This window comes from Tachysurus fulvidraco, chromosome 1 (assembly GCF_022655615.1).
Source record: "Tachysurus fulvidraco isolate hzauxx_2018 chromosome 1, HZAU_PFXX_2.0, whole genome shotgun sequence".
Classification (NCBI taxonomy): domain Eukaryota; kingdom Metazoa; phylum Chordata; class Actinopteri; order Siluriformes; family Bagridae; genus Tachysurus; species Tachysurus fulvidraco.
This window is the reverse complement of record NC_062518.1, coordinates 39,317,038-39,388,857: the sequence shown is the minus strand read 5'-3', so window position 1 is coordinate 39,388,857 and position 71,820 is coordinate 39,317,038. Positions and strand designations below refer to the sequence as shown.

Genomic DNA, 71,820 nt, shown 5'->3' with positions numbered 1-71,820 from the left:
GTGTCTGATAACATCTCTTGCATGCCGCTGGCTCACAACACTGCCTAGCCCTTATTCTCTGCCATCCCTGACATGATATAATAATTTGTTTAGCATTTTTTTAGCACTTTTATACTAAAGCACATTAAATGTTTCACAAATATGGAGTAAGTTGGATTGTACTCAATTTGTATGTTGCATATATTTCTATACAGTGACAGAATTCCCAGGGAATGAGACTTTATCCAGCAAGACTATAACCAAGGTAAAATGTGAATATTTTAGACAATATTCTTTGATATCTGTTATGTAAAAATGTATTTACCAGCATTTCAGAAGCTTTTAGTTGGTTCAGTAAGTTTTTCTTCCTGTATACCGTTTCAATAACAAGGTTACTATAGATAGATAAACAATAAAATAAGTTATGTAAAACAATATGGTAATTTGTTTTAAATGTTCTAAGACATTTTTTCAACAAGTTGGCAATTAGTGTCAGTTATTAAGGTATTGTATTTATATGTTCAACTACAAAATGCAGTGCTCATTTGTCCATTAGGACTATAGATTTTACCCCTGGCGCTTATTTGTTCATTTAAAAAAAAATACTATAAGCATTACCTTTTATGTTTTACTTTGGTGTAGATTGTGAGAATTGAGAACAAGACAATGTGGAAGCATTTCTATTTAGATATCAGTGGAGAGGTCAAGCTTTTGTTTCATGGTGTCAAGCATTTTACTTGTAGTCCTGACCAATGAATACTAGTTCTGAACCTGTACTGTGAATATTGTTATTTGAAAGTCACTTTGAATTATTTTCAATTTGAAAGTCTTTTTGTTTTTCTTATGGCTTTATAACCTTTTTCAGACAGATAGAACTCAATTACTTTCTTTCTCATTTGTTCCTGAATTACTTTTCATCTTGGCATGATGTGTAGCTGTTGAGGATCTTTTGGCCTACTTCACTTTGTCAGTCAGGTCTTATTTAGGTGAATTATTGATTTGCGAACAGGTGTGGCATTAATCATCCCTGGGTGTGGATCAGGTGTGAAAAACCACAGTTAAGTTAAGTTTTAATGGCATGTTGTGTTTACTTGTGTTAGCTTTCACTAATATTTAACTTTGATGATCTGAAACATCAAAGAGTGATAAACGTGCAAAAAATAAAAAATCAGGAGGGGCAAACACTTCCCTGAAAGTTACATGACCTACCAAAGGCTTGATTGATTTAACCCTTAAAACATATTCAGAGTAGTGAAATAGCTATATACATATATGTTACAATACAGAAAATTAAAGTTTAAGTGTCCAATTTAATTAGTTATAACCATTATGCTAATTAAACTTTATTTTAATAACAGCTTTTTTATTTAGAAAATACATTTGCTGTTTACAGGATTTACAAATTCATTGACAGGACCTAGTTGGTTGGCAAAATATGACAATAATAACATAATGTGTATTAATAACCTTCAAATTCCAACACACACACAAAAAATCATTTGCATATTGTGGTAAAAAGTCAAACCTGGCAACCCACCACACAACTGTTTTTTTAATACCCGTTTAACTACAGTAGGCTCCCAGCTGTAGTTTCACTTCAGACTATTATGATTGCATGAAATGTGCTAATAGTTTGGTGCACAGAGTGCCAAAGCAAACCCCTTATTTTGCTAGCATTCAGTTTGCATTTCACATGATATTCACCTGAAAACAATAATAAGGAAATAAATAGTAAAAAGAGAAAAATGCAGCAGGACTACACTTTTGACAAGGTTATCTTTTGGCTATGATTAAGGTAAGATGCAGAGTTCATATTTATGTTTATAATATAGGATTTAAACTTGTGTGTGTATAGAAACCTTTCAAGTTTATCAAGTTTTTGATAACGTTTGTCAAGTTTTTCAAGTTATATTGATAAAAAAGTACAGAGCTGAAGAAAATTACCAAAAACAGGAAGTAAATATGTGGTTAAGACAGGAAACTTAGTGACTTTTGCAAAGCACTGCTACTCAAGCGCCATAATTATATAAAGGTACAGAAAACTTGACCACACCAACGATTAAACATGTTTCTCTGTTAAATAATTTATTCCATTTATTATGTTTACTGTCTGCCATGCATGGTTCTCATGAATAAGAATGTATTGTTATTATTATTATTATTATTATTATTATTATTATTATTATTATTATTATTATTATTATTATTATTATTATCATGCAGTAGGAATGATAACCCACTGTAAATAATGTTAGAGCTGGTGTTGAGGAAAATGAATCAGTAAAACTATTTGCCGCTCATTTGCGCTACATGCATGATTCTTCTGTATGAAGTATAGCCTTTGAAGAGGATGTATTCTTGAGTATACATTTTCCTAGAATAGACGGTTCCTGATGATCACATCAGAACATACTAATAAATTTAACTCCACAGATTTTCCCCTGTTCATGTATTGATCATGGAAATTGGAATACTTAGTATTCTTCTTGCAGTTAACAAATACATAATAAAACTTAAGAATGCACAATAATAGTTAAGCCCAACATGTTTTATATAGCACTCAGCGAGTTGATGATTTTGGATTCCATTCACAATTGTCACATTCTTTTGTTCTCAAAAAATTACACAATGTACATAAGTAAAGATTATATAATCTAAGATCAAATGTTTGTTTTTCCTTTTCTTTTAAATGATAACATAATTTTTAGTTTGTGTATGTGTGTGTGTGTGTGTGTGTGTGTGTGTGTGTGTGTGTGTGTGTGTGTGTGTGTGTGTGTGTGTGTGTGTGTGAGAGAGAGAGAGAGAGAGAGAGAGAGAGAGAGAGATTTTAGAGAATATATACATTTCTAGAGAGTTTCATTATGTATTTACAATTCCTATGCCTAGATAAATACAACATTGGTGTGATAATACACGAAATAAGTATCACGTATGAAATCAGCAATTTTACTTGAAAGTTCTCAAGTAAGATAAATATTTATTGCACAGCTTGACCTGATGATCAACTACGAGGAGTGGAGACTGTTCTCTACTTCTGCTTTTCATCCAAAATTCAGTGAAATTGTGAGGTGACTTCTGGGGTTGGTGGATTTTATCCATTTAGTTGGTCAGTGAAAATATGGGAAGTCTAATATGTGAGTATATATTTTTTATTGCTCCATGAATGCTTCAATTATGTTTAAAGGAGTTTAAATGAAAGGAAAATATAATGCAATGTTTTTTTCTTTGTTAATCTATAGCCAAAGCAGCTGATCAGCAACCTTTGTTAAATGATAGAGATGAAGGTAAATAACAAAATTAATGAATTAGTGGCATCATTTTAACCATTTATAATTTATAATCATGTAAATTTGTAAATTTCAAAATGTAAATTTCTGTTTTCTTAATAAACAGTCACACTCTTGGACGAGATGTCTGTTGTGCTTATGGGTCATCATGGAGTTGGGAAGAATACAGTTGGGAATGCTATTCTTAAGAAGAATGCCTTTAGATCCAAAGATAGCTCTAAAGACTACTACTTGAAGCATGAAAACACAACATTTGGCAGACATGTTATAGTGACACGTGTCCCTGGCTGGCATGCCGATTTAAACTCTGAAAAGAACTTCCAACATTGGCAAGTGATTAAAGACAGCTTGTGGTCGGTTAAGGAAAAACCCCATGTTATTATCTTAGTTGTTGATATGAACACTAAACCTGCAGACACAACAAAAGAGAAATTAAAGCAACTTTTGGGTGAAAATGTTTTACATCATATTTTAATCGTTTCAGTGAATTCAAAAAACATTGTGGTTTATCACAGTAGGGAAAAAACAACCACCATCCACAGGTGTAAATATCACTTATTTTCAAGATGTGCATGTGAAAAACAAAATATAAAATTTATTGAAACAATTGAGTACTTTATTGCATATAAGAATGACCTTCGTTTCTACGACATGCAGAATAAGGCACCAAACCTTGAACTGCAATTGCAGGAACAGGCTAAGCTAGTAGATGGACTAAAACACAAAATATCAGTTCTCTCTTCCAGAAATAATTTAATGGGAAATGTAATAACTTCACAAAATGATGAAATAAATGAACTACAAGATCTGCTGGAAAAAAAGGAGAAGATGCTGAGAGCCAAGAAGGAGGAGATAGCAAGATTAAAATCAAATCAAAATCACACAGAGCTCTCTGCCTTGCATAAAAGGATTGAACAGCTTGAGAATGAAGCAAAGAGTGCAGAAAAGTGTCGAAAAAAGATGGAAGAAGTGTATCAGAAAAAGATAGGTGAAATGGAAAACAAACTTCAGGAAAAAGATGAAGAGATAGAAAAACTGAAAAAAGAGAAAAGGAAAACAAAGGCAAAGGCATCATTCATGAGTGGGCTGAAGAAGGATACTAATTCACTTGAATTAAAATTATTGATCCCAGCAGGTAGGATACACGAAAATGCTTATATTATTAGATATAACATGATAGACAATAATGTGTACTCTTTTTAACCTTTTAAATACTTTATTTACACACACAATGGATAAAGTTCTTTTCCTTCTAATTTTTTTAAAGAAACAATGGATGGTGAAGCACATCAAGAAAGTGAAGTCAAAAGAGGTACAGAACATTTTTCTTATGGTACAGTATGTGACACCTGACAAATGTACAGGTTCACAGTTAGACCAGTGAGCCCTCTCAGTCTTTGCTCAATATGGACAGCAAAAAATAAAAGGGGTGATGTAAAAGTTCAGATTTAAAAAGCAAAAGGTTTTAGAAAGACGTGCAAGAAAATTGATCAAGCTAACATATATGTTTGTGAAAGCAACTTGTCTGTGATATCGATGCAGCAGCTGAGACAGTAATGTCTTTCACAGAGTGTAGCACTGCATAATACATGGTACTGTTACAGTGACTGTTGTTCAATCATCCTTGTACAAATAATATAAATACAAATGACCTACAAATAAATCATCATAGTGGATAGTCTACTGCTTTAACTCATGAGAAGCTTATAGCTTGGCAAACTAAAATTTTTAGGCAGCCTGTATTTTCTTTATCTTCAAGCTGCATGCAGTTTAATGTTTAATCATTATAGACTCAAGGAATTCTAAAGCATTGCTGGCATATTTAGGAATGACTGACATGTTATTTTCAAAACTGATGTGTTAGCAGATTTGATTTATTCATAATTGCATTATTGGTGTCCTACTGTGTCCTAGTGGGCTTTAACTCTCTTCATTTGAATATAATGTCTTCTGGTAAAGTAGGTTCCTGAATTTTGTATACGATCTGCTTAACTCACTTTGTTCTAGAGTGATTTGGTTATATCCTATACCATTGTTGATCTTATAGTGTTGGTCTTTGCTTAGCTGTTCTCTCAGATGATTAATCAGGAGTAGTTTCAGTCTCCCTTAAGGTGTGAATTGTGGGCAGGGCTCACTCATTTAAATTGAAGGATCTCAAAGGTTCGAAGGTTTGTAAGTATCTCTCTAACATATTGTAACATAAGTGTTTAGTACTGTTTGATATATTCTACCATACCTTGAATCTCACTCTTGGTTGCAGATATGTGCCTCAAACCCATCTCTGTACTCAATTCCTACTGTCACAGATGATCTTGTCCACAGAGCAAAGGTCACAATCCCAGTAACCTCATCTAACCTCCTCTGTTGTGTAAGTCTCAAACAGTGGTGGTAGGTGGGCTCTGGAATTGCCAGTCTGCTTTATCTCTGCTTTAACTTCCCATTACTTCTTTGATTTTCTTGTGCTAGCAGAAACCTGGATATCCCCGCAGAACACAGTTCTCACACCATGAGAAACAGGCAGGGGTGGTGTTACAGGTTTATTGTTGTCAAGAGATGGTGCTTTACACCTCTCCTCTTGTCTCATTTAACCATCTCCTCTTTTGAATTCCATGCCATTTCAGTCACATCTCCAATCAACCTTGTTATTATTGTTGTTTACCGCCCTCCTGGTCCCCTAGGAGACTTCCTGGAAGAAATGGACACACTGCTTAGTGCTTTTCCTTCCGATAGCTCCCCTCTGACAGTGCTTGGTGATTTCAACCTCCCCTCTGACAAGCTTCAATCTTCTTCCCTCCTGACTCTTCTCGACACATTCGCCCTGACACTCAACAGCTACATCTCCACACACAAAGGAGGCAATGTCCTGGACCCCATCACTCTCCCCATCCTACCTAAAACTACCTCTCACCACCTCGCTCTTACCCGCCGCAACCTTCTCTCTCTCTCCCCACTTCTGGCACCCTTTCTTCTCTTCCGGATCTGGAGTCTTTTTCCTGACTACCCTTGGACTCAGTTACAGATACTTTTCTCTCATCTCTTTCCTCAACTATAGACTTTCTCTGCCCTTTCTCCACTAAACCCAAGAAAACTTCTTGTTCTGCTTCTTGGCTTTCAGATGTGCTGTGCAACAATCAAAGAGAGCTAAAATCATTATAGAGAAAGTGGGAGAAATCACAACTTGATGCAGATCTTGATTCTTACCGTACACTTCTGGCCAAGTTCTCCTCAGATGTGACTTCTGCCAAGATTTCCTTCTACAAGTAAAAGCTTGAAGCTTCGTCACAAGACCATTGGAAACTCCACAATATCATCTCTTCTCCACTCAACCCCCCGGCTCAACCTCCTGCATCCTCCCTGACTACAGAAGACTTTGTTCTTTCTACCGTGAGAAGATTGAGGAAATCTGCAGGACCTTCACTTCTGCCCCGACTGCACATACATCTCACAGTATGGATTCCCCCACTCCTTCGTTGTCGCATTTCTCAACTGTAGCAGCAGAAGAGATTTTACAACTCATCCAGTCTTGTAATCCTACCACCAGCCCATTGGATCCATTCCATTCCACTATGCTCCAGACCATCTCGCAAGACCTTCTGACCTTCATTACCACTATCATCAATAGATCCATAGCATCTGGTCTGGTCACTACTTTCAAGAGAGCAAGGGTTATTCCCAACCTTAAAGAAACCTGCTCTGGATCAATCAGATATCAGTAACTACAGACCGGCATCAGTTTTCTCCTTTTTTCAAAAATTCTTGAAATCATTGTCAATAATCAACTGTCTACCTATCTCTCACAGAACAACCTCCAACCAGATCCCAACCAGTCTTGATTTAAAGCAGCTCATTCCACAGAGACTTCACTTTTGGATGTCTCTGCGAAACTACTGTACATGCTGCTAGATCAGCCAAACTGTCATCTGTCCTAATTCTCCTTGACCTTTCAGCAGCATTTGATCCGGTCAACCACAAGACTCTCTTGTCCACCCTCAGGAGTCTTGGGATTTGCGGATCAGCTTGGGAATGGTTCACTTCCTACCTGGAAGGATGTTCATATCAGGTAACATGGAGGGGAGTGACATCTCTCCACTGGTGTCCCACGGGGCTAAGTACTTGGTCCTCTTTTCTTCCTGTATACTCTCTCTTGGTGAAGTTATTTCCTCACATGGGTTCTCTTTCCACTTCTATGCTGATGTTACACAACTTATCTTCTCTTTCCCACCCTCAGATACCACAGCTTCTGATCGGATCTCAGCATGTCTGGCAGAAATATCATCATGGATGACTGCTCGCCAGTTAAAGCTCAATCCTAGCAAAACTGAAAAGCTGTTCATGCCAGGTGATTCATCCCCAGGTCATGACCTTGCTATATCCCTGCAGAACAATCTGACATCCCCTTCAGCCACAGCTCGCGACCTTGGGGTAACCATGGACAATCAACTGTCCTTTTTCTCTCATGTTGCTAATGTGACTCGCTCATGTCGATTTCTTCCCTACAAAATTAGAAGGATTCTGCCATCTTTGTCCACATAGACTGCTCAGGTACTTGTTCAGTCTCTTGTCATTTCAAGACTGGACTACTGCAACGCACTGCTGGCAGGTCTACCTACTGTATGAATGCAATTTGTCCTCTGCAAATGATCCAAAATGCAGCTGCCCGGCTTGTTTTCAACCTGTCTAAGTTGTCACATACCACCACGCTGCTGTTTATCCCCCCACTGGCTTTCGGTAGCTGCACGCATCAGATTCAAAACACTGATGCTGGCCTACAAAGCCAAAAATAGACCAGCTGCCTCTTACCTCAAAGCCCTCATCACTCCTCGCACTGCACCCCACATCCTCCGATCTACAGTACCAGCACTGCTCGACTGGTTCCACCATCTCTCAGGGTAAGAGGGAAGTATACTACAAAACTCTTTTCTGTTCTGTCACTAAGGTTGTTGAATGAACTTCCCCTACGGATCCGGACAGCTGGCTATTTTCAAACTTCGGTTTAAGACCTACTTATTCAGGAAACACTTCAACTAGCAATTCTTGCCCTATCTTTTGCATTCCCAAAAAATTATTACAAATGTTTCATCAATGTTTAAAACTCATGGTACCTTAAGTATGTAACCTAGTGAATCAGCATTAATGTATTCAATGATCTGAAGATTTAAGCACTTATGTTCATCGCTCTGGATAAGGGCATCTGCCAAATGCTGTAAATGTAAATGTACTGTGCATATTTATCAATGAAGGGGAAAAAACAGAAAAAAAAAGATTGTAAATAAATTCAGTGTAAAGTGGAAAATAATCTCACCTCTTCAGCTTTTATATTTCAACTGTCTAACCTTTAATGCATTTAAATAGTATTCTTTATTCTTCATACAGTATTCTGTAAATAATATAGGTTTAATATCAAACAATTGTGTACAGGTAGAAATATAGTTACTCCTTCAATAATAAAAAACTTTTAGATTTTAACATTTCAGGTTTCATCACTCACATGACTGGCTTCTTTTTACTCAGGTGTGCAATTTGTGAAGAAAAACCGCAACGAGCTCATTGAAAGAATTGTGGCAGTGAAGCCCATTGCTGATGACTTGTTTCCGATTATTGGCTCCCATAAATATGAGAAGATTCTACAAGCTCCAACTGAGTACGATCAAAAGAGACTGCTTTACGTCATAACAGAAAAAGGTGGAACAAATTCAAAATATGCATTCTACAAATCCCTTTTAAAGCATGAGAAATGTCTAGTAGAGGACTTAGAAGAGAAGCTATCAAAATAAAAAACCTGCTAAGCCTCAAAAATGGAAAGTTTCATATTCTAAAATGTCCATTTATTTTCTGGGGAAACAAACATACCAGTGAGATCAACAACTACTTTATTTTGAGAAAATGGGAAAATTGTGGAAAGAAAAACAAACAAACTTTATCTAAGCAGATTGTCTAATTAGACAAACTAAAAGCCTTAAACTCTTGAAAAGCTGAGGAATGGCTTGCAAAACTGACTTTGTTCATTGAAAAAAAAAGTTTCTTTTTTTTTGGTGATTGTAGTTGTGGTGCTTGTCGCTATGTGGATCCATTGTTCTTATCTGTTGTGATGGCACTGTAGCCATGTATGCTATGTAAGCCATACCAGCAAAAGCCTCCATTGGACAGTTTCCGGTACCTAGGTGTTCACATCACACAGGACCTGTCTTTGTTCTGTCACATCAACACCCTGGTGAAGAAGGCCCGGCAGTGTCTGTACCATCTGGGATACTTAAAGGACTTCAAACTACCCTCTCGGGTGCTAAAGACTTTCTAGACCTGCACCATTGAGAGTGTCCTGATGGGTAGCATCACTTCCTGGTTTGGGAACATCACCATGCAAGACAGACGAGCCCTCCAGAGAGTGGTGCGGTCAGCTGAACGTACCATCCACACCGAGCTCTCTGACCTGCAGGACATCTACAACACGCGGTGCCGGACCAGGGCCAGGAAGATTGTAAAGGACCTCAGCATCCCAACAATGGACTCTTTTCTTTGTTGCATTCAGGGAAACGCTACCGCTCCTTGAAAGCAAACACAGAGAGCACGGGAAGAAGCTTCTTCCCACAGGCCATTCGGAGTTTAAACCAGGATCCAGGATCTAGTTCTGGACCTTTCCCTCTAATTTCACTTTTTTCTGCACAACCTTTTTTTTTTTTTTGCACTATGACACTTTTTGAACTCTGGACTGTCATTTTTTTTACACAATAATATAAATACTGTGTTATAATTAATAATTTAGTTAATAATTTAAAAGAACAAATGAAATAAAGTAAAAACATTTACTTATTATGCATGTGTGACATAACATAGCATGACATGTGTTGCAGCTACGCCTGTATAGGTATAATATCATTAAATTTTATTTTAAAAATGGAGCGGTTTCTTGTGCCAAAGAAGAGACCTTGGTATTCTAATTCAGATTTTGGTTCTAGTGAAAATAAGAATATAAACTTACCTCAGCCTGAGGTACAGAACGGTTCAGATAATGATTATTTGGATTGTTTTATATTGCTGAACGCATTTATAAATTTACCGTCAACCACAACAACTGCCGCATGGTCCTAATTTGAGATTTCAAAGAGTAAATCATGTTATTTGGTAACTACCTGGTGCTATAGGTGTTTATATGTATATATGGAAAATTTGTTGGAAGATTAATATTTTTAATGTTTAATATTGTTTTTTTGAGTGCCTCTTTAATTTCATAAAATGATGAGGAAAAATAAGTTGCACTGTCCTGGTGGTTTGAGTAAGTGGTAACTATTATTAAGTACATAGTGTCTGGTAAATATAACCCCATGTTTGTTGCATTGCCATTGACTGAAATTTTGCAAACTGGCGTGCCCTCAGCACCTGCATTCAAAATATTCTCCTGCCGCCAGATTTCAGTTAAAAAATATTAGTTACCCATTTCACACTAATAACAGCTGCCCCTATATGCTGTTGGGTATCAGAAGCGGAAAAGCAAAAGATTATAAAAACATTGAATTTTACAGCATACTCATACCTGTCCAAGCCAACAGAATATGGCTATGATTACTGGCAAATGTCACCTAACATCACTTTAAAAACAGTGATGTTGAGTTACTAATTAAGAATTTAAGAAGTTTATTTTATTAGTTAACATGTAGTTTTGATTGCCTTAATAATTCTTTATTTTAAAATCTTCATCAAGAAACAAGTTAGATCATGTTAGATAGCTACAGTAGTCCATGTTCTTACTGAAGAATTGCTTATAGTTAAATAACCCTGTTCAGCTAATTAATTAACTTTTCATGGCCATTACCACATCATCAACATTGTACTTGTAAATAAGCACTCCTTGACTGTGCCTTATACAACAAGGTCCTAAGCATCAAAAGACTTATATGTTTTCAATTTATGTATACATGCTGTCAATATCTTTATGTGTATGTCTGCCATTGCTGTCCTTTTAGTGCTTGTTGATGAATAGTATTTAAGATATTAAAATACTAAAAGATTTTATATAGTTTATATCACCATTTGCACTTTTGTATAAACATATCTTTTTACATATATTTTCATATAGTTTATACTTTTTATTTATCTACATCCTTTTGGTTTTATTTTTATACTTAATTCCATTCCTTTCTATGCTTGAATACCGGACAGATGTAAAAAGCATTTCACTGCATGTCGTACTCTGTATGTGACAAATAAAATTTGATTTGATTTGATTTGATTGAGATAATGTCTATGTTATGCTATTATCTATGTTTAGATATGTTTATTGGTGGGCATGGTGGCTTAATGGTTAGCACGTTAAAGACTTATCTATCCTCATGCACTTTTAGGTACTATTTATAAGTGCTCTGAAATGTGTTATTGAGCATCTGAGATTATAATGACACAACACGTATGACTGTTCGAACAAAAATATTAGTTTCTTTGTTTTTCACTATGAATTGTCATGTTTTCTTAAAATACTTTGTTATTGTTATTTTTAATCAATCAAGTATCACTGACAGCCACTACACAATACTGCTTTTAGTTTGTTTTTCAATTTTTATTTTTTTTTTAATTATTTTTTTTTTTATCGTTTTAGCTTCTTCCAGTTGCTTAGGCATTGTGACATACATATATATGAAGTAAATATTTTGGTCTGTCATGACAAATAGGACAGGTTTGGGCAGAAAGTTTTATCTTTATCCTTACAAGAAGTGAATGCCTAACAATGAGACCGAATAAAGAATTAGGTGGCTTTTGAATTCTGAATTCCCCTCTAGTACACATTCTACCTGGTCATCAAACTCACTAAGATCATATGTTGAAAAAAACATATATATATATTTGTTCACTTTATCTAGCCCCCATATAACTAAAAGTAAAAGTAACAATCTTAATAGTTACTTGAGTCAGAATAAACACACCTAGATATTTTTCTAACAGTGTCCAGCTGGGTGTTACGCTCTGTTGATGGCCATCTTTCTGGACCAGCCTGGTGTTCCTATCCATAATGAGCAATGAGATGATAAGAGGAAGAAACCTTGAGAGGAACCAGGCTCAGAAGGGAACCCATCCTCATTTGGTTGACACTCTACAGTAAATAGTGTAAATGTAAATAATGTTCTTACTATAACAGTTTAAATAGTGCAACCGAGAGCTCCTGAGGAACTAATGGGTCATTGTAAACTCTGAGTTCAGCACAGACCTGATTGCTGATAAAGACCAGACCATACAGCTGAGTGACACAACATTGTTCAAAAGAAGGCCTGACAGTCTCCGGGTGGCTTCATTCACAACAATCCCATGAGACACAGGCTGACCATGCAGATCAATCCCTGGCAAGGTGGTAACCTGGCGACGAGATTCTAGCCAGTGGTAGAACATCAGAATTGACAAATCCGCTCTGTATATATGCCTCCTCCGCTCTGAGTGGCATATATAGCTCGACAGAGAGAGAGAGAAAAATGGTTAGGTATGACTGTGTTCAGGTTTTGGACAATGTAAATTATGTGCAAAGTGCAGACAGGGACTCCGGCAAGACTAGCTATGACAGCATAACTAAAAGAAGGTGTGACAGACATGAGGGCTTTCTGGATGTCCCCTGTTCTGAAGGCTAGATCTCTAGTCTTCAGCAGTGTACGCACATTAGCAGTCATCCACGGATTGCAGCATGTGGTTATGGTCTTGGAGATGATCACGTCATCAATGCACTTGATGATGTAGCTGCTCACTGATGACATGTACTCCTCCAAGTTGACGAAGTCGCCATTGGTTGCTGCCTCCCTGAAGATGTTCCAGTCACTGCACTTAAAGCAGTCCTGAAGAGCAAAGGTGGCTCCTGATGGCCATGTTTTCACCTGCTTCAGAACCAGTTTAGAGTGGCTGACGAGTGGTCTGTATGCTGGAATTAGCGTAAGAGAGACGTGGTCTGAGTAGCTGAGTTGTGGGCAGGGCTCCGCACGATACGAGCTGGAAATGTTTGTGTAAACAAGATCCAGGATGTTTTCACCTCTCGTAGAGAAGTCCACATGCTGGTGGAATTTAGGGAGCACTGATTTGAGATTTGCATGGTTGAAATCTCCGGCGATGATGAACAGTCCGTTGGGGTGAACATTCTGCAGAGTTAGAGTGTCATCTGTTAGAGTGTGAATATAAATGAATATACAGTATCTATTTTTCTGTTAGTTTAAGTATGCATAATCCATAATACATAAAGTGCTATATATATCATAATACTGTAATAATACAATAATACCTTGTTGGTTGGTTGGTTAGTTGGTTGGTTGGTTGGTTGGTTGGATGATTTTCATGAACCTATCATTGTAATCCTCTTTTTTAAACTCATTTTGAATGTGGAACTTTGTCATTTCAAAAAATATGCATGATCAATAAAATGATTTAATTTCAGTTGCTGATGTCTGTGTAGATATAACTGAAAAACTGTATTTCTCCTCAAAAAGTCATAAAACACAATCGAATCCATATTTTATTTGAAATAAAAATGTCATTATTATAAAGAAAAGTGTAAATGTTTGCCACACTGTAAGCATATTTTTTAAACATAGGAGGTCAGAGGTAGCCTTATTAATATTCATAATGCAGCATTACCTGATTTGTTACTGACACGTTTCAGCTCTGATGCTTAATGCTGCTGCACACAACCATCTCATCTTATGACTGATGTAAAGATTACAGTGACCAGTGAAGATTACAGTGACCAGTGAAAGAAACAGGGTTAACCAACTGGAAATATGCATTTTATTTTATTTTTTTTCTGTTTGAAAAGCCAACTAGCTATGCAGTAAAGTGCTGTCATAAGTATTTTATTCTTCTGTATAGTACATATTGGGGCGGTTTTATGTACAAACAAAATGTCACTGACATAATTATTTTGCTTGAACCAAGGCTTTCATCTCACTCTTTTAGGGGAAGGCCTATCCCTCCTTCCCTACAAGTACTGATTACCTTGTGGTTTTTGGCATGTGGAACATTCCATCATGAAACAGGAGATTTGTGTGGTGTGAGTGAACCAATAGTGTGCAAAGTAGTCCATAAAGTCTGCAAAGTGGGCAAACCTAATAAATACACTCTTACCTGAAGCTGGACTGTCCTTCAGCTTACTTTTTCATTTGAGTTAAATTCAGTACAAATATATACCAGGCATTCTTTTTCTTGCTTTCTGTTGATGAATAATGCTGTTTCTTTACGATAATTGGGTAGTTTGACACAATTTGCTTCAAGAAACCCGATGCCGCTATTATTAGACCCGACCCATGTCCGAGGCACACGTGAAACTTTTAGACCCGAACCCGCTCGGGTCTCGGGTCAGACCTCGGGTTTTCGAATCTACTGTAAATGGACCCGTGAAGACCTCTAATATGAAGCCATTAAGAGAGTTACTTTCCTCTCATCTCTTTTCTCAACTATGGACTTCCTCTGCCCTATGTCCACTAAACACAAGAGAACTTGTTCTGCACCTTGGATTTCAGAAGTACTGTGCAAAAATCGAAGAGAGCTAAGATCATCTGAGAAAAAATGGAAGAAATCACAACTTGATACAGATCTTGATTCTTACCAAACACGCCAAGTTCTCCTCAGATGTGACTTCTGCCAAGACTTCCTTCTACAAGGGAAAGCTTGAAGCTTCCTCACATGACCCTTGGAAATTCCACAACATCATCTCTTTTCTGCTCAACCCCCCGGCTCCTCCTCCTTCATCCTCCCTGACTGTAGGAAACTTTGCTTCTTTCTACCAGGAGAAGATTGATTGAAGAAATATGCCGGACCTTCACTTCAGCCCTGACTGCACTTACATCTCAGAGTATGGATTCCCCTACACATTCGTTGTCACATTTCTCAACTGTAGCAGCAGAAGAGATTTTACAAGTTATACAGTCCTGCAATCCTACCACCTGTCCATTGGATCCACTATCATCAATAGATCCATAGCATCTCGTCAGGTACCAACTACTTTCAAGAGAGCAAGGGTTGTTCCCATACAACCTGCTCTGGATCCATCAGACATCAGTAACTACAGAACGATATCACTTCTCTCGTTTCTTTAAAAAAAATTTTGAACACATTGTCATCAACTGTCTGTTTATGTCTCACAGAACAACCTCTTAGATCCCAACCAGTCTGGCTTTAAAGCAGCTCACTCCACAGAGACATCCCTTTTGGATGTCTCTGAGCAACTACATGCTTTTAGATCAGCCAAACTGTCATCCGTCCTTATCCTCCTTGACCTTTCAGCAGCGTTTGATACGGTCAACCACTAGACTCTCTTATCCAACCTCAGGAGTCTTGGGATTTGCGGATCATCTTGGGAATGGTTCGCTTCCTACCTGGAAGGACGCTCATATTAGGTAACATGAAGGGGAGTGACATCTGAGTCCAAGCAGACTCACCACTGGTGTCCCACATGGCTTAGTACTTGGTCCTCTTCTTTTCTCCCTGTATACTCATTTTATTTGTGAAGTTATTTCCTCAAATGGGTTCTCTTACCACTGCTATACTGATGATACACAACTTATCTTCTCTTTTCCACCCTCAGATACCACAGCTTCTGATCGGATCTCAGCATGTCTGGCAGAAATTTCATCATGGATGACTGCTCATCAGTTACAGCTCAATCCTAGCAAAACTGAACTGCTGTTCATCCCAGGTGATTCATCCCCAGGTCATGATCTTGCTATATCCTTGCACACAGGCTGCTCAGGTACTTGTTTAGTCTCTTGTCATTTCTAGACTGGATTACAACTCAACTGTGGCATGTACATCTGCATTAAAAAAAAAGATCCTGTAAATATCACCTGAACCTATGGAATTTAGGTAAGATATCAGAGAATGCTCCATCTTAATATCTATTCTTTTAAACAAGAATAGGAAATCATTCACCTCATTTTTGGTTGATGACACTCTTTGAGGTTTGCCCTTAATTTGAAGCATCCATGTGCTTGGATCAAACTGGACTTTTACATCAGTGTAGTCCTCCTGATTAGTCTTAAAAAAATGTGGCTCAAGAAGGTCAGAGTACACAGCTTCATTGGGGATCTCTATTTCTTCTGTACACACTCCACCTATTGGTCAAAGCAGTGTCAGTAGTGCTAATAAAACTACTGTAAAGAATAAAACATTAAATCTAATATGTGATTCTGTAAAAAGGTTTATCTTGTTTTTAGAGTAAACACTTTCCACCTAGAGTAAACACCATCATTGTTAAAGATTGTTTTGTAAACCAAGGAAGTCAAGCAGGTTTGATGAGCATTTTTTTCTGTAGGCCTAGTAGTAAACTATTCATAAAGATTTCAAGCACTTCATGAAAAACAAGCCTTACTTTTCTGTTAGGAACAGTAGCTTGTAGTGACAATGTTACCGAGACCTCAAAGTTAGCAATCAACAATTTTTGTTCTTGTTGCAGTACCCGATCTCGAACTGTCAACAAAATAAGAGGTTATATTTTGCAATAGATAAACTAGTGGCTTTATATTTGGAACAATTAAAGAGCATTTATACATTTTAAAATAATATAATTGATAATAAAATCATTAAAATGTAGATAAAATACAAACATGAAAATGATCATATACATGTAGGTACATTTATTTATATATATTTTTCTGTTGTTGTTTGTTTGTTTTCTTTTTGTTTTTTGCCTTACCTTGCTCAGATCTGAATGAAACACGGAACAAGTTTGGTGAAATTTGAAAAACGCAGCAGTCCCCACCTCCAGATATTCCTTTAAGACTAAAATGCTTTTGGAAATGTTTTAGCAAATCCTTGCATTCATCCTCTCCGTCGTATCTGACATAAAGGAGGTGCTGATATTTTTCATTGCATCTGTTTTTAAACTGAAATATCACTACTTAAATACAATAATTGCCCTTTCCTTATTTCACAAGCAAGTCACAATGCGTAGTAACAATATATTAAAGCCGTTTGTTTCTTCATGATCAAAGATATAATCTAATCTGAAAAAGAAAAAAAGCACTGCAAAGTGGGTGGACCTTAAACATGATGCCTGTCTTGACAACCAGTGGATTAGAGAAATATGGATTGTAGTTTCAGTTTAAACCCCACCTTACAATTGAAATCCATTACTACACACTTTCAATTTCTTGATTGTAATTAAATATTTAAATTAATTCAAACATAAACCTTTCAAAATTAATTTTTAAAAATCTTTTTTTTTTTCACACTTCCTATCATCTCTGTCTTGGCACAGGCTAAGAAAAAGCAGTGGTTGGAATGTTCTTTAGGAAATTTTACACCACTAGGGGTTAATGTTATTTTACCTTCGCCTGGATTTTCCTTATATGTTATTTCCTATAAAACACTGACCCTGTGACCTTAGAGAGAGATGTTGTGGCTTGTCACATACCACCAGCCCTGCTATGGTATGTGAATAAATCTTGTTTTGCAAAGCTTATTGTATCCAAAAAGTGTTCAAATGAAAATAAACAGCGCACAAGTTTCTTTAGCATGGTAGAATTCTTACATTGGCATTAGTTAACCCAGAATATATTTGAAATTGTTTTCTCAATTAAATGCAGATATGTATGGTGCAAATCAGATCAACAAATACTGTATTTATAAAAATAACAGCAGAAAAAATGCTTAAATTCAAATGCTCTTTATTTCCAGAATCAGTTGTTTACACATTGTGACTTTCTATCACTGCTGTATGATTTTCACTAAAGCAGATTTTTGCAAAATATAGACAAGATATAGCATAGAATACTGAGTACAGTTTTTTAATTCATGGTGACCTATGTATTCATTTAATTCAATGTTAACTCATAATTTTCTCTCTCTCTCTCTCTCTCTCTCTCTCTCTCTCTCTCTCTCTCTCTCTCTCTCTCTCTCTCTCTCTCTCTCTCTCTCTCTCTCTCTCTTTATGGCTGGATGGTGACCTCCACCTCTCCATATACCTGCCTGAGAGCTGCACAGTCCAGGCTGGCCATCAGTTTGGTGGTTCCTGCTCTTCGAGGACTAAAGCTCTCAGTCCATGTGATAGAGTTGCCTGGCCCAATTGTGCTGCAAATCATATAGACATACAGTTTTTAAGTGTCATGATTGTCAGAATACATTTTTGGCCAACTTGCTGGATATTATACCTGTCATATTCATATATTCAACAGAAAACACTGATAAATACACTTGAAAAAAACTTGACTTTGTGTACCTGTATTTTTTTGTATTAATAGACATGACACCAGGCCCCTCCACACGGACATACACATTTTCCAAATTGAATTTAAAAGGGTTGGTGAACTCCACTGTCACATACATCTCTTCAGCCACTCTGGGAGATCCAGCCACCTGAGAGAGAGAGAGAGAGAGAGAGAGAGAGAGAGAGAGAGAGAGAGAGAGAGAGAGAGAGAGAGAGAGAGAGAGAGAGAGAGAGAGAGAGAGAGAGAGAGAGAGAGAGAGAGAGAGAGGATAAAATAGATCATAAATTATGGGTCATATATTATGAGACTTTTGTGTGTAAAATTAACAAATCAATGTTTATTATTGTTCATCAGGGTGGTAAATCACACCTGCACAGTGAGTTTGGGATTGTGCACAGTGACAACACTCATGGTGGTTATAATTCGCCCCGTCTCTTGCACCTTTCCTGTAGCGATGAAGTTCAGGTTCCCCTGTTCCACCAGCTTACTCTGATAGTCCGCATTGCGTACCACAATTTTTTCCTTTTTATCTGGATTCAATAGGGGGCAGTGAAGCAAACATAGTACAATTATGATATTTTAATTTAGCCATGATACACATAAGGATGCTTTATGATGAAAGTCTGACTTGAACCTAATTAGATATTGAGATATTTTATCTAACTCATGTGAATTTGCTAACCATTGCTAACACACACACACACACACACACACACACACACACACACACACACACACACACACACACACACACACACACACACACACACACTCACTCTGCTCTGGTTCCAGTGTCACCTCCAGGGTCTGGAAGATAACCTCAGCACTTGGCACTCCTGTGTAGTAGACCACATTACCACTGACGTAGATGTCCACCACACGTTGATGGTTGCTGTGGTTGGTGAAATTCAGCTCTAGGTCAAAATCATCACCCCGCTGCACCTCTCGAGCAAGGATCTCTACTTCCACATCTGCTTGAGGCACATCAGCTTTCTCCCGCTGACAGCCGAACTCCTCAGCTTTCTCCAGAACTCTGCGTTCCTCTGCAGTGCCTACAGATAGACAAAGACAGTGAGGTTGTAGCACTATTAATTTATCTTGTATCTTTTTAAAGTAATTGTTGTAAATAAAAATTAGTCATAATCATGTGGAAGTCATACCAGACATAGTTTATAGTATGCGGTAGTGTTCTAGCTGACCTACCCTCAGGGAACTTGTAATGGCCAGTAATCTCTCTCCGTCCTTTATCCAGAACTGCTTTGGTCAGTACCATGCGACCCACATAGCTGGTGTTCACCCTCACCGGATACAGTGTGCCATCTTTATTTCTGCTGTAGTACACCAAGTCACTGTTCACCTGAAGGGCATCAGTTGAGGTAGAAAGGTAAGAGCATAAAAAGTATACCTGTTTAAATAATAATATTATAAAACTAATAATATTAGATAAATAAATAAATAAATAAATAAATAAATAAATAATCTTCATCATTATCATCATCATGAGCATTTTATAAATTGTCCTTTGTGATCAATAGCTACATAAATGGTTCTTAGTTAACTTTTCTCAAGTTGTTATCTATTTTCCACTTGATAAGCTGTATACAAACAGGGTGTGGGCATGAACTATGAGTAAAAAGATGCAGGATTGTTAAAATTAGAAGCTACAGTAATCTACTCACCTCTGCAAACACAAATGGGGCATCAAACGGATAGCAGACCTGGCCATGTTTAATGGCTGCAACAGATGCAGGTCCACACCGGTACATACCTGTAATACAGTTAGAATCTCTAAAATTGATGAAGAATTGGATATACATGAAGCAAGATACTTGCTCTCAGGGTGGTGAAGTTTCTTTTCTTCAAGTGAATTGCAATCCTGATGCATGATACTGCATGATGTTGGGATCATGCACAGACTGCTGCCATGGGCACAAAAACTATACTCTGACTACAAGAAAACAAAAACATTCTTGATTATCTCAGGACTCATGCAAAGTATTCTGTAAACTATTAATTTATTTGTCACCATTTTCCCTCTCTATATGACTGTACTCTGTAATGAGAAGAAACAGAAAATGGGTTCTATTGGTCCCTCTCGAGGTTTCTATCTTATTTCATATCAGGGAGTTATTCCCTGAGTCTGTCACCTTTGACTTGCTAATTGCTAATAATCAAGTGAGACAGATAATCGGGAAGTTGTTCTGGATATAGTTGTGTAGAATATGATCATCATTTGAGTCTGTGACAAAGTGTATACTGTATCTGATTGCTAAAATTTGTGGTGATAGGTTTCTTTCAGACTTATTGGTTCATTTTAATAAAGTGTTAATTGTAGGAGATTTTAAATAAAACATCACTAGACCAAATCATTGACTTAATCATATGATAGATTTTTTAATATTACCTAGAATAGATGTCACTGATATACTATAGATATTATACCTCAAAATGATGACATCATTATCTCATACTGAAAGGACATATTGTACACCTGTAGAACAGATTAACATTGTCTCACCACGTTATCGACTCAGTAAAACAGTATTCTGACTATTAAAGACAGATTCACAAATAACCTGCCTGATCTGTCTCAATTTACAATACTCTTAAATGCAAACGATTTAGATTAAATGACTAACAGAATATGCACTATCTTCACTAGCACTCTAGACACTGTTGCCCCAATCCGATTAAAAAAAGTTCAGAGACAAAACACTCACACCATGGTATAATAGTTGTATTCACACCCTCACGAGAGCAACCCATAAGCACGAGCAAAAATGGAAAAAAATGAATTAGAAGTCTTTAGAATTGCACACAAGGACAGTATGCCTAGCTAAAGACAGACTCTAAAAGCTGCTAGAGCTGAGAACCTAAGCAAACTCATAGAACTATCCCAGGTTTTTTATTTAACACAGTGGCTAGATTAACAAAAATTATGAATGAATCTGAAAACACTATTCTATCACAGTTCAGTAGTAAGCACTGATAAAATTGAAAGTATCAGCAACAAAATAGTTGATGTTCAACCCCTGAGAGCTAATTGCTTAATTGCTAAATTGCTGAAAGAAGTGTGACATACAGCTGGTGAGTCTCTTCTTAATAGTATTAACTCCTCGTTATCTTTAGATCATGTTCCTAAATCCTTCAAGTCGGCAGTTATTAGGCCCCTAATTTAGATCCTAATGAACTATTAAATTACAGACCCATCTCAAAACTTTTGTTTATGTCTAAAATACTAGAACAGTTGTGTCTGCTCAACTGTGTTCCTTCTTGCAGGAGAACAATATCTTTGAAGAGTTTCAATCGGGTTTCAGGCTCAATCATAGCACAGAATCTGCACTTGTTAAAGTTACAAATGACTTGTTCTTAGCTTCGGACCAAGACTGCATGCCACTATTATTTCTACTTGACCTTAGTGCAGCAGTTGATACTATAGATCACAACATTCTCCTAGATCGTTTATAAAATTACACAGGTATACAAAGACAGGCTTTAAGTTGGTTTAGATCCTACCTGTCTGATCGATACCATTTTGTAGAAGTAAATGGTGAATCCTTCAGTTTATTGTCAGTTAATTATGGGGTCCCTCAAGGATTCACTATTTAAATCTACAAAGAAAAAAAATCTAAAAATTCACTACAAAATCTACTGTCTTCCTGATAATGTTTGGGGCTCAGACACAATTTCCCAGTTTAAATGTAGATTAAAAATGTATCTCTTTATTCAGGCATACACATAATACTTTCCATAATCTTGGGCTTAATACATGCACCTTATCACCGAGTGCTTGCTATTATTATGAACAGAAGCTACACTAATCCCTCTCCACAGTTTCTCTCTTTCTACCCATTCCGAGGCATTGTACCAGCTCCGATTGTCTTCCATGCCATGAAGATTTTGGACTGTCACTGAGATGAGGCCAACCATGTGAGGATGCTGAGACTTCTAGAGAATTACCAGTTCCAGTTGGACTGTGCTTCATAAAAAATTTGGACATATTAAGAGGGGTTGCCAACTACATGTGGTTTTAAGGACAACAAACTCCTCATCAATACAACATTTGTTGGACTGTATATTGAATTAGAGTATATTTACAATCACACCCTCCAGTGTCACGAAAATAAGAATGGATTCCCTTATGAGTCTGGCTCCTCTCAAGCTTTCTTCCTTTACAATCCAAGGAAGTCTTTCCTTGCCTCGCCTCAGTCACCTCAGACTTGCTCATCGGGGATAAATACAAGCAAATTTAAATATATTTCATATTAATCTTGAATTTTTGTATTATATTAACCTTCATATTAACTTTTTGTTTTATGTTTATGTTCTGTAAAGCTGCTTTGAGACAATGTCAACTGTTAAAAACGTAATACAAATTTAAATGAATATGATAAATAAATATGATTGAATTTAAATTTGAATGTGTTTTTGCATGAGTTCCCACCATCACTGGTCTCCTGAGGTGTAGCATCCACGACCTGCCAGCCTCCAAAGCCTTCAGGGAGATCAGGTCTTGCCATGTAGCACTCATTCCAGCAGTGATAATTCCTTTATGACATACAAATTTGGAATCAAATTAAATTTAAACCACTACAAAATTAACACCTTATAAACTGCTGTACTGTACCTAGGATATGAAGCCCTACAAACTCATTTCCAGTCATCTGAACAATAACGTGATGTTATGTTGATGTGTAGAATTTTTGTTAATCATTTTTAATGTGAATTTTATGGTTTAATAATATATACTGACCAAATGGAGTCCCTGGTGCGGCTTCTGTCCACTTTGCCATTATCATCAAGTATGATGTCCATCTTTAGGTTTCCATTGTTGTCATGGGCAGAGAAAAAGTTAGTGACCACTCTGCCAGGGATACCCAGACAGCGTAAGACTGAAAGGCAACAAGAGAACACATACAATTTTTAAACAGGGGTATCTTGATTAAAAAACATAAATTGATAACCATACAAATCATTAACACAGTTTTACAATTTGGCATTTCAGTTGCATGTAGGCCCTATAGGCAAAGGCAATGGAATGAACATTTAATCATTTGTTTAAGCGAAACTATTATAATATTTAGCAAGTACTTATATCACAGTATATATATATATATATATATATATATATATATATATATATATATATATATATATATACTGTGATTGACAGTGACACAGAAGTATAAAGGCTATTTTTTAATAGATTAAGTACACTAAGTACTCTTAGGATATTACTTCTGTAAGTTGCTCTGGATAAGGGTGTCTGCTAAATGGTGTAAATGTAAGTATTACTGTTATATTCATTTGTTTTTAAGAATTATACTCAGAAATATAAAAACTAAGAATAGCATTCAGGACCCAGAAAAAGTTTTAAGTTACTGATAATCCATATAGTCAGTGAATGTTCGAGTTATTCCTTTTACGCAACTAGTTAAAGCATTTTTATTCAAAATAAGTAGAAATCACTGTATTCTATGTGAAAACAGTATTTGATCAGCAGAGGGCAGTAAAAGCATATTTCATGCACTTACAGGTATTAAACACAGCAGCATAGACCCAGCACTGGGCATAACCAACTGATTGACCACCACTTCCAGCGTAGTCCAGCAGGATCTCAACACTGCCTGTCCAGGAGGTAGGAGCTACACCATACAGGTAATCACCACTCCAGTTTCCCACCAGTACACCATCATCATCACGTGAGTTCATCTAATGGACCAACACAGTAGCATGGACAATTTTATATTATATAGTTGAACTATTAATTGATCATTTGAGCTACTAATAATTAATATTGTGAGTACGTTGTGAGCATAAGATCATAATGTTACTTTATGTCAAATACATAAAATCCATAAAATAGAATTTTGATATATTTTGTTTTAGAAAGAACTGTTTGCTTTTCCTGTAATGCTTTCTTAATGGTGGACTATTATGTAACAGCCCTGATAAAGCTTTTATGTCCTCTTGTCTCAACATCTCACCATAGCAGAGGCCACCCTGCTGATTTTGATAGGATCTCCACGGTTGGTGAGGGGCATTTCAGCTTTATCCAAGACGAACAGACATGCATCCAGAATCCCAAACTCAAACTAAAACGGAATAGAAAAGGCAAAATAGCATTACAAAGTGCCTAAGTCCAACCCAGTCTCATGGCAGTTCGTGACATAGTCACGAAATTTAATCTATTGACTGGGTTGCTAAGTCACTGTGATGAGGGGGCAGCATTTTTTTTCAACTGATTAGTAATTAAACAGAAATATTGTTATATTATAAACAAGCTCAAATGATCATATATTCCTATTTACTATGTGATTAAATGTGGCTTGAATTCTTTGTAAATAGCCTACAATTTCATGTTACTGGTTTCTGTTGCATTAATCTGTATGGTTGCTGTTTCCAAAGACTCGTGTTAATATGTGCTCTAGACCTTATGTACCTGTCCATAGTTCCAAGTACGTTCAGAAACATCATCATACGCGCCATGATAGATGATGCCTAATTCATTTAGCACACATTCCTCTCTCTCCTCTTCATCATCAAGGAACACACTATCACCTACAATGAGCGAGACATAATATCATTTAATATAATAAACTTTGTTACATATTCAAATAAACAAGCTTTAATGTAATTCTGTGATTTGCTTTGCAGCCAGAACTTCAGAACAATTATAAAAAGATCAGCTTCATTTAACATAAGAGCCTGACCTGGTGACCAGGGGTTGAAAATTATATACGTGTCCAATCTTGGGTCTCTCCTAGTCCTCCGAATGCCATATGGAGTGACCACAGCAATATGCATTCTGTACTTTCCCACAATGCAGTCAGAAGCAGGGGTGATGCCCATGGTGACAACATTTTCTGAGCTCTCTAAGATCTGACCACGCCACACACTCTGCCGTTCCAGAGTTGGGAAGACAGGGATGTATGTGCCTTTGCTGTACTGTGCGCCAGCGCCTAGTAAAGAAGAAGTCATGTAGAAATGATACCTGCACACACTGTTGACCATAACAATAGACATATAGTGAACACAGCAAACTAAGTAATTGATATAACTGACAAATGTTCAATTATACTTATTATTGTTGTTTATGGAGTTTTGGGAAGATTTTTTCTTTTGGGTCATCTTTGGGTGACCGCTGGGGCAGCTACAAATTGTACAATAATCCATAGCAGATTATGTATAAAAAAAAAAAAAAGCTGAAGAATGAAATATGTTGAACACCTGTAAATGTAAAAGCTATCACTTGAGTTATAGTTCAATATATATATATATATATATATATATATATATATATATATATATATATATATATATATATATATATATTAGCTGGTTCTTTTTTTTTTTTAGCTCTAGTGTACAGCTGGAGAGGACAGAGATAGTATATTTGAGAGTGTAAACTACTGTAGGCTGTTTGGTGTGTAGATCACACCAAGCCATTTCTTCCTTATGTTCTCTATTGTTTACATTGGAATATAAGCAATTAATCATGTCACCAGTTGAATAAACATTTTTCACTTTTGAAAATTCATTCAAATACAAATACATCTCAAATACAAATACTTAGTTTCTTAAGAAGAAACATGGTATTAAAGTTTAGTGAACTTATCGAAAGAAGAATGATATGAGGAAGTAGAGAAGATGAGGAAGCAGAACAAGAATTGAAAGGAACCAAATGGCAATGTTTCCTGCTCACTCTCTTACTCGCATCAACAATTTGTTCTTGATTGCAAAGTTACTGCCATTATTTCTCAACACACCCTCAGCAAAATACTATGAAAAGAGGAAGACAGCAAAATTAAGTGGAATCTGTAAGACTTAATACTTTCAATTCTCTGGACTAAATATACATTTTAGGAAATGTTTTGGATAGCACACTGCAATAGACATTCAGTGTCTTATGATTTGTTTGAGTGTTTGTGCATGTAATTGTAAAAATATGTGTTTTGGCCAAGACAGTCCTGACTTAAACCTAATTGCGAAGTAACAGAAACAATTTTGTGGGGTGAAATTGTAATAACATTCTTCCTCATCATTGTGTCTTTCTTGTAAGCCAAGGAAACATTTGGTGAAGTTTGTTGCTGTAACAGAGCCTCTACAATTTATTAAATTCATTAGTTCCCTATTCATTTGTCAGGCCTGCACTGTAATAATTGCTCAATGTGCTCAATAAAGATTTGAAAAGTACTACAGTTTATGTGTTATTAGATTAGCCAGAATGTTTTGGTCTATAATTGTGACATGGTAAGTTCATAGGGTTTTCAAACTTTTTTCCTGCAACTGTAATTTAACAATAACAAACTATGATTTAATTTAAAGTGACACACCAATAGAAAACTCAACAGCAAACTTGTCCTGTTCAGGCTTGAATGGACGGTTGAAGGTGATTTTGATGAGGAACTCCTGTGCTCTGCGCACAATCAGGTGGTCACAGTAGTAGAGGTGTGTGTGATGCATTTGCTTGTTCTCCTCATGGACCTGTTTGAGCATATTAACATCCCAGACATCCAGATACTCTGCACAAATGAACACAATGATAGAATATCTGTAAATTTAAATTTATTATTACATTTTTATAATTGAATTATTAGGTTGTTATAAGTTTTGAACCTTTATGGAATTATGTCATTAGGAAGAGGTCTTTAGAATCATTATGCTGCATTCACCAGGAAATATCTCAAGCATATTACTAAAATATTTTGTATATATTATAATAACATATATAACTAAATATATAAAATATAACACTATGTAGATAAATAAAAATATTGGGACAATATAATAATTAAGAATAAATAAAGAACATGCATACAAAGGTTTAACTATTTCAAAATGCTACTAACGATCTTTACAGGGATGCATAAAGACTTTGCTCTGATGAGGTGGGGAATAATTTTTTTTGCAGGAATTATCTCTGCCACAAGAAAAGAAGCCTCTTCAATCAGGAGGAAGCAGTAAATGTAAAGCAGAGTGAATTAGAGGAAACATTTAAACAACTCAGCATTTTGATGTTACATCACTGGGCACATTTGTTAACCAGTTAATAGCAGATACTTCAGTATTTTTCATATTTCATATAATATCATTTTTCATATAATAGGTAGACTACACATCATTTTAATGCAATAAACTTTAAAGTGTTCATTAATTCTGTGTTAGAGTTAATAATTACCTGCATCATAGATTATAATTTCAGATTAAAAAAGCGGTTTCATTCATGGGGTTGGGTTCAGCTTACCAGTAAGTGGTGGAGGACCTCTAGGCATGAGCATAAAAGGCTCAAACTCCGGGATCTCTTCAAGGTCTTTATTAGAGTTGGCTTTTGGGCCCACGGTGCGCCCACGGTGAGATGCCTGTTTGGGGCGTACAGGGGCCTCTGTGGGTGTTGAGGCCACATTCTCAGGAGTCTCCTGGTCAGTCATGTCTAGTACACTGAAGAAAAAATATTTTTGACACTCACTCCTAAACTTTTATGGAGGAATTAAAACAATTAATGACACAATAATGACATGATAATAATGCTAATGATGTTTTTTAAGGTTTTAGTGTCTGTAGTGTTTCCTCAAGCCTTTCTGCCATTCCATTTTTATGTGCTACTAAAACTGCAGAAGAAAATGTCACTTTATTTACCACTTTAAGTGAAAAGAAAATAATCTTATATGGAGAATGTTCAAATAAACTGTGATTTATTCATTTATCAGTGTTACATTTTATCAGGGAAGCTGCACATAGCTGTGGCTAACACAAGTGTCACTGATGATGGATGAGCTGGTCAACACATCTATGTCTTAATCAACTCAAGCCAAATGTTACACAGACGTCTGAGTCAGCAAATATGTATGTGCAATTCTGAACTATTTTTAACTCTAAATGGCAAATGAGGAACAAATAGGCTAAGTTATTTTTGTAGTAGAAACTAGTTATTGTATGTAAGGTATAAGAGTCTGTAACCCAGCGTCAAACATTTTAAATGTTTGCAAAATATTTCCTCACATTCTGCAAACCAAGAAGACTGAGCATATTTTAGCTTTTATTTGTCACCTGGAATTTGTTTGAATAAGGGCGCTGTAAATGTTCATTTCTGATGGAATTTTTTTTATATACATACACATCATCTGTTTTTATTCAAAACCATATGAATGCTTATGAGCTCATTTTACCATCTGTTGCATAAAGTCTGTGTGTGTGTAAACATGTAGAACTGTGGGCACTATTTTAGCACCTACAAAACTTCTGGAACAGTGAGTCATCTTAAACACAGTAAATGCCCTGTTTTCACTCAGAGCATTCACAAATTGTTGATGATGCCACTTTTTCCACAGTTATGTTTGGCAATTGGTACAGGGAGGAGAAAATATCTACCAGCACTAAAATGTTTTCTTAGGGTAGGGTATTTAGTCATTTTCAACGAACATATTACAGCTGAAACACCATATACATGCATACACACATACACACACACACACACACACACACACACACACACACACACACACACACACACACACACACACACACACACACACACACACACACACACACACACACACACACACACACACATGCACACGTACATGCACACACACACACACACACACACACACACACACACACACACACACACACACACACATGCACACGTACACGCACACACACACACACACGCACACACACACACACAAACACACACACACACGCACACATGCACACGTACACGCACACACACACACACACACACACACACACACACACACACAAGCACACGAACAAGCACACACACACACACACACACACACACACACACACACACACACATGCACACGTACACGCACACACACACACACGCACACACACACACAAACACACACAAAAAAAAACACTTGAAGTTTGGAGAAAGAGCTGAATTCTCAAATAGCATCTTCATATATTTATAATACTTTCTAAAATAAAATGTATTAATTATTGCATAAACTAAAATTATTTATTAAAATATGTTTACAGCAGATATATTTGGTATTCAGTAAAACATTATTATCAATTTACTAATCACTATTGTTATGTATTAAAAGTTTGAGAATTTCAAAGCATTTGACAGGTGTTAAGTTTGCGTCATTAATTCCATATTGTTGCCATGAAGTATGAATTTAGGTCATGTGATTGATCAATGGTATATACACTAAATAGCCACATTTATGTGGACACCTGACCATTACATCACAATCACATCCATATATGATTCTGTTGCAAACACACAGTTGTAAATCTGTATATTATATATCTTTCTTTGCTGTTTCATCATAAGCAAGACCCATAACCCTTGATTTTTTAACTTGGTTAGATGTATTGTAAGATAAATTAATCATCACCATGTGTATGTTTCTGTGACCATAATGGTTCAATTTAGCTGAATTCCTCATCTCAATTAAACACTCCACACCAAAAAAATTTAGAAGTTTAATAGTGGCCTTAATATAGTCATCAGGTGCAACACCTTCTTAAAAATGAACCACCATGCCCCCATAGTGGCTCTGTAAAAATTTTCCAGCTATTTAATGACCTGGAATACTTTAGACATAATTATTTAATAAATAAATAAATAAATAAATAAATAAATAAATAAATAAATAAATAAATAAATAAATAAATAAATGTTCATTTTTAACAATATTAAAAACAATGTTACTTTTTAAAATTAGTTTATGCATATTAATGACCATTTACAAAAAATGTCACTGGAAATGTTTGCACCATTCATCAATGGAATTAAACTGTGCATTGTTTTATTGCAATCCTACTAACTAACATACTAACAAACAAAACAAACAAAAAAACAACAACAGATAATTATACATCAAATCATAGTTATTTATAATACAGCACTCACAAGATAACAGAATAACAGAAAATGCAGATCACAAATAGTCTGAATCTGAAAAACTGGTGGTTCATTTACCTGCTCTGTTTTTTTTTGGTGTAGATGCTGGACGATTCTTGGACTGCATACACGAACACACTTCAGGCTCCTGAGGCTGGCAGGACAACTTCTCTCTTTCCTTCGTCCATTTATATGCAGAAAAGGAGTAGCCCACCGTGTGTGTGTGTGTGTGTGTGTGTGTGTGTGTGTGTGTGTGTGTGTGTGTGTGTGTGTGTGTGTGTGTGTGTGTGTGTGTATGTGTGTGTGTGTGGTGTGTGTGTGTGTGTGTGTGTGAGAGAGAGAGAGAGAGAGAGAGAGAGAGAGAGAGAGAGAGAGAGAGAGAGAGAGAGAGAGAGAGAGAGAGAGGGCCAAGCAGCCTCTGGGTATTGCAAGAATGTGTGATATTTATTTATTTATTGCTTAGCATTCAGCACACAGTGTGTTGTGTGTCTTTTGAGTAAGACTTAGGAGATAGGGGTGTGACCAAAAAATAAAGAGCAGAGTAAAAAAAAATATTTTCCATCTATACAGATAACTATTAATCAAGTGCAGTAATTATATGCATGATAAGGCACTCAAAAAATTACAATAAATAACACACCTAATAATGTCTGAAACACAATTTGTTGATGTATGATAAGATTTATAGCATTGTCAGAGATCACAGGAAACCATAAACAAAAACCACAATGTTTATTATTATATTATATATTTAAATAATATGTAATATGATAACATGGTACAGAGTATCTGTCATTTTTTTGTATGTGTATGTACTTCAAGCAGTTTGCATCATTCCTACAGGCAGCCAGCTGAGAATGCTCCACTTTACGTATAACACAGGGGAACAGACCTTCCTTGTTTCGAACAGCTCTTATACTTAGGAAATACTGAGTCAGAAGCATGATCTCAGTAACATGCTAAGTAAATACAGAACAGATCAGACTACCTGTGGTTTTAAATAGAAGGCTTTTAAATGTATGTTGTATCCAAAGCAGATTGAAGTACATTTCAGTTTGCCATGAAAACATCCTGAAACATAAGCAGGCATCATAAAAACTATAAACAATGTTCTCCTATTCTTCTATTAAATATGTGTAGAGATGTGGGAAAAACTATTGCTGCAGTAGATTTCTATAAAACAGCCAAAAATTATGAAAAATCAGCTGTTGACCTAATTTTAGAATTTTGCCAATAATAAGTTATACTATTTTATCATTTTACCAAAATGATGTTCTTTTGGCTACTGTATAACCTTACCTTGACATATGCCTGCAAAGATCATATAATTAAGAAAGCATGTTTAACAAATACAGCTGTAAAAACAGTCAAGGAATTGTGTAAATTCGTCACATAAGATATTTCATACAATGATCATGGATGATTAATATATTCAGTTTGAAATCACATACCAACTCCCAAATTTTCAAGTGGCTTTTTACTACAGGAATTAATGTGGATGTGGGTGATGATAATTTAAATGATAACTCATCCCCCATGGTAAACATAGGATAATTTAAAATTTTACAACATTATTTTTGCATGAATAGATTATTTCACATTTTCACATTCACATAATTTACATAGATTATCTCAAATTCTCACTCTTTATTTACATAAAAACACCACATGCAACGTAATTTAAACTTGATACAACTCAAACAACACAAACAACACATAAACAGCTGGACACCAAAACACAACATGCAACATGGGTATAAATAGAGCAACACATTAAAGGTGGGGTCTCTGTTGTTTGAGAAATGCTTCAGAAAACTGCGTTGGTGTGCCAAAAAAAAACAAAAACAAAACTAACACGTAGCCAATGAGCAGAAAGGGGCGTGTCTTGTCAATATGGGTGGAGAGAGTGTTCAGTGTGCATGTGTGACATTAGCAGAAAGCATTTTTTACATAAAACATAAGAACAAAGAAATAAAGCAAAGAAAGGCTTACGATAAGGCAAGAAGAAGGACCCGTGTTAATATAGGATCAGATTTCCAGTGCTGGAGAGAACTGAATGTCTTCCGCATGAAAAGTGAAGTGAAGTGACATACGGCTACATACAGTGACGCATACTCAGAATTTGTTCTCTGCATTTAACCCATCCAAAGTGAACACACAGAGCAGTGAACACACACACACTGTGAACACACACCCGGAGCAGTGGGCAGCCATTCATGCTGCGGCGCCCGGGGAGCAGTTGGGGGGTTCGGTGCCTTGCTCAAGGGCACCTCAGTTGTGGCCGGCCCGAGACTCAACGGAGATAAACCTTTCATGGTACAACACACAGTACTACAAAAACACATTTGTATTACCATAGTATTACTCATTGAGTTAATTTATTGATAAAAAAATACACCCTCGGTCAGCTGCTCCAACAGGTTCCACCATAATACTGGGTTATACTTGGGTTATACTTGTCTGGTGTATGTGTGTGGTGGAGCTATCAAAACTGGGTTTAGACCCATTTGGGTTAGGGGCGTGTTTGTTTCGTGATTTCAAATGTCAGCATTGGCTTTCAAACAACACCTTTAAGAATAACGAGAAACAGTTGACAACAGTTGGGAGAACACGTGACCTTAAACAAGCTAAAACACACTAGTCCCTCTGGTAGTCTGGCAGGGAATTATTCCAGTAGTTTCTAACAATTATCTTGTAAAGGTAAAGGTAGATACAGAACCTTATCTTTGAGTAAAATTGGAATGTAATCTTTAAATGTGATTTTGTCCCTTAAATTTTTTTAGGATAATCAGATTTAAAATGCTTAAACTTTACTGATTTAGAATCATGCAAAAGACAAACACATTTTAATTCATTACAGCATTAAGTTTTCAGGACTGTTTACTTAAAGGTCAGAAGGGCACTTATTCTCTGTAAGCACTTAGCTTATTTACTACAGTGAAACATGTGATTAGTTGTACTGCCCTAGAGGTTCACAGTTCTACTCCTGGAGTACTGCTTTTCTTGCACATGTTGCATTCCTAAAAACCTGATTCATTTAATAAGCTAATTAACAGCTTAAGATGAAGTGAGTGTGTTAGAGCAGGGGAAACACTAAAATATGCACGGCAGAGGGTATTACAAGAATACGGTTGGGAACCTGTGTACATGCTAGTACACTATAACCTGTAAGTACAATGTGTAACACAATAAAGTGTATAGAGTAAAGTGTGTACAATAAATTTGAAAAGAATCTGAAGTAGCATGTGAAGATGGCACTCTTTACTAAAGAACGTTTAACCACCAAGTTTTTATGATTTCCGCTCTGTCTGTGTCTGTATGCAACACCCGTATATTCTGTTTCCTGTGTTGTATTGCAAGTCAGAGAGAAACCACAGGTTAATCACGTGACATTCTCTTGTTCACTTGTCGGAAGTGAATGGTCTGTTATAAGAAGATTACATTAAAACAATGGTGAGAATAAAGCAATAAGTGGATCCAAATCAAAGAAAAAACAACTGAGGCTGGACGATAAAGCAGAATGATGGAGGCACAGAGCTCCCACCCCTTCAGTGCCGGTAAGCTTTATAAATAGCGGCATAGTTTCCTGTAAAATAGATTTCTGGGCTTTTATGACATCACACAGCATATGAAAAGATATATTAAAGTATTTAAAATTATTATATGCACCTAAAGAAATTGCTTGGGGAAAAATTGTGGTGTCACAGTTGCATGCAGAGAAAGCAAACTTTTTATACAAGGAAACATTTTATACAAGGAAGCCACTTGATGGGTGGGCTGTTTGTTTCTGCTGCTAGCATGAATTAAACCGGAGGAAGAAATGACAAATTGCCTACTCATTAATTCTTTTGTGTTTGTGTGTGTGTGTGTGTGTGTGTGTGTGTGTGTGTGTGTGTGTGTGTGTGTGTGTGCGTGTGTTTGTGTGTGTGTGTGCGTGTGTGCGTGTGTGTATGTGTTTTAGTATTCATTACAACACTAGCATTCTCTTTTGTATTTCATTCTGAGAAATTCCACATCCTGTGCTTGCTCATATACTGTAGATCTTACAGCTGCACAAGCACTACTGTATAGCTGTGTTTGTTGTAAAGCTTCCCTAAGGATTCATTTGCATCATGTAAAGCATGCTTCACATTGTGCTGATGTATCTTTATACTACATTTACAAAAAATCTTGATTTCTGCTAATACTATGCCATTTAATTAAAAAGATACATACATACATACATACATACATACATACATGCATACATACATTAATTGCAATTACGTGGTAACTGCTAGTTTAAAGACGTTTATTTAACTTTTTGTTATCTCCTGCAGAAGCCAAACAGCAGGCTGCAGATAATACAGCAGGGGGCCATAATAATGATAACCCACCTCTTCCAGAGCTGCGTATGGTGCTACTAGGCCGCAAAGGAACTGGGAAAAGTTCTTCAGGAAACACAATTCTTGGCATGGCTGGAGGATTTGAAAGTGGAAAGCCGACAGAGGAGTGTGTAAAAAGACGAGCTGACATAGCAAGCTATCGTGTTACAGTTGTGGATACTCCAGGGTGGGAATGGTACTATTCTAACAATGGCACTCCGGGCTGGGTGACAAGAGAAACAATGAGAAGTGTGACAGTCTGTCCACCTGGACCCCATGCTTTGCTTCTGGTGATACGGTCCTCTGCCTCGGTCACAGAGGACTACTATAGGCAGGTTGAAGAACACCTGGAACATTTGGGCAAGACAGCGTGGACTCACACCATGCTGCTATTCACACGTGGGGAGGAACTAGGCTCCATTCCCATAGAACAAAGAATACAAAATGCGGGAAAATCTCTTCAGAAGCTTCTTGAGAGGTGTGGAAACAGGTTCCATGTGTTCGAAAACAAACGCTGTGGCAAAGATGGTGCTCAGGTGAAAGAACTGATAAGGAAAGTAGAAAATATGGTAAAGGAAAGAGGAGGAAGACATTATGAATGTGATCCTTTACTACTAGGGATTGAGTTGGAGGGGAAACGGAGAGCAAGAGAAAGAAGAAAGAAACAAAGAATAATGGAGACTCAAGCACAAAGAGGGATCATAAAAGCTGTGCTGACAAGTAAGGCACAAGTAAATCTAATATTCTCTAAATACATATTGTATATAGTGTGTAGTGTTATTGTAAGTATGTCTAATAGTACACTGTGTGTACTGACTATGTATGAGCATATTGCACATTTGCACATTTTCACATTTGCACATTTTCACCTGAATGTAAATTGTTTCTGCAATTTCTGGAGCACACTCCCAAGAATTTCACTCACCAAAGCACATGTGCTGTGGTGATGTGACAATAAAAGTGACTTGACTTGACTTGATTTATTTATATGATTTCTTGTCTCACACAGCTGATATTTCACTACCTGAGGACCTAGATGAAGCGAGTTTGTTCTCCAGGGGCTCTCGGCGTCTCCCAGATCTTCGACTCGTCCTCCTTGGAGAAAGAGAGACTGGAAAAAGCTCTGCTGGGAATACCATCCTTAGAGGGTCTACATTGTTTCTAACAGGCCAGGCCACAGAGGAATGTTCAAGGCAGCAAGCAGAAATCTCTGGAAGACTGGTGACAGTAGTGGATGTTCCTGGATGGGAGGGTGGTCCTGAAGGAATTACAACAGACAGAATAAAGCGTGAGATCTGTGCTAGTGTGACACTGTGTCCTCCTGGTCCCCATGCCCTTCTGTTGACGCTGAGGGTGGATGCTTTAGTCAGAGCTACAGCAGTAAAAGAGCACTTGGAGTTACTCGGGGAAGGAGTATGGAGATATACCATACTGCTATTCACAAGAGGTGATCAGCTGAGAGAGGGTGTTACTATTGAACAACACATCCAAGGAGGAGGGAGAGATCTTCACTGGCTGATTGAGAAGTGTGGACAAAGATATCATGTCATCAGCAGCATTGTCTTGGAAGGTGACAGCTCCAAAGCTCAGGTAACTGCACTTTTAGAAAAGATTGAGAAAATGGTTTCACGTAATCGATGTGAGGCTTTCTCACCAGTTGTGCAGGAGATTCAGGAGCTCGGCAAGCAAAAGAACGAAAGGGTCAATGTAAAGCTGAAAGAAGTTAACGAAAAGCTTCAGCGGCAAGAGCTGGAGCTCAAGCGAATGAGAGAGAGGGAAATGAAAAGCATCAGGCGGATTTTTGACTGGAGGAAAGATAAAGTCAAATCACCAGCAAAAACAAACAGAGAAAGGGAAGAGGGAATGGAAAGAACTGATGATGACAGAAAGAGCATCATGAGCGAGCTGGAAGAGAGGATGGTTTGGTTAACAGAGGACAGGGAAAGAGAGATTCAGGAGCTAAGCCTGGAAAACAGCAGACTAATTTCAGCTCTCAATCAGGGGTTTAGAGAGAGGAAAGAAATTATAATGAAATTAGAAGAAACAGAAAAAGAGAATGAAGAATTGAAAGAAAAAGCAGATGAGCTGCAAGTTAATGTCATTGAGCTTAAACGTGTCAGCATTTTAAAAGAGCAAGAAAGAAAACATAGAGAAGAAGAGCTCATAAAAGACCATGAGGATACAGAAAATGGGATGAAGGAGATGCAGAAGATGATGGCAGATTTAAAACAAAAATATGAAGATGTTTTAAATGAAAATCAAGAGCAGGAGAGACGGCTAACAGAGAAAAACAAACTTGAGAAAAGGCTTGAAGAGATACAGAAAGAGATGGAAGTAATTAAACTGAAAACTGAAAATAAAGTAAGAGAGCAAGAGGAAAGATCGAGAGAAATGAATGAAAAGAGGGAAACAGAGATGACTAAGCTTATTGAAATGATAGAGCAGATGACAAAAGAAATGGAAGAGCTGCAAGTTGCTTATATAGAAGAAGTGGAAGCTTCTAAAGCTGTGAAACAAATACATGAAAATGCTGTATTTAATTACACAAAACTTGCAAAGAAACTTGAGGAAAAAGATGGAGAAGTTGAGCAGGAGATGGCTAAAAATGTTGAAATCCAAAGTAAACTGATAGAGAAGGATGCAGAAATCAGTGACTTGGTTAAAAAACTCATAGACAAAGACCAGGAGATTGAAATGCTGAAACAAACTATTGATGCTGAACATAGAACCATGGAAAATGTGCAAAATGATAGTAAAGCAAAAATGGCTGAATACACTTCCAGGATAAAATACTGGGAGAATGAATACAAAGAGATGGAAGAGTTCTTAAAACGAGAAAATGTATTTATAAAAGAGGAAATAGAGGTAATGAAGAATCTAAATGAGGAGAACGCTAGAAAAAAAGATGAAGACACAAGGAAGATCTTAGAGGTGAAAGAGAACACTATTAACCATCTGAGACAACAGAATGAAGAGAATGGTGCCCACATAGAAGAATTAAAAAGGCAGCTAAATGAAGTCCAGGTAATGGTGAAGAATCTAAAAAGTCAGAATGCAGCACTCATTCAGGAGTTAGATGACATTCACATAAAATGTGAGGACTATAAAAGGAACCTGGAGTCCCAGATAATAAATAATGAGAGCAGAGAGAAAGATATTAAAGAAATACTCAACCAATCTGAAGAAATGGGAAAAATCAAAGATGCACTGAACCAAGAGATCATTAAAAAAATGGAACATGAGATTTGTTTGTTAAAACAGAAAAATCAAACACAACAAATGGAACTAGAGGTTATGAGTGAAATGAAAAAAGAGATGGAGAAGAACACTGAAGAGATGAAAAAATACTATGAGGAGAGACTTTCGGAAAGGATTGCGGAAATGGACATTAAAGATGCAGAGTGGGAAAAAAGACTTCACAACAGAGAGCTGGAGCTTTGCAAAAGAGAGCAAATCTTAGGTAAAAATATGCAAGAGTTTGAAAGAGGAAAAAAAGAACTAACATATGAAAAACAGCAGCTGGATATAAGAGAACATGAAGTAAGTGAAAAGGAAAACAAACTGAAATGCCAGTGCCAAAATAACCAGATACTCCAAGAAAACTTAGAGAGAAGAGAAAAGGAGCTGACAGAAAGAAAAATGGAACTTGAAAGCAAGCACAAAGAACTGAGGGATTTATCTGAAAAGCAGGAAGTGGAAAGAAAAAATATCAAGAAACAACTAGAAGAGAAAGAACTTTTCTTGAAAAAAATGGAAGAGGAAATTGCAGTAAAACAAACTGATCAAGAACAAGAATTTAAATGCTACAGAGAGAATTTAGACATCCAAGATAAGGAATTCACCATAAGAGAGCAACAGTTAGTTGAATCAGAGCAGTTATACGACTTCAATATGGAAAAACTGGCAAAATGCATGCAGGAACTGGAGCACAACAAGCAGGATTTCGAAACGTGGCAAGCAGAACTAACTATAAAGGAAAATAGTCTGATGAAAAGATCAACTGAATTTCAGAAAAAAGAAGAGGAACTTTTACAGAGAGAATATGAACTTCAAATTAAAACCCAAGACCTGTTAGAAACAAATAAAGAGATTGAAGCACGTGAACAGGAGTTTTTGAAAAAGCAAGAAATCCTGGCAGCTGCAACTGATCAAATGAAAAATGAATCAGAGACCATCAAAGATTCATTAGGAATAAGGGAGCAAGAACTAAAGAATTTGGAGGATTTGCTTTATAAAAAAGAGCAAAAATTTAAAGATAGAGTAAAAGACTTGGATATGAAGGAAAAACAAATTTTGAAAAAATATGCAGAGTACGAGGCTGCAGAGAAAACACTGGAAAGTAAGCAAAAAGCACAAAGAGATTTTTCAGAAAAACAGGAAAACGAACATGAAAACATTAGACAACACCTTGAAGAGAACAAAAAAGAACTAATAAAAATGCAAGATGAACTTTTGGTAAAACAAAGTAATCTTAAAAAAGAAAAGAAAGACTTTGAGAGTCTCAGAGAGAATCTTGACAACAGGGAAAAGGAAATTAAGAAAATAGAGCAAGAGCTCCTGAATTCAGAAAAGTTGTGTGAAGTCAAGGCACAGGATCTGGAGAAATGGCAAACTGAATTGACTAATAAAGAATATGATTTGGTTCAGCAGTTAAATGAGCTTTATAAAAAAGAACAGGAGCTTACACAGAGAGAAAATAACCTTCAACTAAAGAGCCAAGAGCTACTGGGCACAAATGAAGAGGTTAAACCAGCTCAGCAACAGCTTTTAAACAACCAACAAAACCAGATGACTGCTGAAAAATGGGAAAGCCAATTAGAAGATTTCAGAGAGACCTTGGCAAAGAGGGAGCAAGAACTGAATAAGAAAGAGGATGCATTTCAGAAACGAGAGGAAAATATTAGGAGTGCAGAAATATATTTGGAAAAGAGAGAGATAATTGTACAGAAAAGGGAAAAAGAGGTACAAATGAACAAAGAGCAAAATGACACCATGATAAATGATCTTAAGACAAAGCAAGAAAAATTGGAAGAAATGAATCATTCTTTAGAAACAAAACAGCTTAAATTATGTGATCTGGAGAAAGAAATTAACATCAGAGAGAACAGCATCACAAACAAAGAACAAGACCTGAGTAAGCGATATAAAGAATTGGATATAAAGAAGCACAACATAGAAAAACATGAACTACATCTAAGGTCGAGAGATCAAGCATTCAAGAAAACAGAACAAGAGTTGAATGAACTGAATGTAACACTTGAATCCAAGAAGAAATATCTGGAAAATCATACAGCAGAATTAGAGAGCCAGAAAAGTGAGATAAACATTGAGAAACAAATGTTGCAGATGAAGTCATTGCAATTGGAAAAGTGGGGGAAATATCTGTATAACAAGGAGCTTAAAATGATCAAAATTAATCCAAGTCTTAATTTTAAACCATGGAACTATGACAGTGCAGCAGAGGATGACCATAGTGTGGAAATGGATTCATCATCTGAAACCACATACAGCGAGTTTGAGAAAGAGGAGTTAGCATGCCCAGTTAAAAGCAGTGGACCAGAGGATAAGATGGAACCACAAAGGAATGGAGCAAACAGACAGGCAACAGGCACAATTAATAAGGAGGATGAGACTGAGGAATTCTTTGAACCAGCCAGTTCTGATGGCCAGGAGGCTCAAGGTTTAATCTACCCACTTACTGAACTCAAGGTGATGCTCATAGGAGAAGCTTGGTCATCACGCCAGTCAGCTACACACACCATACTGGGGCAAGATGTTAAGGTTGGCAACCTATGGAGAGGAAACATATCTGGAAAGCCCATACTAGTTGTGGAGCCCCATGGGATAAAATGGAGATGTTCCAGAGAAATAAATATGAATTTTCAAAAGGATCTCATGCACAGTGTTTCTCTGTGCACACCTGGACCTCATGCCTTCATTCTACTTCTGCCTGCTTATTTAACCTTCACAAGTCAGTACAGGAAAGCAGTGGAGTGCACAATGGCCACACTGGGGGAGACTGCATGGAGGCATACTCTTGTTCTGTTTACATGGGCAGAGGCTCTTGGAGAAAGTGGACAACAACACATAAAAAGGAATGGAGACTTGGAATGGCTCATTCAAAAATGTGGAGGTAGATATCATGTGCTGGATAACAGACATAGGGAAGCTCATATAGTAGAACTTTTGGACATGATTTATGAGATGGTTGCAGCAAACAATGGACATTATTACCAAGCACGGTGACTTAATTTTTAAAAATTTTTGTCACCTCAATGACACCAAATTAAATATATTCTGGGTTGCAAAACGTTTGTAAAGATATTAGCAGCCAGAAATGTTGTAAAATCAGGATCTGTTTTTTCATGTATTTTGTATTTGTTAATAAATAAATTAATACTGTGTGGTTGTAAGTAATACTTTTATAGATCTTGTATAATTCCTATTCTTAATAATGGCAAGAAACCAATAAAGAATTTAAGAATAAAGAAACCAATTTATACTATATATGGTTTAGTGCTGACAGAGTTAACCATTACTGCAGTTTCTAGATTTTGCTTCAAATGCAATGGGGGAGGATATGTGACTATTTTACTTTCAGTCTGATCTATATTGTGATGGACATTATTATGTCTCAGATTGCAATATATATTTCAAAACAATCAGAACATGTAAGACAACAAAAACATAATGTCAGTTGTATGGACACATAATCTGAAAGGGTTAACATTCTGGCATGATAGAGCCACTGCGACATCTGCTGGCTCCTCTGCAATTTTAATTTTACATAATTGAAAAATTCTACTATGATACAAATAAGAGTACTGTTGTAGCTTCAAAATAAAACAAAATCCTATCCATTAATTTAGTCATTCACTCAAATTCAGAATAAAGTTTAAAGTACTGACCACATGCTATTTGGATTAAACTATTGCTGTACAATCTATGAATGTCCTATGTCCTATGAATTGCAAACAAAACTGCAACTGCATAGAAACTGTGAATGTGATCAGTGCAATTCTACTTTCACTAGTACATGTTTACGTGTTAAAATAAGTTGTTTCATGTTTCAGTACTGTGATAGCTTTTTTCGTGCACTTCCAGTTTTGTCTCAGCGGTTTGGGAAAGAACCACATAAGTGAGTCATGGTCAGCTGTCTACATTGTACTGGACATGTAGTTTACACTGTATATGCATTTTGTACAGTAGATAATTAATTACTGACTAAAGTCTGTTTATTGTTATCCATAGTAAACCAAAATTAAGAACCACCACTTATAAGGTATTATTTTAGTGATGGATCATGCCAAAGCAGTATTCATTATAACTAATACTTTTTGCTGCTTCTGTTAAAGATAGCTTTAGAAAAACAAAGAGAAAACTTGTAAGTTGAGCAGTGGTAATGCATTTCATGCAGGAGCCCAGTTTTCTAGATTTAGATTTACTTACTTAATATCATTTGAAATTAAATGTGTATTGTTATGGATGGAATTTTTTAATTGTGTTCTCAGAGCACAAATTGACTGGTGGAATAAGTAAACAGATGATAAATATAAGAATTAAACCTATTGCATTTTTTTGTTTGTAAATGCATAAAAGCAGGGGCACCATTAGCAATTTTGGGCCCTGTGAAAGAAAATGAGACTGAGCCACCTACCACACCTTTTTAGCATCAAACATACAAGCCTCTGGGGGCTCCAAAAGTGCATGGGCCCTTAGAATCGTCCTAACTTTTCCCCCCTTAGTGGCGCCCCTGCATAAAGGTCAGTGGTAGAGAAGCAATTTTACATCTATGCTCTTTGGCTTAACTAGTTGATTAAATTCTAATTAAATTATTTATTTGAGGAAGTTGAATAAGATCAGGTTAGCCATAGACACAATGTATTGAATATTATTCACAGAGCTAACCACCTGTGTAAGACATTAAAAGGAGATAAACCATGTTTTTTTTTATACAATTCCTTCAAACACAGCCTTAAGTGGCAACATAAATATAAATGGACTTGCCATTAGCCCTGGTAAAGTGGTCTCTTGTTGGGTTTCCACTGTTCTACTGACGAGTAAATTATTATTTTTAATGTTTCATTTGAAAGAGTCCCATTCAGTCTGGGAAGCAGAGTTTGGAAATAGAAATCTCTGTCAATGGCCACACAGACAAGCATGACGGTCACATGTAATCAGCAGTAATTGAAGCCTGTGGCTGTCTCTTGTGTGACAGATATCTGTTTACCATATTTTTACACCAGCCAGGCTGTCAAATCAAACAGCCTGACCATGGGAAAGTGCTCGTCCATAGCATTTGCTTTTCACGGTGATGTTGATACCTCTCAGCAGGGAGACTATTTGGATGTTTGTAAAGAAAGCAAAGTAGCACTTACCATTCATGCAGTAAAATACATAGTTTATATTTGGCTTTCAAAGAGCACATTGTTAGATTTAAGGCAAATGCATCACTTAGGTGAATGTAACATGCAATTAAATAGCAAATTTGCTTTAAATGCATGAGTGCATTAGCTTAGTCCATTAAATTGTCCATTAAGCTAACTATTATTTTAATTTAGTATCTGTTCATTTATTCTAAATTAGAACCTTGTGGTAATTCATATATCCAAGCAATGTAATTTCACTCAGAAACTTAATAAAATCCATTTAATTGCATCAAATGATAAGAACAAAGCACAATATGTTAATTTTGTAGATACAATAAAGAATTATACTGCAGCTTTTTGTGTTAGTTATTTAGTCAGTCTCTCTTTCATTACATTTAGTAAACAAAGTGGCACTTTGGATGGCAATCTGAATACATCTTTGCTTTTATTTGATATATCAAAAAGAAACTTTGTTGGGACATTGTTTGAAACCTAAGCCTCACAATCTTGATAGATATAGGCCTTTTAAAACACTTCCAACCGTTCAGAGTGGATTTAATATGTTAGTTCTATCAGTGGCTAATAACTAATTTGAATAATGGATTTTCTAATGTAGGGTTTTGGTTCTCAACCGGGTGTATGAATGTCTGATTTAGTATGTCATTATTATTCAAGAGGTTTTAAAAACAGTCGGCAGAGTTTTATAGTCCATACAATAATTCGCTGTGAATATTGACCATGCAGAACATGTATTCATCAAAAATAATTATTACTTGTCCATTATCTTGCCCATTTAGAACACAATGAAACACTTGTGAGTCCTCCACAGTCATTTAAGCTGTAAAGTACAGACACTGGCTTATAAAGCAGTGATGCAGAATACATATATAACAGGATATGAGTTCACAGAGGTCTGTGCCAGGTCACCTTGGCACAGACTGTGCCTTTTCAGGATGCCATTTTGAGGAACACTGACTGCACCCACTTCAGAATGGTCCAACATGTCTCTCCAAGGGTGGACAAAGAGGAGCCAAACTTAAATAGATGATGCATGTTAAAAGTAATTTAGGATCATCTCCCATAGCCTGTGTTCTGACCATAACCACATCATAGAAGCCACACCATTAAGACAAGAGCTTATCTCCACAATGTGCTAGATGTTTTTTGAGGTAGACAAGTCACAGTTGGAGAGGAACGCCATAACACGCAGACCATAAAGCATACATAATCTAAGTACACATTAGCACAACTAAACCAAAAAGTGAAGAGATAAAAATAAAAAGACACGAAATGTTGCTTCACTATGAGCTTTAAACATGTATGAAAATGAACTTAATGGTTTTCTGTGTTATTGTCTGTTTTATAGCTCTCTACTATACACTACATTTGATCTTTTGTTAGACTGTTTTTGTTTAATCATCATACAAATGTTTTATCTTATTTAATCACTAATTCCCTTCCAATAGTCTTTATGGTGTTTGAAGTACAAACAGACTGAGATTCTTCCTAGCAAGCTTAGGAGATATAATCCATCGAGCAGGTGTCTCAGCACCCAAACCACCTCAGCACTCAAACCACCTCAAATGGCTTTACTCAAGTTGAAGGCTATACTCCAAGGCACTCTAGACTGCTGAGTTCCTCCTACTATCATAAAGAGTAAGGCTCACTGGAGAAATGCAAAGGAGCCTCAGATCAGCATAAATGTCTTCAATGAACTTTGTAAAATAAAGGCTGACTTCTTTCATCTGGGTGAGACAATGTGTTAAACTATGCTAATGAGACACACAACCAAGGTTAATGGTGACATCTCATTGACTGATTAACAAATTTGGGTGAAAGATTATTTGAAAATCAAATACAATTGAGCTATGTCACAACGACTATTATACTGACAAATCCAAGAGAGCAAAGAAAAGCAAATTTAGCAGAATAGAATAAATAGCTTAATATGTAGAATGTATTTTACCCCAACTAAAAGAAGATAAAATTCTTATACATTGTAAAGTGTACAGACTGCAGTAACTTAGTTTTTTCTTTACACTAAGTGATCAGCAGAGGGCGCTCGTGTAGTACAATTTTAGCTATGACGGTCTATGACGGTCTACTTTTTGGGTGTGTGGGCATGTTTAATCTTGATGGGGAACAAAGATTAATTTTAAAAAGATTAAAAGTCAGTATTGAAACTATAAATCTATGGAAGTGATAAAAAATATAAAGCATAAAATATAATAAATAAATACATATAAAGAGGTTAGATTTAAAAAGTTTGTAACCTAAATGTATACATATAGAGGTTGTGTTCCAAATATTCTTACCAACTGATCAGATGGTTTACAGGCTCCATCGAGACAACCAACGTCTCAGGGCCTTGTTTTCATTTCTTTGAGGTTTTTGTGACAGGTTTCTAAATATTAAATATTCACTCCTGTTTTAAGTTAATAGTGCATAATCTTGTGTGTTTTATTAGCTTTGAAGGAAAAGACTAAACAGTTAAATGTGAGCACTGATGATATATACGTCATTTTTCTTTACAATGCATTTACATTGTATGCACTTTTAAAATTCACCATCACATTCAAGCATTTATATCTCAGAGTCTTATCCATGTAACTGTTTTGACACATAGAGACATAAAAGTTCTCCCACTTAATACTGCACTCAGTCACATGTCTTCATCCACATTAAATACAAAACAATCAGCCAAGTCTACTTTTCTGAAGTTGTCTGGCACTGTCTGACACCCAGGCATGTATCCACAGGGGAAAAGCTTCTCTTTGGTCAGGAGAAGAAGATGAGAAATAACAGGAGGGAAATATGACCCATTTTAGCTTTATCTCTATTACTTCTATGAAAATTTGATTGTGGCACATGAAGTGTAATGAATAAAGCACTGTGTTTTAGAGGAAGAGATTAAAGATTGATCATGTATATGAGGAACACTTGCCTGAAAGGTTGTTTTTCTACCTTTTGTGAACATATATATGTTTGGACTTTCAGAGCTTTTGTATAAATATTCAGCTTCTTGAATTTTTCTGTGTTATGTAGTGTTACAACCTGGAACTGATTTTTAATGAATGCTATAATATTAAAAATAATATTGCTTTTGTAACTAATGACCCTTTTATTCACTCTGTGACTTTTGTTTGACAGCCTCCTTTAGGCAGAGTCATGATTGTGCCATATCATTTCTATTTGAATTTTTTTTTTTTTAACCAAACCCTGATTTGTAACTTTCTAGTACTTTTCTAGTATTTTGTTTTCCAGTACCTTTCCCACAATTGTTGTGACAGTTCTCTGTTCATCACAATGCTGTTTGTTTACATATGATCTATAAAACTCTGGGGTCTATAATACAATAACCATCCAATAAGTCATTCAGAACATCTTTGATTTTTTTTTTAATATCTTAAATTATTTTGTCATTTAATTTGCTTTGATTTACTCTGGGATAGCTTTTCTTTCATTGCTGACCTTAAGACTAAATGTATATTGTTTTGATCACTCATGTACCTACTTCTTTTGGGCAGGCCTTTTTTCCAATTTAACCCAAGATTGAGTTTGAATAGTGAGGCTCTCTCTTTTGTGCTTGTGACATGATGTGACATACGGCTAAGTATGGTGACCCATACTCAGAATTCGTTCTCTGCATTTAACCCATCCAAAGTGCACACACTTGTGCTTGAGCTGCGAAAAAAAAAAGTCTAAAATTCAATGCTGTCAGTTCAGTCATTTTCAGGTACTCCACTTTTTAATCGGCAACAAACTCATAGTCAACGTAGCTTCACAAAATTCACAAATAAAGCCAGTGTGCGTTGTACCTTTTCCTACATGTACATGTAGTCATATTCTTTGAAAAGCTGGCTCCAGGTGCATATGCTGCCTCTTAAAATATTAAAATGCTCACTTTCATCCCTTCAGTAGCACAAACACATCAGTAGAAAGGCGTGAAAGCACAAGTATGGATGTTTGCGTTAATTATTTGTGCATTGAGGACTGACAGTGATTGTGAGCTGTGTTTGCTGACATTTTGCTCTATTTTACTGGAAGTTCTGAAAGTCTACTACTTTGTAAAATGGAAATGCACAAAAATAGGTCAGTCAAACTATTTTATATATTTTTCTGGAGATTCATTTTTCTTTTTTTTTTACATGGGTACATCAAGGGATGCACATCTATGAAGGAACATTGGTAATCACTTATTTTTCTTCAAAAAACAATAAATCTATAATATCAAACAGATCAACATAGTTTATTTTTTCCTTGAATTTGATGGTTGTCAACATAATTTGAACAGTGAGTAGAAATTTCCCCCCAAAATTGCCTTCTTTATAGAAGCAACACTGTTAGGATTCTCCATGACTTCCAGTTCAACAGGTCATGGCATGCAAATGCTGTCTAACACTGTTCCATGGTGATTCACTCATGGACCAAGTGAGTGCCCTAAAGTTTTTCTTCTTCTTCTTTGGACCAAAGAGCAGTTATAATTCACTAAATTCAAAATATTTAAAATAGATAGATAGATAGATAGATAGATAGATAGATAGATAGATAGATAGATAGATAGATAGATAGATAGATAGATAGATAGATAGATAAACAAACAAACAAACAAATAAATAAATTATGTTTTTTGATTAGATCATTTACTGGGTAAAAATATTTTGCTCAGAAAAATAAAAAACAAACAAATAAATAGAATACAATAAACAATCAATCAATGAAACAAACTAAAAACTAAATTAATGTGATGACTTACATTTTGAATAATAAATGTAGTGTGATTATTCTAATTATTTTTGGGTTTAAATGTGTAAATTCCCACTTCCTAAGGCCTAAACGTTTTGGCATAAAATACAAAATGTCTATGAGAAAATAAAAAAATCCCCTGTGCACTTTATATGATCTAATTAGACTGTGCAGCTGCGGAATGAATTCTGGGAAACAGCCAAGAGCAGATTTAAAGGAGAATCTCTACATAAAATAAGTGGTGTCTTTCCAGGAAGACCAGCACTTTTGATGCTGTTTTTTTCCATAATTTTTTCCTACCAAGCTTTATACATTTATACAAAAGGGGTAATTATAGATAAGGAGTCATTAAATTACTAAATATCTCAAATTTGAAAAAATAATAATGTATTTTTTTTGCAATTAGCTCTAAATTTATCAAATAGAGATAAAGCATTTCTATACATTTTCCCCCTCAAACAAAAGACAGCACAATCAGTAAAAACAATCAGTGATAAACCTTTTCATAAATCTGCGGATAATTTCTCGAAATTAAAAAAAGACTATTAATTTTTTTTTTTTTGACATTTTAATAGATATATAATGACACCATATGATGTTGTTATTCGTAGCCGACATTAAATGTATCCTTTTGAATAATTTATAAGCTTACACAGAAAAGGAAAGAGAAAAAAAAAGTGATTGGAGTCCAGGCAGCTTTCTGTGAGCTCAGTGTAGAGCGCAATGACGCAGCTGGAGCGCACATGGATAAATAAGGTAAAAAATTCTATTTTTATTCAACATTTGATTTAAAAAAAAAGTGCGTTTCACTTTTTCAAATTTGAAATATTCTAATTCTAATAATAGTTAAATATATTTATATAATAGTAACAGGATGATCATGAAAGTAAACTCGCCTTCGTGTTTGATTTTGACCGTATTATAAAATGTAGTAAAAACCATAATATTGAAATATTACAGCCTCCTCGAGTACAAAAAATTTGTAAATATTTTTATTAGACTATTTGCTTTTTGACAGAAACAGGAGCACTTTTAGGACCCCGCGAATCCCACCGGCTCTGCCCCCTCCTGCGCGCGGTGCATTCACAGTTCACGGGCCCGAGACGTTAACACGACTTGACAGGAAAACCTTTACGAGACAAACGGGAGTATAGTATCAGGGAAAGCTGACCGAGCTGTGAACCGCAGCCCCAACACGGAGCAAATTAGCATCATCCAAAATAGCAGCAAGCTTCCAGGCCACTTGTGTGCAATGCAGAATATGTATCTCAGCTCAAGCAGCCTGTGTGTTCAGTGCGCTCTCACCAGGGACATAGTACATCATTTTAGATAACATTTAGGCCTACGGTACAGTAGGTATCTACCTAGTTTTGAATGCCACACATAAAACCAATTTCTGTGTGCATATTAGTAATTTACTGGGCTTTAAACTCACCAAGAATACCGACAGTGTTGGACACATTCCATCCACATTATTTTTAATTTATTTAATTAAATAATTTGATTTTGTTTACGTTTTGATATTACACGAGGCATGGAAACTTTGCTTTGACCATATTCAGGACTTGTAGTTGGTCAGCAAAATTTATTTGTTTCATTAGTGAGACTTTTAAAAACATATTTAAAAAAATACAAAGATCAAAATTAGAAGCAAGAGTAGAGTTCATACATTTTGTTGTGAATTTCTATGTAACCATAATCTAACCATCACGCTCCCTCTTTTAATATGTATTAAGCTAATTCATATTCCATAATCCCCTGAAAAATTTCTTTACACCCCCTCACACACACACACACACACAGACCCCACCATCACCACCAGATCCCCTGTAAATCCTTTACTCTCAAAAATCCTATGCTTTCCTTTCTGCAAGTGTCAGAAGTACCATGCTACTACTGCTGTGAAAGATGACTAAGAAGGGGTGATGAAACTAGTGGTGTGACCCAGTGGTGCCATGGGTAGCTTTGACACCTCACAGCCCCAGGGTCAGTTTTATTGTGCTGAGATTGTCCTATGTTTTTATGTTCTTTCCAAATTAACCAGAGTTTCAATTAGTCTCTCTGTTTTTCTTCCCATCTAAACATGCAATTATACAGATTGGCTGTGCTGTACCTGTATGCCACAAGGTGACCATATTTTGTTGTTGATCAGCATCATTGAGATAAGATATTCATCCCAACTTTATTCATCCCACAATGGGGAAATTTCTCTGTTACAGCAGCAAAAATATATAAAAAGAATAAAGAATAAAGACATGATATACAGTATATACGAAAACAAAAATGTATAAAAAGTGTAGTGGTTACACTGAAGACATATTGCACATGGGTAATATTGCACATTTTTCAAAATTTCTGTTATTGCACATTTAAAATACTTTTTATTGTTGCTATAGCATGCTCGCCTCACACCTCCAGGGTCAGGGTTCGATTCCCGCCTCCGTTTTGTGTGTGCGGAGTTTGCATGTTCTCCCCGTGCTTCGGGGGTTTCCTCTGGGTACTCCGGTTTCCTCCCCCAGTCCAAAGACATGCATGGTAGGTTGATTGGCATCTCTGGAAAATTGTCCGCAGTGTGTGATTGCATGAGATGTATCCAGGGGTGTATCCTGCCTTGATGCCCGATGACGCCTGAGACGCCTGAGCACAGGCTCCCCTTGACCTGAGGTAGTTCGGGGAGAGTGAGAGAGTTTATTATTGCAGTGAAACAGTAACAACTGTGTGTATTATGGTGACTGGTTCACTGGGAGCAGCATTAATTGTTAACACTAATAGCAGCAGGGAGAAAAGACCATCTGTATCGCTCCTTCAGACACAGGATGTAACAGTATGTCACTGAAGGAGCTGTTCAGAGCTGAAACCGTTTCATACAGGGTTTCATTAAGGTGTTCATAAATGCGGATTTTATTACACGTTGTGGAATTGGACACCTTTTACAAGCCAATGGAATATGGTGAATGGTAGCAGGTTTGAGCAGCATAGATTTTGCAGACTAGGCCACCACTTAGATCATTTAGCCAGTGACAGGATGCTAAGACAGTGATCTAAAATGTAAATTTAGTCAAATACCACTCTTTTGAGTCGTTTAGGTGTAATGATTTCTTAGTGAATAAAATTTTTGCTAATATTTATCCAATACTCAGAGGATCTTTGAGAATCTTCAGTCCAGTTCTAAAGACATAATAAAAGCAATGTAAACAAACACCAAAGTGGTCAATGTGTGCATGGGTTGGTGTCATGCTCATGGTATGCTGCTGCTTTTTGTTCAGTATTCTGACTCCTAGTATGATGATAGCAAACTATATATATATATATATATATATATATATATATATATATATATATAACCACAATTCACTGTTCTGTCATCATTATAATCACAGAGTCTCAGTGATTATATAAATCACTACAACAAAATAGCATTTTTTATTAAAATAACCACATGTAACTTTCTCAACTTACATTATAGTTCTTGTTGAAACAAATATTATTATATTATATGCTTACAATGTTGAGCAGACCTAGTAAGTATCAGTTATTAGAAGTACTGTAAATAATAATGGTCTGCATGATCTTTCAGAACTAATTACACTGCTATTTACCATCCCCTCACAACTTCTCGAGGAGAGCCACCATGGGAACATCATGGTGTCTCTGCTTATATAAAGGCATAACTTAGTTAATTATTTACTGAATGGGAAGAGGACTCTGCTTCAGCTCTGCATCTTAGATATTTCTTGAACTGCTTTTAAAGTTATGTAAGCTAATTAATCCAGAACACATAGCTGTGTACAGAAAGAGACAGTTTGTGCTATGCCTACATTCTCTACACAGCCACCCTCTTACACTCATCGGGTATTTCATTAAGCATGGAGTATTTAATCTAGTTAATGTTTGCTTTTAAATACAAACAGCTGTCACCATACTACAATGGACTAAAAGTGTTGTTTACAAAAGAAGGAATATGGACAGTTGTGTTGCAGATGAGTCAAGTAAGTATAAGCATCATTTGCTGAAAAAAACCTTGGTATTAGGAATGAAGGAGGGAAATTGTGTAATCTTGAATCTGAGTACCAGCCTACAGAGAGAAATGGAAAAAAAACATGATAAGGAAATGATTAGGAGACAAGTGTGCATTTTTGTTTTGTTTTTAAGTTTATGCACACTGTAGTCTAGAGGTGAAATTTAAGTGTTTAAATAAAAAAGAATGACATATCAACATAATGAACCACTGAGGATATTTTACTCAGCCAGTTTTTATGATTAAAATGCATAAAAATTTCCATTGCTGTGGATGTGTAGTATAAAGAAGTATGTCTAAAAATGTCCATGAATGTCAGCATGTATTATGAGTGATACTAAATTATGAATTAATTAATGATAAATATAAGTATTAATTTCCCAACATTAATAATAGCACACATTACATATCAATAGACCAAACACAAGTATGCACATGACCATCTTGATTATTTACAACACTCTGCTCCAACTATTCCTGCTATATATTTGCACATAGGAGAGCCACTAAACCTACTCCAGTTTTGTTTAATTAAAAATTTTAATAAACTAAAAAAACTAAACTAACTATTAGAGGGATGTGCTCTCAGTTATTATGACTTTCTTTTAATATGAATACAGATTCCAACACAGTAAACTAACTCTTTGAGATTGCTCTTTTGTACATTGTAGCTGAAAGCAAGCTTTTGTATCCAATATAGTTTTCTTTAGTTGTAAATTCCTTCCACAAATTCTAAATTCAAGGTCACCTTTGCTTGAGAGAGACCCTGCCACCTTGCTGGACCAAACAAGGCACAGCTTAAAAAACATCATTCAATAATATTAGGCCTGAGTCAACCTGCAGTTTTTTGAGACAGGTCAGTAGTCAGCAAGAACGGTGCTACAACACTGTATGAATGTTTTTTCAATAATAAATTGTCAGTGTTTACACAGGCCTGTGGAATGTGTATTTTTTTCTGTCAATCAACTATGTTCTTTTATCATCATTCCAGCTGCCATTTATCCACAGCCTTGGTTTTTGTGTGCAATATCTCTGTGCTTATGAGCTCTGAATGCATACAGCATCAGATTCAAATACCAAGTGAACTCATATGTGACAAAAATGCAGTGGGTTCATAAGTCATTCTGCGCTCATATTTACGATAAAAAAAAGTTCAGTGCAAATGAATGTGACTTAAAATAGAAGGCTATGAATTTGAATCAAACCTCAGCCTTATTATTGGACTAAAAATTTCTTGTGTATAGAAAGGATTTGTCCATTCTTTTAACTCTTTACCTTTAGATCATACCTGAGATATCTAGGCATAATACTCCCTGGCTCATAGACACACAGACATTCATATGTGTACACAGAGCCCAAACATGCAGAAGCAATGTTCTACACTCTGAAATATGCATCATTAAACTAGAGGATGTCTGGAAGGGGCACTTCAATCATCTCATTGTCCTCTTGCCATTACATGCATTGAATACCAGAAATCAATTTAATATCAAATATCCTCTATAAGTAAGTTGCTATAAGTAAATACCTCAAGTATATCTCAGACCAATATTTACCATAACACAAACTAATTTGTAAAAATACCCAAAACTGCATCATTATCCTAGTATACTGTACTTTACTATTTTACTTACCTACCTCTCTTTCAATCCTTCCATCCTTCATCTCACTTATATAGTGCAGTCTGTGAGAGCGAGGTCGTGATGCGGTCATTGCACACACCCAACTCACACTATGACTTGGAGCTGCAGAATATGCCATGGTGCATTAGTGTAGGGTTGAGGGAAGAGTAAGAGAAAAATTGAGAGAAATATAGAGGAAGGAGAAAACCAACTGAAATACCGATGTGTAAAGAAAAAGAAATCTAGCGAGATATACAGAATAATCTATGGAAAAAAGGCCAAGATACAGATGTGAGAAGAGAAGGAAGGGAGACAGAGTTTGTCAGAGAAAGCTAGAACATCAGCGCACTTACACTAACAGCTCAGAAGTCTCGTGGGCATGAGGTCTTCACAAGGTGGCACATTAAAAATGAATGCCATGTGAGGATTGTACAACTCTTTCTGGTCTCTCATCTTCTTGCTTGCTCTTATGCCATACATTTTTTCAAGAGTTCATGGAAGTCGTCGTTCAACTCAGCTTCAGCTCTTATCACGAATGGGCAAAGAATTAAAACAGATTTCACTGGAACACCTTACAGTTTTCTCCATTTCCACTAGTTCTCTGTGAATAATATTGCCATATTCATGGGGATCAAATTTCAGTCAGTAGAAGAGGGTGTTAACTGAGCATATGAGACCTTGCAGTTTATATACACATGTATGGCATGTATATGAGTAAAGAATGCAACATGATGGGGTCCCTCATGCTTGAAGGCCTGATTATTTTATCAAAAAATTAGTGACCACCCTAAAATCAGTTATTTTCCGATAAATGAATGCCCAGAAAGGTTTTATAATCTTACACCGCAGTAATAGACCGCAATAAACCGCATCTGATCATTAAGTGGCATGTTCACCATACCTGTAAATTAAATAAAAGATCAATTTAGATAGATATAAGATATCAGAAAAAATGCATTAGAACATGCAAGTAATTACAACCAGTACTACTGTCATACTGTTATATCCAATTAATCTTCACCAGTTAGATTTGAAAAGCAGTGCGGTGGTATTGTCATGGCGGGACAAAGGCGAGTGAGGATCCAAATGCAGTTTTTAGAGTTTTAATCGGCCAACACACGAAACAGAAAAACAGTCAGGCAGGCTACACAAGGCAGAACACAGAACGAACAGGCAATGGGACCATCGAACATAAACACACAACATACCAACACCAACAACGACTAACACCAGGGAAGCGAACAAACAGCGTAGATATAGCAAACAGGAACCAGTCACAAAGCGGAGACAATCAGAAACTAAGACAACACACCTGGGGAAAGGATTGAGAGCCATTTGTGTCCATGGTGACAAATGATTGGGCGGAGCAAACAATTAACAGCAGGGCAAGACAGCAGACAGAAACATGGCAAAAACACAGACAGACTCATTACAGGTATAAAGGAATATAAGGGCGAAATACAGATTTAAAGAATGTGTGGAAAATGTGTAGGTGTATTTTAAGTAGGACACAGTTTCTTGGGATTTACTTTTTCAGGAATATAAAGATATTTACTGCTGTAGAATTATTATATTTTATACAGGTACAGAAGTATGTTCAAGGTTGTTGGCTGGCATCCTAACTCCATGCACACTTTGATTTTATTAGTTCACTGCTCAGCCAATCATAAAGCAGCACAGCAGTTGCATCATGAGAAGCAAACTTCAGAAACATCAGCTCTTCTGTTGTCTTTCATTTTCTCTGTCCTGTGTTAATCCTCATGGTTTCTGACCCCAAGTCAGTATATAAATTCTTCAAATAAAAAAATAAATAAATAAAATGAGTATTAGTTGTTTGCAGTCTATGCATTATAAACAAAAGTCATATGTATATTTATTTAAGTCATCAGAGGTACAAGCTGTACCCTATGTTTAGGATCAATAAATCATCAAATTAATAACATATTAGAGAATAAATATAATATATGAGAGAACCAATCTTGGGTCAAAAAAAGTTCACATGGTCAATACCCAACATTTGATACTTCCTGGGTATTTAACGTATCGACAGTTCATGCTTGACAGAGACATGGAGAAAATAATCATTACCCATATCATGACCAATCATGCGTCACTCCTGTTGGCAGGCCTGATCAATAATTATTGATCAAAATACAGAACAATTAAAAGCTGTCAGACTGACATTTCACTTCACAGTAGCTCAAATCAGAGGAAGTAATCATGTAAAGCAATATGCATAAACATTATTTACTGACTGTGTATTAAATAATAAAATAGTCAATTTATTTGTAATGTCTCAGGACAGCTGATGAGCTGTCCATACACTCACAGAAATAAAGGTAGCAAACACTACCGTTGTAATTGTGTTCCTATGAATTTTAACTCCTGGATGTGCTCTAATATGTATGCATGCCAGAGTTGCCTAAGACCTTCCAACAGCATGACCTCAATGTCACAGTCATGAAGTATCTGTGATCTAGTAATTCCAATACATATTTTGCAGCAAGTTTGTCACAGAACATATATGCTTTTTCACATAAACTTTATATTTCCTTGCCATTGGAATGGAAGCTTTATATTCATTTGGTGTAGCTTTAGTACAATGTGTATCATTTACCTGGAAAGTGCATGTGTATATTTACAGTAATTAACTTTATAGTAACGTTGTAACAATACATCAGAGAGTATTATGGTTTAATTATGCACCTTAGATTGGGTCTATTCACATATCCGGGTGAAAAAGATGCATAAGCAAAGATTACAAAATATACAAAAGATTTAAGGATGTACCTTGTCGTGATCCTTGTAGCAGGCAAATCAGTAAGTGCATGCAACTATGCATGAAAATGAATCACTGCTGACTCTATTATATTGGGTGAAGGATACCCGAATGTACAACAGATCCAAGGTTTCTGTTCTGTGTATAAATGTCATTGGTGTTCTTGAAGCGCTCGTGCTTGCGCCATCTACAGACTGAACAGATTTATGTATTGCTTTTCACTAATACTTTTTCAATAAGACTGCATTTTCATAATGCTTAATAAATGAGATACAGATGGGGAGGCACAAAACATTTGCAAGTTATTTTCAGTCTCTTCAGGCAAAATGATCAGAATATTGAAGTTCACTCAAACGTAATTATTTCTATTTGTATGCCTCCACCTTATGTTTATATTTGATTTATTCATTCGTCAGACGCTTTTATGTGAAATGTGGCATAATAAAATCCAGCGTTCTAGAGTGTTGCGTTCCGTTTTTCCTTTCTTTCCTTTTTGTAGCTTGTTATTGCAGCCTATATTTGTAATGCTTTGCATAAACACCCTCTAATTTAGCCTGATTCTGTAGGTTGCTTATGCACGAGTATCACCATAGTAACAGCAGAACAGGTCAACAAATCTTTCATGGAGCGCGCGTGGTAAGTTAGTGGTGTTTTCTTACTTGTTACTGCGTTTACTTTTATTACTAGTCATTATTTGCGATTATTTGCGACATAAACAAATTGGAAACTTCCTTTTGTTTTCGCTGAAAACTAAACTTTTCCTGTATTTGTGCTGGTTTTTAGCCCCCCTCGTGCGCTCCCACCTGGAGACTTGTTCCATGCCGCAGTCTGTGGAGATACCCAATGGCTGTGTTTAAGTCTGGAGAGAATGCATGCACCAGGCCAGCAGCAGAACAGACAGGTGCGAAATTAACAATCACACCGCAAGTCTGTTCAATGATTAAAAGGAACAAAGGTTCCCTAGTATTAGAGTGCATTATTGTTGCTAATCTGAATTACACTAATCCGAGTTATCCCTTATTTCTCCCAGGGTTGCCAGGTCTGTGTAACCATTAATCATTAATCAAACCAGCCCAAAATGCAAACCAATATATCAAAACTCCCATTCCCAAACAACACCCACTAACACCTTGACTTTATCTGGAAGATATATTGGAACATCTAAAAAAAAAACAAAAAAAAAAACAAAAACTGAACTTTGAGCTGTCAGTGCTACCCTACTGCAGAATAGTGAAAAGCTTCTTTGGAGAAAAAAAATAAATAAAAATGCAAGTTCTTTCACCCATTAACTAAAATATAAGCATAAGTATAAAGATAATTCTGGCACAGAAATGTATATTTACAGAAAACATAGGCTGTTAATTGTACATTTTGTTCATTTACACTACATTATTCTGATTTTTGCACCTGTTCATCTATTATATTCTTATGAAAATCACAATAGCCTTTGTGTAATGCTAGGCTTGTATTGTTCCAATAAATATTTAATTATTTATTCAGAATTACCAATTAATTTAATGTATTATTTATTTAATCCGTTGACAAAAGAATAAATCCACATAATTTCATTTCAAACTTAAAATGACTTTCAATACAGGCTTTCTCCTTGAATACATGTGGGAGCAGGAGTTCTTTTTTCTGGATGATGACAAAGAATGGGCACACTCACTACAGAACTACAAATATAATGAAAATAAAATAAAATATTGCTTTACATATTCTTTGACATAAAATATAAATATGAGCAAGTGTCACTACCTTTATTTAAGCAGCAGACTCTGAGTTGGTGGTAACAATTTCAGCACAAGTATTTACGTAAAGTAGATGCCACTTGACATGTTGAAAAGCTTTATTTTATTGTTGAGTATTTTTGTATATTTTTGTAAAAAAACATGCCTGTGTGTGTGACAGGGTCTTACAGTGTTCCACGTGGCTGCTCAACATGGTCAGCTAAATTGCTTGAAATTGCTCCTGGAATCTTGTACTGGAGATGTCAATGCAAGCTGTCCACGTGGCAGGAGACCATTACACATGGTGCTGAGCCCAGAGAGCAAGCCAAACACTTACAGCTGCCTCACATTTCTGCTGGAACATGGAGCAGAGCCCAATGTGTACTAAAAGGAATTTATTCAATAGCAGGGAACACCTGTTGTTGTGGCATAAAGGTTATTGTTAATTGCAGTGTTTAGTTTCTAAAGTTTATCAAATTAGAGTAAAGGTTATATCTGATGTGCTGCCAGATCAACAGATGAAGGATTGACCCCACTGCACATGGCTGCAGCCGAAGGCCTGAAAGAGTGTGTTGAAGAGCTGGTTAGAGTTGGTGCAGATACCCATGCACATGATAGCCGAGGACATACACCATTCGAACTGGCTTGTTTGTGGGGTCACAGGGTTGTTGCCAGGTAAAGATCAATGTAATTAAAAGGCTTGGCAAAAGGCAAGAGGTTTCAGAATCAGGAAAATGTATGTTTTTTCTCATCAACACATTACTTACTGAATATATAATATTAAAATATATATATATATAACAGTATGTAACAGAACAGTAACAAAAGAAATTCACTGTAAAAAGCTATAAAAAAATAAGAATCTTTTGCTCTAACTGTTTGCATGTTTGTATATAATAGGATTCTTAAAAATGCAATGTGGCATAGAGATAAGAAGGAGGACATGGAGAAACACCAAGAACTGCAGAATCTCAAACAGAATATGATCAGAATGCACAGAAAAGCAGAAGGAACACAGAAGGTTATTTTTAAATGATTTATTTATGTTTCTTTAGTCATTTTGTACATCTTTGTAAACTATGCAAATAACACTTAAACCCTTTGTGCTTTCAGTTATCCAGAGAGGCAATTAACAAAGAGAAAGTGTCCACGTGGGCTGAGAGGAAGGGTCTTCCCTTTCTCAGGTCTCCTACAATGGGCATGTGGACAATAAGCCATCAATGCTGCCATTCTACCAAGCCTGTCAAAAAACAGCATGCAAGCAAATCAAGAGAAATATGGAACATCTCATCAAACCCATCAAGACCTCCTCCAGCAAACATCAGCAGATCTGAGACAGTAAGAATCGGTGTCCATCCAGAGGAAGTAGATGAGCCTGATCTAAGCCAGAGTGTGACTCTCCATTGTTTCAGAAATGGGCAGGTCTGTTGCACTGCATCATGGAATAATATTCCACAGCCAGTACCTGACCTGCCACTGGATGTCATTCAGAAATGCCTGTTTCCATCCAAATTTCAATCTCGAATTTCTGGTACACTTCAGCTCCAGTCCAACAGTGTGCTGGATTTACCTCATCGGGGAGGTACTCATGGAACGGAGGCTTCTCCATGGACCGAAGTGGCAATGCATCTGGCTGAGGAGCTCCAGCCTGGCCATTACTGAACACTACAGTTACTGCACTGACTGAACAGAGCTGAGGTGGTCAATCCACATAAAGGAAAAACTATATGAAATACTACATACTTAGTCCTTTTAGTCATTCAATAAATACAGAACATGAACAAAAATAATAAAAGTTTATTGCAAAGAAAAAAAATGTTGTTGGTACCTTTGATAGATTTGTAATATAATTTAAATAATCTATAATTATTTAAAGTTTTTTTTCCTCCTTAATATGTCAAATGCATCTTTTTAGTGAATTTAGCCAAATGTTTGAACTAAAAATTGCAAAGTTCTTGTGCCTGTGAGAAATATTCCAATTATAGTCTAATTAAAATTGAAATGCATGCATAATCCAGTAAAAAGCTTTGAGTGTTAACAGATGACCATTATTCACCATACTCTACAAGTCATTTGTATGCTTTGAGATAACTGTGCTGTTAGGTGTCAGAGTTTTTCAATAAATCTACCCCCTCTTTCAACACCATATTCTGTCCAGGCATTAGTAATCAGCGTATGATTTGAATTAGGGGCCAATTTGCATTGTGTATCAGTAATCAACTGTGTACAATTAAGACTGTCATATGTACAAGTGTTAACAATGTGGCTTAATAAACACCATTTTTTCATGGGTTTTTCACACATGCATTTCACTGCTCATTTAAATACAGACAGGCACACAATTTCTATATATGGAATGTAGACTGCACCTCCAAAAAGGAATTTGACATTTTTCTAACGCTACTGAGATGCAATTTTTTTTTTTGGAATTTTGATTTTGGACAATTAAGTAGAAAGTTATGCTGTTTTGTGTTGTTTTCAATAAAGTTAAAATATAATTTCTTGCAGATTAACTGCAACAATAATATTCACGCTACTGATGTAAATAATGTTGGTAATTAGATGAAGTCCTACCTTTTTTGCCTTGCACACTATAGAGCATAATCCTTCTTAATAATAGATGGAAATAAATGTTATAGCCTTATTCCCTCTTAAATGTGTCTTACACAAAAAGTCATTCTCTCAATCATTAGAAGAATAACCATAAATCTGTTTGTATAACACTAATTACATTTAAAGATTACATTCACTACTTGAATTTACACCTATTTCTGCATATGAAGAGTTGATAAATGTGAGCCCAAAGTGTGACACCTTGACCCAGAGGATCTCACAACATCAAGATTCATTGTCCTTATTTTTTAGATCAAACTCTGCAAAAGCTTATTTCACCTCAGTGTACATTACCAACACCTCCTCTCTTACTCCTGTAAGTGGTGAAATCCCCAGGTGAGAGGATGTTGAACTGAGTGAATGTAATGGTGTGAGGCAGATTAACCTGGCCTCTCACTGACCTCACACTCCCAACACAACTGTAGACACTTCAATGTAAAGGGCAACAATTCATAGACGAGAGTGACAGGGTTGATGGAACTGCGTATGGTCTATGAAAATCAAATTTAACTGGCATTTTATTGGCTGCATGTGTGAAAAAACATCGGAAGAAAGACCATTGTGGTAAAATTCACAAAAAAAAATAAAAAATAAAAAAAGCAGTGTTAATGCTTTTGAACATTATGAAGATTGTAATGAGACTCCACATATATGTACTAAGCATTTTTGTTTCTCCAAAATAGATGTAAGAATCTGTTGACACTCTTGAGAACTTTTAAACACCATTCCATCTTGCAGTTAATCTCAACTGGTCTTAATTCAGAACTGTTTAGGCAAATATTTTGTTCTTTACAGCTTACAAATAATAAAAAGCCTTGACCAAAGACCAAAGGCCTTGATGACTGTAGTATGACAATTACATCAGAATCAGCATCAACTAGTGACAGTAAAACGGTCATCGAATTATGCAAAGAAGCTCACACCATTAAACATCCAACTAAAGACATTGCGTCACATGTCTATTATTCAAGCCTTTAAAAATGAAAGGCATTTTGGACAAAATTCCAGACACAAATTAAACAAAAGTTCTACACCAAAACTGACATTTGCCACTCCCGGTGATTTCATTCACAAATCAGCCTTCATAATGCCTCTCAAGGAAACAAGAGCCTGAAGGCATTCCACGTCTGAGGATCACTTATGGAGCGTTAATTGGCTGTGTTCGTTTAAAACAGATGGACAGACAGAGAGACAGATATGTCAGTTCAGCCGAAGAGCAGGTATGTCCATGGCAGGTTGTGTGCATCCGTCCAGACATGGTACTCCACACAGGTTCTCTCTTTTACCTTTCATCCCTAACCATCCCCCTCTCCCTTCATTCTCACAAATCCAGTTGACTAAGAAATCCGGAAACCGTGCCCATAACCCATCGCTCACCCTTCCCGAGATCTCCGTCTGTTCGCTACCCTTTAGCTGTAGTGCATCAGTACATTTTCTGGCGACTTGGCAAAACAGCTTCTTTCAGGAAGGAGAATATCAGGAGGATCCCAGAGCGTTTGCCCCTCTTTCCTTTGGTAAAGTAGTTAGATACCACATCGTCTGGAAAAAAAGAGCAAAGAGAGAATACAATGAATCTGACAGACCATCCAAAAGACCCTCCAACAGAAAGTAGGTGAAAGTGAGCAAAACTAATAGTAATAAAACTAAAACACAGTCAGTGTATTCCATTTGATTTTTGAGTTGTTTAATTGTTGTTGGTCAGATAACTGGATGTCAATTCACCAGATGAATGCATCTTGGGCAGACATGTGACTTTTCTACTAGGATTCATGTTTAAATTTAGCATTTTTTCATACAAGGTCACCAAGATTGATGAAATCTGAAACCTATATACATTTTGCGTAGACAATAACACACCAGTAAGACAATAGATATGCAACCAAACATGCAATTGGGTCATAAGCATTAAGTCTTTAAGTATAGTGACCACCATGCTAGAGCAAGCATTTCAAGTCTATTGTGTCCCAATGTGTCTCCAAAACAAAACATGCATTCAGTAACAAGTATCCATGACTTAGCAGCAAAAATTGCATCTTGTGCATGTGCCATGTTGTACATTTATGCCATTTGGCAGACGCAACTATTGAAATTTAATGCCCCTTTTCCACCGAGGCAGTTCGAGTGCTGGTTCGGAGCCAGAGCCTAATTTAGAACCAGTTTTTTCTGTTTCGACTGCGAAAGCACCGGCTCCGAACCAGGAAAAGTGGTTCTTAAGTAGCACCAAAACGTTGCTGGTCTAGACTTAAGAACCACTTGTGTCAGGAGCTGGGGGCGGGGCTACTGTTAGTGCCTGGGGGCGGGGCTACTGTTAGCGCATTTGATAATGTACCTTAAGTATACTAATGTTTAATACACTTTTACTTTACAGTGATATGATACAGTATCAGCACACATGATAGTAGGTAGCTACATCCTAAGGCAAAATTTTTTTCTGTGTTAACGATAAAATAACGTTATGTTCTTTATCGATTACAACCTCCGTTTATACAGATTACATGGAGCTGCATGTACACATTTTATTTGACGCATTTGGATGCCAATGTAGGTTCGCAAAGCCATGAGCATTAACAGTAAAGCAACATCCGCCATTGTTGTTGTGTTTGTGTTTGCTGCTGCTGCGCTAACGTTGCTGGGACACGTGACACGTATACAGTGACGTCACACTCGGCGCTGTGATGGCTCTCTAGCCGGTGGAAAGGCAAACCGGTTCTTAGAAGGTTTGCCAGTGGAACCAACTTTGAACCAGCACTAGCGCTAGCTCTGAAACAGCACCCAGTTCTTTCCAGTGGAAAAGAGGCATAAGAGCCTTGCTCACGGGCCCAGCGGTGGAAGGTTGGTGGACCTGGGATTCGAACTCACAACCTTCCAAACAGTAGTCCAGCGCCTTAAACACTGAATTACCACACCCCCTACTGTTCAACTGCCAACCCCCACCCACCCCCTTGTGTGTATAGAGTTTTAAATGAAATTTTAAAGTTATAGGTTTAATGAAGTGTTAATAAAATATATATTACAGATTTGGGTTTTCAGAAAAGCAAAACACAAAAACAAAACTGACCTCCTTGCTGCACTGTGGATGGAAGAACATTCTCCCCAGCAGACAGGGATACAAAGAAAGCAAATGGTATCACCCACAGGCAAATTGTGAAGTATGCTAGAACCTATAACAAAACAGCAATCATCAGCAGAGTACTATACAATTGGCCAAAGATTTAATAGCATCTATTAAGTGGAAATTTTCCAATAAAGGTTTTCACTCACCTCTGAAAACGCATAGTATTCTTCTGCAAAATACTGGAAGGCCATATAGTGATTTATCACCACCAGTACTAACAAAACAAAGAACAGGATAATTAAGGATGATTTCTTATTATATTATAATGACCAAACATACTTACAAACATACAAAAAAAATTATAAAATACTGTTCATTATAAGACACGTGCTGTGGAGTGATGCAACTCAATGTAAAGCAGTTACATTAACATTAGTTACATTACCAACAGTTAATTACATTAACTCCTTAGATGATTATTTACCAGTAACAGCCAATGTGTTTTCCTTGTATGACAGCAATTTCCCAGAAGTTATGATTTTTTTGCTAAATTTAAGAAAAGTCTCTGATTTTCACTTGATTGAATTTAATAAGGACACAAAACTGCTTTTCATGTTACTGAGAACCCCATGATGGAAATCTTGCTAAATGTTACAAAAATTCAACAACTGGTAGTGACCATACTGAATCAAGAATTCAGAAAGATTGTGGTTTAATTACATGGTGTTACAACGTAACAACGGTGTGAGGAGAAACCAAAACAGACAGATACTAAAACTAATACTAAAAATACAATTCTGCAAAACGTACAAAATACATGCAAGGCAATGTTTGTTTTGTCTGCACTTACTACACGACAGAATGAAGTTTGGTGAGCTGAGCATGATGTAAGGGAATGTTTGCAGCAGGCCAAAGTACACCAGGTTAGTGAAAAGGCCAACCCCAATCATGAGCAAGGGGAAGCCCTCAAACAGGTACAGCCCTACCAGTACACCTGTGGAGATCTGAAAGAGAGGATATATATATATATATATATATATATATATATATATATATATATATATATATAAATGAGAGAGAGGGGGTAGGGCTTTTTTTTTTATTGAAATGGCCTGACAAAATAAATCTAGAAAAACATTTAGATGATCTTAAGTTTATTAAGGCACCACAATAAAGCTTTATGGAATAAACAGACAAAGGACAAAACGCTTCAGCATATTAAATCTAAATATACATGTAATTCTCACTCACCATTATCATGTATTTTATTATTCGACTGGTAGCAACTGCGTACTCCTCTATCAACTCTGCCAAGTAGTATAGACCTGCAGCTGAACAGGGGAACAAAAAACAAGCCAATAGATGGATTTGATCAGACAATAGCTCAAATACAAACTAATACCACTTTAGTATCTGTCCTATAACTGAAACTGAGCATGAGACTAGCACATCACTAATAAAATGAAAACAAATTTACTCACTTGCACACATTTTTAAATGTTTAAAAAAAATAAAATTATATAAATAAGAATTACCAGAACCAACTGAAATAAATTCTAGAACTATTATTTCTTGGGTTAGTTCCCCTTAGCTGTTCTAATAATCTCCCTTGTTCTGGCAAAGTTGGGATTTGTTCTCATTCAGCCATATGAGCATTAGTGAGCACCAGCACTGATGTCAGGCAAAGACAGATGTCTTGCAGTGTTGCCATTTTAGTTCATAACAAAGGGGTTCAATGGGGTTGAGGACACAAGTTCTTCCACACCAACTTTGGTAAATCAGGATATTGCAAGGGACATTGCAAGAGATGCCAACTCCATGTAGTCTTTGAGGACACTAAACTCCTCATCAATACAACATTTATCAGACTGTATATTTATAATCACACCCTTCAGTGTCACCCAAATGAGGATGAGGTTCCCCTTTGTGTCTGGTTCCTCTCAAGGTTTCTTCCTTTACCATCTAAGGGAGTTTTTCCTCACCGCAGTCACCTCAGACTTGCTCATTGGGGATAAATACAAACACGTTTAAACATATCTAATATTAATCTTGAATTTTTTTCATCACATTAATCTTTATATTATTCTTAATAAAAAAAACATTTTGTTCTATGTTTATGTTCTGTAAAGCTGCTTTGAGACAATGTCAACTGTAAAAATAGCTACAGAAATACATTTGAATTTAATTGAAAATGTAATATTACAGCAGACATCTTACATAATATAATGCTTCACACTTTGAGGAAAAGGCACATATATGTGTAATGGTCAAGTGTCTACAAACGTTTGGGCAAAATAGTGTATTTATAATAGATTTTGTGAATTGTTTTTGCAGGCCATAACATTTATTAGCTCTCATATTATGATTAGCTCATTCTTGCCAAAGGGTGGAGCTCGAGAAGGAAGATAAAATCTTCAGGTACAAGTAGCAGAAATGACTGACAGATCTGCCTACGTGGACAAGGCAGCTTACGGCCTGTGTTTCCTAAAGCTTAATACACTTTAGCAACATTTAACCACATTAATCCATTAAATCTCGATTAAACCATACATATTCGATAAATAGGTAGAATAATAACAGCTAAGTCAAATAAAATGTAAACAGTTAAAGGTACAGTAAACTGAATTAGTGATCAGAATAACTGTGTTTGTTGGAACGAAATCTTTCTCTGATAACATGTTAAGAAGTCAAATTGTAGGCTGTTCAGAAAGTATTAGGTTTACTGTACTAATGATAACTAATAACGTAAGATTTAGCTAATAAGCTACGGATAATGCGATTATGTAAACAACGTCTAACTGGGGGCTCTACAGGTTCTGTACATTGCGTGTTGATATGTTTTACAACATATTTTGCATGGTAGTTATTTACACACACACACACACACACACACATATATATATATATAGTGAACAATAGCTAACTGACTAAATGTTTAGCTAGCCGGTTTGCTAGCAGCTACAGACTGCGACTACACAAGCCACAACATCAACTTACCAATAGCGAGGGTAACAAAGGACACCTGTATTAATAAGGACACCCAGCTAAGTAAATAAATAAACCACATCTTTAAAATAATTATAATAAAACGCTTCAAGTAAATACAAAACAACGCGATTTGGTAATATGCTAAAACAGAATCGGGCAAAGTTCACCCAGCGTTTCCTCAGTCCTCAGAGAAGGTGAGGAAGAAACAAGAGATAATGCCGTAGTGAGACCACAGTGCTCACTCCGGCTGGAGGAGATATTACACTGCACATCACTTCTATATTGATAAGTGGTTTATCAGTATGTTTATCATGTTTTTTGTTTGTTTGTTTGTTTGTTTTTTAGATACTTTCACCTCCCACCCAATCCACCGACTCATTTCTTTCTTTTTTTAATTGCTTGTTGTTTAAGTCAAGTCAATTCAAGTCAAGAAGCTTTTATAGTCATTTCAACCATATATAGCTGTTGCAGTACACAGTGAACTGAGACGACTTTTCTCAAGGACAATGGTGCTACATAAAACAAAGACAGGGTTAAGGACTTAGTAAGTAGGCCTAGATACATAAAGTGCATCTGTGCAACCTGGTGCAAACAGTGCAGGACAAGACAGACAGACAGACAAGACAGTGCAGGACAGAAAGACAGTGCAGACAAAAAATTACAAAACAATACAAAAAAGACAGTACACAAGACAATAAACAGAAACAGTGCCGACCAGTGTAAATACTGTATGTTCAAACAATATTGCGTGTGTAGTAATACTAGAATGAACACAGTATTGTAGCATGTGCTATTTACTTTCATTTACATGTGTTATTTACATTATTTGTGTTATAATGTGTCATTTACATTCAGGGGCTCCATTATTTTTTGTCAACTACTTAAATCATTTCTAACCAGTACTTTTACAGATAATCCTGTTCCTGAAGCAGGTGAAGTGGGCTAACATTGAGTTGAAACTATTGCCTGGTGAAAAAGTCGTTTTATTGCTGTTTTAATCATTTAATCATTGAGAAATATGAGTTTGTGTTGTTTTATTTAAAAAATGTCATTGTACGCGTATGTAAATCTAAATTTTAAATTCTCCTTACTGTACTAACAAAACATTTTGTTAGCTAACACTATAATTGTTGTTTCAATCTCACGTGCTCACATCTATATGTGACATGACCCACGATAAACCTTTGTTTTTCCACATATGAGGTTACCATCAAATTTGCTAAATGTTTTGATTCATTCTCACTATTACCTACTGTGCCACCACGCCACCTTTATCTAAATCACACATCCATAACCACTTAGAGACCAACCCCACCCCAACATACACACACAGACAAATCAGACACCTTACAATTCCTGGTGAGAGATATAAATTCTTTATAATGTTTGCTAGATAAAGGGCTCTCTCAAGGGGGTGCAAAAACTCTTATAGAATAAATTGAGTTTAAAAGCAGAAAGCCAAGAGCTACTACAGTGCAAATAATTCCTTTCCACTTAAATGCTTTTAGCAAAGAATAGCAGTGCGATGGTGTGGAGAGGGGGAAAAAAGCACCTCTCCCCATCTTCTTGATGCCTGAATGAACTTGCCTAGAGGCTTTTAAAAATACACACATAGAGAAAACAGAGAGATGAAGAGAGAAAGAGTGATGACACCTTTCTCTATCACTTTTTATATCAGAAGCACACAAATCTATCAAAGAAAACTAATAACAAAATATACATAAATATACTGTAGGAGAAGTATGTTTTATTTCTTCATTAACCATTCTGAATGGTCCTCTGAAAGTTTCTGATAAATTGATAATCCTGATCAATTGTTAATGCTTACAAATATAAACAAAAATGGGAATTAGGAACAATCTTCAAAACAACAATATTTTCTTCCAAATGATTAATAAAAATGAATAATTAAAATTACTTGAAAGGTCAGTGTATTTTATATTTTAAATCTTTAAAGTAAACTAATTTTCACTATAGCCCATGAAGTACGATGTTAAATTTAATTGGATTCCAATTTTATGCAGTATTAATAACAATAGCATGGCAAGAACCAACATCAGCTGTCTTTATCTTTATTTGTCTTCCCAGATGATACATTCTGATACTCTGCTGCGTGAATTTCTATATTCTTGGTTGTGCTTCAGTCTCCGAAGGACAGGAACATTCCCACTCTCTGCTAGCCAATTTGCGGAACTTGTGGCTGTGGATGTAGGAGGTGGATCTAAATTGTTGGATGGACAGCGGTTATAGAAACCATGAGCAATAAAAGGAAAGCTGTTTTAATCTTCACACCAGGCCCAGTTATAATTATTTCTGTTCATTGTAGGTCTTAGTACACAGATTTATATCCTTTACCTTTGGACTGAATGAGTCTGAAAACACTTGAAAAACACAACACACAACACAAACTTCGTAGAGCTAATAAAAATGCACATGTGATATTTGGATTTGTAAATAAGATTCTCCAGTCTATTGCAGCAATATACTAAAGTCAACCACAGTCATTTTATATTTAAGACATCTTAAATATTGTTTATAAAAGCACTGGTGTTAGATTGAAAAAAAAAATCATGTCAATCAAAAGATTTACTGAAATAAAGGGAGTAAGGAGTGTAAATAATATATATATATATATACACGTATATATATATACGTATATATATATACGTATATATATATATATATATATATATATATATATATATATATATATATATATATATATATTGTATTGGAACTGAGCATTGGACATAAATGAAAAACGTTTACCCTGAGCTTTTGGGGCTGAAGTGGATTTGGAGCCTAATTCATCTCCAATTGCACGCCTTCTTCTCTGCAAGACCATCTGAAGCTCCGCCTCCCCCACATTACGACTAATCCTTTTCCTCGATGGATTCCTTTTGGGTGCTGTTTTTTTTATGGTGTCCTGAGTGGAAATCAGGTTTGATGGTTAGGAAAGCAACTACTAAAGAACTACAGAATAAGTAATATTCCACTGATGTTTGATGTGAACATTAAATTAAGCTTTTATATTGTATCTGGATGATTTTATGCATTGTACTGCTGCCACATGATTGGCTCTCTGGAGAAATCTATAGATGAGCAAATGTACAGGTGTTTTAATGTGTGACCTGTGAGTGCATTGAGGTTGATAGCGCAATCTTAAGGTTACATAATAATCTTAAGGTTACATAATAAATCAGTTCTTATAACTGTCACAATGTGAGTGATTGGGTAATGAGAAGTTGATGACTATAAGAGAACAAGACTTTTACCAGTATTCCCTGCAATTCAAGGACAGCAGATTTCCTCTTCTCACTTCTTTGATCCTATGACAAGAAAAACATCTTATTATCTTACTCTATTAGCAGTGCATGCAAGGATTTATAATGACAGTGACAGTCACTTTGTTTGTATGTATGTAAGTCTAAGATTTATAATTTAATAATTTACTAACTGCCCATGAATCTTCATCCAATCCAGTCTGAAAGATAAACAAAAGTGATGTTAAACAACAACTTTCACTTATTTATGTCTAAGGATAGCAAAAAACGAATCTATTTACCTGTGGTACTTTCTGAGTGGGCTTCAGTACAATCCCTTTCTTAATTCTCTCCATCATTTCATCCACTGCCCTGACTTTCAAATCTACAGAGAGTGCAGGTTCTGTGATAACAAAACAGCAGAAAAGAAGTCAGTCAAATCCATCCCTGCAAAGTAAAGATTTTGTATAATGGAGAAATAGCTACACAAAGGACTCTTACTCTTAGAGTCAGTGGTGTTGGTTCCAAGTTTCCTTCTATTTCTCAAAGCATCCAGTGGGCTAGGGGCATATGTCAATACATTTATTATACTGTCACTGGTCTGTTTTAGCATACTGTATTATGATTATGTATACTGTTCGTTTGATGATAATGGTAAAAATAGACATTTTGCATCATACTCAATAAGACTTGAAGAGAATGCAGAAGGAGGAGGAAGAGGAGGTGGTGGCGGTGGTAGTGGAAGAGGAGAAAGTGGAGGAGGAGTTGAAGAAAGTGAAGCTGGAGTGACTTTCTCTTCATTTCTCCCATTTGATAGGCCAGATTCAGTAGGAGGATTCTCTTTGACCATTTTCATCATATCGTGAAGCTGCTTAACTGATTACATATTATTAAATTATGCACAGTTTTGCATGTCATGTCACATTAGACCCTCATTCTTTCAACATGAAATTTGTCTGACCCAATTATGCTAATGTTACCACAACATTGTTGGCCTCACCTTCCTCCTGCAGTGCTGACACAGTGCTTTGTGAGTCTCTCAACTGATTTTCTATCTTCAGCCTATCTTTCATGTTGGTCTCTAGCTGTGCTCTGACCATCTGCAGCTCAGTAAGAGCATTAAACTCCTCCATCACTGCTTGAGACTGACTCCTCTACAAGAGAGATCCACAATTCAGGAGGACAGTTAGGATACAAGTTAATCATTTCTGTTTATTATTTCTGCTTTAGCATACCAACATTGCCACTGTGCACCTCCACATAAGCATACAAACATTAAGACACACTCATGACCCCCATCATCCATAAGCGATTAGGAAAAAAGCTAATGCTTTGCCTTGTTCTTGATGGCATTAATTTACATTTATCAGTTATTGAAATTAGATTAAGATTTGATGCAGAAATAATTTCTTTTGAAAGTTTTAGTTAATTGAGAGTTACTTTTGAGTTTATACTTTTTACTTTAATTTAAAATAAGGAATCTGAAGCTATACTTTGCTGTACCACATTTCATGGTCTTACAAACATGATGACTGTTTCACTGAATGCACTTCTTGTCTTTTACTGGAAAATGTTTGGTCAGAGAAAATGCACTTTTAATTTTGAGAATTTTGGTACTTTACAACACTCTCTCACACATGAACACACACCTGGTGTTGATAATGCAGCCGTAACTCCTCCAGTGCTTTGTTGATCAGAGCCACCTGCTCAAGGGCTTGCTGAAGTTGTGTGTCAACTTGTTCATGTCGTACCAGGGCCAAGCTCTGCCTCTGGCTCTCCTTCTCCTTCACCAGGACCTATACTCATCCATTTCCAATAAAACAATTCTATATAATATATATTCTTATAATAATAAATCAAAAGCTTCATTAGGAAATATGTGTTTCTGATGTGATGCTGTGTTTTTAGTGTCACTTTTGATTTCAAGGCACAAACGTGTAACAAAAATAGTTATTAGGTCAA

General features: G+C 36.2%; 6 protein-coding genes across 7 annotated transcripts in view; 3 read left to right on the top strand and 3 right to left on the bottom strand.

The window, feature by feature from the left end:
• The first annotated feature begins 1,523 nt into the window (after positions 1-1,523).
• LOC113662972 (immune-associated nucleotide-binding protein 11-like) lies at positions 1,524-11,353 on the top strand. Its single transcript, XM_027178166.2, has 6 exons — positions 1,524-1,774; positions 2,968-3,113; positions 3,219-3,263; positions 3,373-4,401; positions 4,534-4,578; positions 8,778-11,353. The coding sequence occupies exons 2-6, from the start codon at positions 3,098-3,100 to the stop codon at positions 9,038-9,040; spliced, it is 1,398 nt and encodes a 465-aa protein (XP_027033967.1). The 5' UTR covers positions 1,524-1,774; positions 2,968-3,097; the 3' UTR covers positions 9,041-11,353.
• A 6,517-nt stretch (positions 11,354-17,870) lies between these two features.
• f13a1b (coagulation factor XIII, A1 polypeptide b) lies at positions 17,871-30,550 on the bottom strand. Its single transcript, XM_027178198.2, has 15 exons — positions 30,390-30,550; positions 27,675-27,868; positions 26,764-26,952; positions 25,141-25,389; positions 24,870-24,988; positions 24,415-24,522; positions 23,962-24,139; positions 23,181-23,319; positions 22,872-22,975; positions 20,107-20,195; positions 19,631-19,784; positions 19,204-19,479; positions 18,797-18,957; positions 18,439-18,575; positions 17,871-18,290 (listed from the first exon to the last, which is right to left on the bottom strand). Exons 2-15 carry the CDS (start codon positions 27,856-27,858, stop codon positions 18,149-18,151), a joined length of 2,229 nt encoding a protein of 742 aa, XP_027033999.1. The 5' UTR covers positions 27,859-27,868; positions 30,390-30,550; the 3' UTR covers positions 17,871-18,148.
• A 3,114-nt stretch (positions 30,551-33,664) lies between these two features.
• On the top strand, positions 33,665-41,156 carry si:dkey-185m8.2 (trichohyalin). The gene is made up of 3 exons (XM_027178197.2): positions 33,665-33,868; positions 34,631-35,395; positions 35,685-41,156. Exons 1-3 carry the CDS (start codon positions 33,832-33,834, stop codon positions 40,919-40,921), a joined length of 6,039 nt encoding a protein of 2,012 aa, XP_027033998.2. The 5' UTR covers positions 33,665-33,831; the 3' UTR covers positions 40,922-41,156.
• Positions 41,157-56,805: 15,649 nt separating this feature from the next.
• On the top strand, positions 56,806-60,238 carry ankrd53 (ankyrin repeat domain 53). The gene is made up of 6 exons (XM_027178215.2): positions 56,806-56,845; positions 56,993-57,110; positions 58,121-58,320; positions 58,450-58,614; positions 58,840-58,960; positions 59,053-60,238. The coding sequence occupies exons 1-6, from the start codon at positions 56,832-56,834 to the stop codon at positions 59,599-59,601; spliced, it is 1,167 nt and encodes a 388-aa protein (XP_027034016.2). The 5' UTR covers positions 56,806-56,831; the 3' UTR covers positions 59,602-60,238.
• An 814-nt stretch (positions 60,239-61,052) lies between these two features.
• On the bottom strand, positions 61,053-66,805 carry tex261 (testis expressed 261). Its single transcript, XM_027178216.2, has 6 exons — positions 66,605-66,805; positions 64,859-64,938; positions 64,458-64,611; positions 63,814-63,881; positions 63,611-63,713; positions 61,053-62,091 (listed from the first exon to the last, which is right to left on the bottom strand). The coding sequence occupies exons 1-6, from the start codon at positions 66,672-66,674 to the stop codon at positions 61,976-61,978; spliced, it is 591 nt and encodes a 196-aa protein (XP_027034017.2). The 5' UTR covers positions 66,675-66,805; the 3' UTR covers positions 61,053-61,975.
• A 1,147-nt stretch (positions 66,806-67,952) lies between these two features.
• Positions 67,953-71,820, bottom strand: part of shtn2 (shootin 2) — an 8,941-nt gene continuing 5,073 nt past the window's right edge. The window contains exons 9-17 of one of the 2 annotated variants that reach the window (XM_027178264.2): positions 71,508-71,654; positions 70,859-71,012; positions 70,539-70,734; positions 70,360-70,418; positions 70,161-70,261; positions 70,053-70,079; positions 69,871-69,924; positions 69,365-69,521; positions 67,953-68,795 (exon numbers count right to left, since the gene is read on the bottom strand). In XM_027178264.2, coding sequence (XP_027034065.2) covers positions 68,668-68,795; positions 69,365-69,521; positions 69,871-69,924; positions 70,053-70,079; positions 70,161-70,261; positions 70,360-70,418; positions 70,539-70,734; positions 70,859-71,012; positions 71,508-71,654 — 1,023 coding nt within the window. In that variant the 3' untranslated portion in view covers positions 67,953-68,667. Of the gene's footprint in view, positions 68,817-69,364; positions 69,522-69,870; positions 69,925-70,052; positions 70,080-70,160; positions 70,262-70,359; positions 70,419-70,538; positions 70,735-70,858; positions 71,013-71,507; positions 71,655-71,820 lie in introns of both variants that reach the window. The other variant, XM_027178263.2, reaches the window with a different exon arrangement.

Excerpts from the sequence above, each read along its gene's own strand:
- LOC113662972 (XM_027178166.2), top strand. Across the intron at positions 3,264-3,372 it reads GTTAAATGATAGAGATGAAG|TCACACTCTTGGACGAGATG; the intron begins GTAAATAACAAA and ends CTTAATAAACAG. Across the intron at positions 4,402-4,533 it reads AAAATTATTGATCCCAGCAG|AAACAATGGATGGTGAAGCA; the intron begins GTAGGATACACG and ends ATTTTTTTAAAG.
- f13a1b (XM_027178198.2), bottom strand. The coding sequence starts at position 27,858 with ATGACTGACCAGGAGACTCCTGAGAATGTGGCCTCAACACCCACAGAG. Across the intron at positions 25,390-26,763 it reads TGCTGTTGAGTTTTCTATTG|GCGCTGGCGCACAGTACAGC; the intron begins GTGTGTCACTTT and ends CTTCTTTACTAG. Across the intron at positions 19,785-20,106 it reads CCCCATTTGTGTTTGCAGAG|GTGAACAGTGACTTGGTGTA; the intron begins GTGAGTAGATTA and ends GATGCCCTTCAG.
- si:dkey-185m8.2 (XM_027178197.2), top strand. The coding sequence starts at position 33,832 with ATGATGGAGGCACAGAGCTCCCACCCCTTCAGTGCCG. Across the intron at positions 33,869-34,630 it reads CTCCCACCCCTTCAGTGCCG|AAGCCAAACAGCAGGCTGCA; the intron begins GTAAGCTTTATA and ends TATCTCCTGCAG. Across the intron at positions 35,396-35,684 it reads CATAAAAGCTGTGCTGACAA|CTGATATTTCACTACCTGAG; the intron begins GTAAGGCACAAG and ends TGTCTCACACAG.
- ankrd53 (XM_027178215.2), top strand. Across the intron at positions 58,615-58,839 it reads GGTCACAGGGTTGTTGCCAG|GATTCTTAAAAATGCAATGT; the intron begins GTAAAGATCAAT and ends TGTATATAATAG. Across the intron at positions 58,961-59,052 it reads AAGCAGAAGGAACACAGAAG|TTATCCAGAGAGGCAATTAA; the intron begins GTTATTTTTAAA and ends TTGTGCTTTCAG.
- tex261 (XM_027178216.2), bottom strand. The coding sequence starts at position 66,674 with ATGTGGTTTATTTATTTACTTAGCTGGGTGTCCTTATTAATACAGGTG. Across the intron at positions 64,939-66,604 it reads CTTTGTTACCCTCGCTATTG|CTGCAGGTCTATACTACTTG; the intron begins GTAAGTTGATGT and ends TCCCCTGTTCAG. Across the intron at positions 63,714-63,813 it reads AATACTATGCGTTTTCAGAG|GTTCTAGCATACTTCACAAT; the intron begins GTGAGTGAAAAC and ends GTTTTGTTATAG.